Source organism: Convolutriloba macropyga, chromosome 5 (assembly GCF_964194025.1).
Source record: "Convolutriloba macropyga chromosome 5, txConMacr16.3, whole genome shotgun sequence".
In the NCBI taxonomy this organism is placed as follows: domain Eukaryota; kingdom Metazoa; phylum Xenacoelomorpha; order Acoela; family Convolutidae; genus Convolutriloba; species Convolutriloba macropyga.
The window spans coordinates 64,786,639-64,852,235 of NC_134472.1; the positions used below are offsets into that span (position 1 = coordinate 64,786,639).

The 65,597-nt window shown below is 35.5% G+C and overlaps 1 protein-coding gene across 3 annotated transcripts; it reads left to right on the forward strand.

Annotated features, from left to right (window-relative positions):
* The first annotated feature begins 18,503 nt into the window (after positions 1 to 18,503).
* LOC142340164 (phospholipid scramblase 1-like) lies at positions 18,504 to 38,100 on the forward strand. Of its 3 annotated transcripts, XR_012759054.1 has the most exons (9): positions 18,504 to 18,749; positions 21,191 to 21,381; positions 29,750 to 29,951; positions 31,198 to 31,352; positions 31,904 to 32,034; positions 33,153 to 33,291; positions 35,853 to 35,990; positions 37,355 to 37,491; positions 37,820 to 38,100. XR_012759054.1 is itself a non-coding variant. In XM_075390669.1 (8 exons), the coding sequence occupies exons 2-8, from the start codon at positions 21,319 to 21,321 to the stop codon at positions 37,397 to 37,399; spliced, it is 873 nt and encodes a 290-aa protein (XP_075246784.1). In that variant the 5' UTR covers positions 18,504 to 18,749; positions 21,191 to 21,318; the 3' UTR covers positions 37,400 to 37,566. The 3 variants fall into 3 exon arrangements, 2 of the variants coding, with proteins under 2 accessions (XP_075246784.1, XP_075246785.1); XM_075390669.1 differs by lacking the exon at positions 37,820 to 38,100 and having other exon boundaries at positions 37,355 to 37,566; XM_075390670.1 differs by lacking the exons at positions 18,504 to 18,749; positions 21,191 to 21,381; positions 37,820 to 38,100 and adding an exon at positions 25,225 to 25,490 and having other exon boundaries at positions 37,355 to 37,566.
* Positions 38,101 to 65,597: the final 27,497 nt, after the last annotated feature.

Sequence of the window (65,597 nt, forward strand, 5' to 3'; positions counted from 1 at the left end):
ATCCAATCGCAAAGAATCTGATGCAATACTGTTAAGTCGTAGTATTGCTTTGCTGGTGGTTGAGGTAGTTCGAGTTTAAGTTTCACTTCATGTATGACAATTGTGTACTAATAATAGTTGATAAATATAAATGTTGAACAAAGTGAACAAATCCGTATGGCTTCAGTAGAATGTGGCATTAAATTTCGCTTGTCATGCTATTTAGCTTTAATGCTTGAAATGGCCTTGAAGCGCTATAAAATTCGATTTCTGAGTTATTAAGCTCAGCCGCGATATCGCAGGCCCTGTTTTCTATCGCGAAAACATCTTTTCCAGGTAGTACTGGGGCGAACTTCAATACTGGTCTCTTGTACACTCCGTCGTTTGTTCGAACTATCGCCGATTGAATCACACCGTCAGACCCACCGATGGTCTCCGTAACCCGACCTAGATTGTAATATCCACGCTTATTGCTGTCTTCGATCAACCAAACGAGATCGCCTTCTTTAAGGTTTTCATTTGCTGCAGATCGCCATTATTGCCGATTATTCAGAGTTGCCAGATATTCTTTACGAAATCTGTCCCATATGAGATTTGCATAGGTTTGAGTTCGTCGAAAGAGCTTTCGATGATCAACAAATTCTTCCGCGCATGGTAGGTATGGTAAGCAAACGCTCTTGTTGCCAAGCAAGAAGTGATTGGGGTCAATGCTTCTAAGTCATTAACGTCCAAACTGAGTGGGGTCGACGGTCTTGCGTTCAAAGCCTGCTAAACAATACACATCGTTGTTGAAAGAGCGTCCTCTGGGACTGATCTGTTCCCCATTACTGCATACATCGCTTTCTTGCAATTTCTCACCAACCGTTCCCATACTCCTCCAAAGAAAGGTGCTGCGGGTGGGTTGAACTTCCATCTGATTCCTCGTTGATTTAGATGTTCTTTGATCCCTTTTTTGTTCCATGCCCCAATAAACTCTGCAAACTCTCTTTCAGCTCCAACAAAGTTTGTCCCGTTGTCACTGATGATTGCACTTGGTTTTGCCTCTTCGTGCAATAAACCTCATTTTTGCATTGAGACAATTATCTGTGTCTAACTTGGGTACAACTTCTATATGCACAGCTCTCATAGTTAGACAAGTAAAGAGACAACACCACAGTTTTTCTTTTCTTCGCCCAAACTTTACAATGAAGGGGTCAAAATAGTCAACTCCAACATTTGTAAAGGCTGTTGAAGCATCTAACCGCTCTTCGGGTAGATCTGCCATTACTGGTGCTATCGTTTGTGCTCTGCCCTTTCTGCAGGTAACGCACTTGTTCTTGATTGATCTTAAGGCGTTCCGTATGCCTAGGATCCACAACTTCTGCTGAAAAATGTTTCTTACATGCTCAGTGCCTTCGTGTTGATTGTCCTTGTGCTCGTTTCGCAAGAATAATTCAACCACGTGATGTTTTCAATGTAACAGTATGGGATTCTTTGTATTTGAGTCCAATTGAATTCCGCCTATTCTGCCTTTGGTTCGAAGAAGTCCTTCTTCATCTATGAAGGGCGAGAATTGTAGAATTTTGTCGCCTTTTGGAATTTCCTTTTCAGCTTTGAGAGATTTCATCTCTTCACCAAACTGTTCTTGCTGTAGTAGTTTGAAGACAGTTGCTTTTGCTTTTTCTCTTTCTTCAATGCTGAATACAAGTGCTGCTGGTTTGTGTTTGTTTAATGCTCGCTGTACGTATGCCACTGTATTCACTAGTCTGTTAAAGTTACTGAATCGTTCCCACTGAATAACAGCTTTCTTTTCTTCAGCCTGTATCATGAAGACTGATGAAGGTATATTCTCTTTATCTGATGCAAAAATTAGGTTCACTTGCTCTCGCCATTCAATTTCTGGTCATTTCAACCAGGCCGGCCCAGTGAGCCACTCACTTCTCTTGAGTTCTTCAATGTTGACTGCTCTGGTGCCAATGTCTGCTGGGTTATTGATACCACTCATATGTTTCCATTGTGAAACATCGGTTGTATCTAGTATCTCAGCCGCTCGATTGGCCACAAACATTTGTTGTTTACGATGGGAACTGTGTATCCAGTGCAATACCGTAGTTGAGTCTGACCAGAAACTGCAACTATTTATCTTCAGTTCATGTTCCTTTACTATCTGTTCTTTCAACCTCACTGCAATGACTGCCGCTCGCAATTCCATTCGGGGTATTGAAAGATGCCTCATCGGTGCCACTCTGCATTTTCCAATAACAAATGCTAAGTCAGCTGAGTATTCTTTTGGTTGTGAACGTAGATAGGCCACTGCACACATCGTGTCTTCAGATGCGTCAGCAAACGTATGAAGTTTGGTTTTATCCCTCTCTCTGTTGAAGTACCTTCTATCAATGCTTGTTTCAGCCACTATTGGAAGTTGTTCTTTCCATCTCAGGAATTCCGCTTGTCCACCAGGCTCCACTTCGTTGTCCAATGTTGGCAATTTTTAGTCCAGATGCTTTTCAGAAGACGCCTCATGTGAACACTGAACGGAGCAAACAATCCGATTGGGTCGAATACTGAAGATACCAATGACAAAATCTTCCTCGGGGTTATAGGTGCTTCAACTTTTTTGTTTGTACCTCTGCATACTTGAAGACTCTCATCAGTTACGGTCCATTGCAGTCCTAGCACTGAAGATCCCTCCGTATTGGGTTCCACTTCGACTTGTTTCGTGATTCCTGATTGACTTCAAGTCTTCTGAGATTTCTTTGGTGACTGCATCATTGTTGCTTATCCATTTCTTGAGTTCAAATCCATGTTGTGAGAGAAGAGGTTGCAGTTGATTGAAGACTTCAATTGCTTCTTCAGGGGTTTTTACTGATTTGATGAAATCGTCCATGTAGAAGTTTTTTGTATTGCCTTTGCTGCAATCGGATAATCCTTTTCGTTGTCCAGTCGCACTCGCTTGAGAACATAGTTTGCGCTAGATGGAGAACTCTTAGCTCCAAACATGTGACTGACGCTGATGTTCGTAAATCTGAACAAGTTCATTTATTCTTGGACGCCATAAGAACCTCAAGCAACTTCTATCCTGCTCGGGAACTTGCACTTGTAGAAACATCGATTCGATTTCAGCTTTCAGGTCTATTGGTCCTTCACGGAATCTGAATATTGTTCCAATTAACCCATGTAGCGGATCAGGTCCTGCTAGTAGCTTATCATTTAGTAGGCATACTTCTTTGTATTTTGAGGCAGCATTGCAAACACGTCTTACTTTGCCAGACTTGTTCGGGTTTAGCACTGGATGGTGTGGCAAATACCATTCTTTCCCGAAGGTGCCTTTCACTTCCGACACGTCCAATATCTTTACGAATCCCTTTTCTACATCTGTATCTATTGACTGTTGATACAAATTCTTCAGGTTTGGGTCCCTTTGGAATCTTCGCTCCAGTGAGTAAAGCTGACCCAAGGCTGAGCTAGTGTTGTTCGGTAGGTTTGGCTCTGGTTCACTCCACAGCATTCCCACTTCATACCACTCGCCTGTAAACTTCGTCGTACTCTCTAGCATCTTCTATGCCTGCAGTTCCTTCTTTGACTGACTGACGACGTTGATTTTGGAAGCATAAATTTCTATGTCCCACCAGGTTTGGATATACTCAGCCACTTTCGCATCTTCAGTGAAGGCGAAATGACAAATATTTTGTCTTCTCTTGCCCGTCATGGGTCCACTGACTACCCATCCTGGCTCGGTTAGAACGGCGAAAGGTTCACTTTGTGTTCCTATCGTGTAGTCCAATGGGCGTTGTAGCTCATAAGCATCTTGACCAAGGATGATGCCAACTTCCATCAAGTTGACGATTTTGTTGGGTGGAAAACTCAAGTGATTGAAGCTTTGCTTCAGCTTGTTGTAGTTGTAGTTTGTGTTTCCCTAGGAGATTGACGGATGTGCAAACGCTTCCATTGAATGCACCTTTGAATTTAGTCCCTTTATTTTTAGAGGAAATTTTTTGGTCTTCAGATCCTTTGCTCCGTGTATGCCAGCTAAGTTGAGCGTCACATCGGTGCCTTCGGCTCGTAACTTCTCTTGCACACTTTGATCGATGAATGAAACCGTTGATCCACTATCGAGGAAAGCATATGTGTTCAGCCTGGTTGTGCTTCTTGATGCATCCATTGATGCCGCACGCATTGACTTTACAATCTTTGATTGCATGTCCTTGCCTAGACATCCGTAACATAAGCGTTGATTTCTCACTGCTGCGTACCGATCATTCACACTCATGTTCCTGAATAGTGGACAGTTCCATATTTTATGAGTGCCATCAGCTAGCGGACAGTGATCACTTTGCGTTTGCTTCGTTTCTTTCACGTTGGAACTTGCACTGAAGTTCGACGTTTTCGAGAACCGTTTTTCTCTATTTGTGCTTCTTCGGTCTTCTTCTCTTCGCTCTCCCTTGAAAGCTGAAAACCCTTCGTGCACGAATGCTATCCTAGATAGCCACTTTTCAAACATAATCAGATCAGGCCAACCTTCATCTTTATCATCAACATAGAACCACTTTTCCTAGATAGCCACTTTTCAATCCTAGAAAACCACTTTTCAAACATAATCAGATCAGGCCAATCTTCATCTTTATTATCAACATAGAACCACCACTTCTCTTTGAGAACTTGGGGTAGTTTATCTACTGCCATATACAGTGTCGAGCTTGATTGCAGATCATCAATCTGCTTGTTCTCTTGGAGCACCTTCACAAAGTTCGAATCAAAAACTGAGAAACTGATCAGAACTGTTGAATCGTGAGGTTTCACCTGACTTGCTTTGCGAAGACTCTCCAGCTGTGCATCAATGATCACACGAGGCCTTCCAAATTTCCTCTCTAAAATGCTCCATGTAGCACCGTAGATTTGTCCAGATTAGCCCATTCCAGAGATTGCTGACCTTGCTTTGCCTGTCAGTAGAGTCTTCAGATGGCTCATCTTCTCTGAGTCTGGTAGTGTATGGTGATCCGCTGTAACAATGAACATACCAGACCAATCCGGCCATTCGAGATAGTTTCCGTCGAAGTTGTTCAACTTCAGCTTTGGTAGATTACTGCTACCTGCGTACCCAGTGTTGTATCGTAGACCAGCTCTGGGGGAAACGTCTCGGTCTTCAACACTTGAGGATCGGTCTCGTGAACTGCGATAACGGGAGAAGTGACTATGCCTGCTCACTTCAGGGGTTACTTAGAAGCGAGCTGTTCTTCGTTCTGGTGTTAGATTGTTGTCGATCCTGCTGGTCCAGTCTAAGACATCTCTCTTCTTTGGGGTCCAGTTGAAGGGTGATTTGTCTCGAGCACCAGTCGATTGGGAACGAGCATCATCGTTCTCTAATGCTGTTCTCTTCGCTTTGCGTTCTAGCTCACGCTCTTCCTCCAGAAGTTGATGCTTGGTTTCCAGTTCCTTCAATTGCATTTCCAGTTGTAGCTTCCTCCGTTCGAACCGTGCTTGTTCCAGTTGCATCTTTGTTTTAAATTCAACATAGAATTTCTTCATCCTTTCCTCGCGCGTTTGCTTTGCTGAAGATGTTTCCGAAACATTCTCCGTCCCTTGGCCACTTGCTGGTGCACCATTTTGCACTGTTTGAGCAACTGGGTTGTCCGGTGTATAGTAGTTAATGCTCTCGCTGCCGTTCACTGCTTGAGTTGTGTGGCTTTGCTCTGCATTCATTGCTGGTTGAGTGCCTTTGCTTATATATGCAAGCCAATGATAGTCCAACTTGCTTTGCACGTTCTTGCCTCTTTCAGATGTCCTTCAACGAAATTAGTTTGATAGGGCACAAGCTTGTTTCGTCACTGCACTTGCTTGGGTATTTCTTCCTCTAGAAGGTGAACAGTCTGTTGGTAGAGGACCTTTAGTTTGTTGGGTCGATCTGAATCTTCAATTATTTTGTAGCCAATCCCTGTTTTAGTGTTAACTTCTTCCACTGAATCTTGAAAATTCTTGTCGTACCTTTGAGCTGTTGATTGAAGCTCCTCTCTGCGGGTTGTGCTCGAATTGCTTGGTTGCTGTTTGCTTTGCTCGTTTGTTTTGAGCGAGGTCAACTCTTTAACGTGTTTTGTGAATTGCACTCGCACCTGTCGCTCTGCCTCACTGGGGTTGCGCTGTTGATTTTTTTTTATTCTCTTTGGGGGGTGCTTTCGACACTCTCCCCTCAGATTGGACAGTAGCTTGCCTTCCACTGTCCGGGTCGGCGGACCAAATGTATCGGCTGCTCTCCTATCGAAATCAAGGAGAACTTTACACCGCCCAGTTCGTTTCAGCGGTTTCAAATATGTCAGGATATTGTGTTTTTGCAGTTAACTTTTGTGAACTGTATTATCCGCTATACTGTAGAATGTCGTTGCATTACTTGATATTCAATAATTTCAAATAACTAATTGTTCAGCTTTGCTGAATAACAAACTTGTATCAAACAATCAAATTTTGCTCTAGTTTTGTTAATAATTCAATTTGTAATTAGGAAATGCAAAACCCCTTAAGTGCAGCTCTAGGTAACTGTCCTAGCGACTGATTAGGTTAAAAAATTTCTATCTCGCAATGTTTTAATGTTCTGGGCGACCTTTTCCCGATAGTCAAAGTTAACAACTGTAACCAAATTCGCACTTTAATCAAAAATATCAAATGTACCCAAATTCGCACGTTTTGCTTTTCAGCGCACTCAATAGCTCAATAACGCAATTTGTGAACTTTGCTAGGTTTCGTTAAAGCCAGTAAGAGAAACTGATTTTATGCTATGCACAAAGTTTTTCTTACTTAGGAACTTTGTTCCTTAGAAAGAAAGTTTTGAGAATATCAAAGTTAGTTCTCTTTTCACCAGTCAAAGTGAAGTTAAAACTGTAAAATCACTAATATGATTTACAGAAACAAGACACGATAACAGGTAATTTACCGCTCAAGAAAGTGTGCTTCAATACGCACTGTATGTCAGTTTAATAAGACAAAATTAACAAGTTTCATAAGATAATTGGTATTTTTTCAAGCTCCTTTTATGCTGCGAGTCACGTGGATTTACATGTCAAATTCAACTGTTGATTGGTTGTAGATAATAATGTCGACAGAATGTGAACACTTTTCCATAACGTCACTTTTTCAGTGTAAATTTGATGTCATGGGAAATTTGTTAACAATGTAGGAGTTTGTCGAATATTCTGTATCAATAACAGATTGATTCGCAATCCAATCGCAAAGAATCTGATGCAATACTTTGAAGTCGTAGTGTTGTTTTGCTGGTGGTTGAGGTAGTTCGAGTTTAAGTTTCACTTCATGTATGACAATTGTGTACTAATAATAGTTGCTAAATATAAATGTTGAACAAAATGAACAAATCCGTATGGCTTCAGTAGAATGTGGCATTAAATTTCGCTTGTCATGCTTTTTAGCTTTAATGCTTGAAATGGCCTCGAAGCGCTATATAATTTGATTTCTGAGTTATTAAGCTCAGCCACGATAAAATGTTCAAACAATTTTCAACTCGGAGACTACTAAAACTACTTATGAATGTGGCGCCATCAATGGCTACAAGTATATTAACGGAGAGATAAAAAATGGTTTTCTCATGCTGAAAAAGCCACGAAACGCAAAAAATTTAAGTTCACACTATTTGGACATTTCTTTTCGAGATAGTCCACGATTAAAAAAATAATATTAACGTAAACTTAAAAGGAAAACAGTTGTTGATTTTTCTTCTCAAAAATAAAATAATTTTTTTGAAAAAAGTATATCTGAAAACATTGATATCAAAGTCTTTTTTTAAAAAATTTGTCGTTAAAGAGACAATATTAAGAAACTCTTCCCCTTTAATGTGAGAAAATAATTTCATATAAGTATTTCGGAAAAACGTTTTTTAATTTGTTTTGTCTCAGAAAAACGCACTCAAGATCCAAATATAAACTTAACTCGATTTTGTTTTTTGGCCCTCATTAACAGTGCAATTGTCAAGATTTTGAATAGTGCTGTTTCATATATAACATACAGATCTGTTCATTATAACGCTTGTTTGTTAAAGGATTGGCTGTGTTTAGACCTCTTGGATCCGATCAGTATATCAGGATAGAGTTCTTATCAGAGGTCAGAGGCAATCCAATGATCTAGGCAATCCAGATCAAATGATCTGTCCAGACAATCCTGAGCTCAAAATCTTATTATATACACCTTAAAATGTGCTCCATAGTGCTCTGACCAGAATGTGTAAATTCTGGATTATGCCCTGATCAGGCAATAAGGAGTCTGCATGCGGCCATGATCAGACTTTCAGGACCGTAATTTTCTGGATTCTGTCGCTGAGTGGCATTTTAATAACAAGTGCACAACCGATGGTGGTTTAATAAGAGCTGACTTGGATCTTAAAAAAATATATATCAAGTTTAAATTGGGTCAAAGGTATAAAAGCATTTCCAGACATAAAGAATTAGGTGTCATGTGGCCACGGGAAAACCTATTGAGGAGTACGCGACAGAACGCAAAAAATTAATTCTTTTCGCAAAATTAGGGATCTTTTGACAAATAAGGTTTATCAACAAATCAAAGCCTGTTTCTTGGCTAACTTTCACGCTTTTGTTGGATCGCCTCCTACCGCTCCTGTGCAATAGTCCTATCACAGGAATGAGTCACCCGAGAAAATGCTAACGATCTCTTACTAAATAGTTTTAAAAACCTCAAATTTCTCTTATCTTGAAGCCTTATATCACATACCTTCGTATGACAAACATCTACGTCAGTTTGTTTTCAAAAAAATTTAGGGATAAAATTGAAGGATAACTTCACAAAAGCTGTAGACGAATTCATTATTGTTTCACGAATTGAAAGGACAGGTCTGTTTACTTTCTTTTTTGTTTTTGTTATTTTAAGGATTGAACTTTTTATCTTTTTTGTATTTTTGTTATTATGATATTCGTTAACCATTTATAATTCCACTCAAACGAAACATTAATTTTTTTGATAACTTTCTGATTTAATTAAATGCCTTGGAACAATTCACAATGTTTACAACAATCTAATGTTTTGCTTGTGATTCAAGAACTCAGATATTGTACTATGATGCCAGCAAACTTTGTCCGGAATTTTCATGTAGTGCAGCCGGAGAAGATCGTGCTTGAACGTACCAAGTTTTGTCACTTATAAATATTACTACCTATTTTTGTATTAAAATTTGCGTTTCGTAGAGAGTACAAGAAAAGTGTGCAGAAAGTCAAATTGAAATTTTACCGTTAAATTATTATTAAAGCTTTAATTAAATGCTTTTCTTTTTTAGTTTGTCAATATAAGACGCCCTGAAGTTATCCAACAATCGGGCAAACATCATGACAATTTTCACTCATCTCCCAATTTTCTATAAATTTATGTAATGCATATTTTTCCAAGTACAGTATGTACTTCCTAGCTTTGGAGGGATATATAAATTTAAGATATGTCACCTAACAAAAAACACCAACAAAAACAACAAGCAGACTGTTTTTGTACTGAGCTTTCTGCAATTCGGCCCTTAAGTAATTTCTTGATTACATACGACAGAACACAAGAATAGTGGTGTGAATAATAGTCATCTTAAAGTGGAACTACAAGCTCTTTGCGGATAGATAGTCTGAGATGTATCAAATATAGTGATGAAGAATGAAAATAAATCAGTTGATTTACCTAAGAATGATTTTTGCTAGAACAATGCTATAAAAGCTGAGCTCAATAGCCCATGATTATTATACAGATTGTGGCGCATAAATAAGAAACCGATGATAGCAAAGATATTACAGGCAAAACAATTTTTATGCTTTTCCGTTTCAAAATTATCGAATATCCAATATCAATAAAAAATTTGATAAAAAATACCTAGTGACTTTGATATCTGTTTGATTAAATCAAAAAAGAGATGTTTGATTTATCTGAAATATAATCATCTTCATGGTGGAGTCCGATTTAAAGTTTTATGGGTATAGTAAGCACAGTTTTAGATGCAAGCTTGCCGTCAGTTGTTATGCTTGACGCGTAATCTGATCTGAAATACCCCACCCCCCCCCCCCCCCCAGAAGAAATTTAAAGTGATCACGCACGCTTTCTATGGAACATTAGCAAGGCAAGAAAACCGTAAAAGACATTTTCTAGAATTTTAAATAATAAATTCATATTATTCATTTTTTGGTTACTTATTTTCAAATTGTTACGGATGATGAAACACATAATTTTGTGATGAGTTGGATAAGCTACTTAAATATTATCTCACTGATTTGCAACCGCTATCAGTTTTGATGTCATTTCTTAAAATTGTATTATAATATAGAGGACTTAAGAAAGGACCTCATTTAAGAAGGGATTGCTGTAAATCAGCTATCCTCTTATTGCTAAAATGGTATCATAACAATTCATGGTTGTAAAAAATTCGTCCTAATTTGCGTTTTCAGAGTATTTTTCTCACTCCAATAAGCTACACGCGTCGAAACAGAGTAATTTTTTTCAGAAATTAATCTATTAAAATCGATTTATCACCTCCGTTATTATTTACTTTTTTCTTTTGTCGTACTGTATATTTTGTTCCTTTTGTTTTAAGTATCTTTGATTTTAGAAACTTTTGTTGTATCTAGAATTTACTGGAATTTTTTCTATTATATTTTTATAAATGTGTTTGCATATAAAAAATTTCCAAAAAGTCTTACATGTTACTGAATTTTTTCACGATGTTTCAAATTTACTTTATTCAACATACCCAGTCGAAGGCTAAGGTAAAACCAATTACCTAATATTCAATAAAAGAGACAAAATTGCTTTTCATCAGCAATAATATTTATTTTTTCTATTTGTGTAAACAATCAACTCGATTGAACACTTCAGTAAACTAATTTTTGTTGATTTTACAATCTGTCGGTAGCAAAAACTATTGGAAAAAAGAGCGGCATGGCTGGTGTCCAACGATTGCTAATGTGAGTTCTAATAGAAAACATGAGAATTTCCAAATTTCAGGTTAATTTTCCTTTTAGTCTTCTGTTTGAGAAATTGTTTAATAACAAATTTTTATTAAAAAAAGTCAACTTAGGTTGAAATGTGCATTTGTTACAAACCCACGCTATTAATTTCAAAACTATCGCCTTGAAAAATCGCATTCGTTTTTCAAGGGCGACCATTAGCATTAGATTTTTGGTGTCCCTTATTTAATGAGACTAGACCGTTTCTAATTAGTTAAGTTAGAAATAAAAAAATTTATAACGTCGAAAATGCAAACAAGACATCTAAGATTTGCCAAGTAACCAGATTTTACCAAACAATATCGCTATCAAAAATTACCTGAAGTGCTAATAGTCATTTGAGACAACACAGTAATTTTTCAGATGCCTTTTTAATACCTCAAAGTTATGCCTTCTTGGTCATTTTGATTTCAATTTTCGAATTTAGATTTCTTCAATTTATCAATGTTTCATGTGACATAAAATGCAGCTTTTCCGGTCAAAATGAAAAAAAGAAATTAAAATATTGTTGGCGATTGCAGAGAATTTTTGACTTTGCCCTATCATGATCCTAAAATTGTTCTTAGAAATGTGGTCTTAAAAATTTTGTTTTTCAAGATAACTAAGCTTTTGCAGAGCAAGTGTTTATTTTATTTTGAAGCCAATCATTTTTTTGTTTTTTGCCGTGCAGAAGAATTGAGGAAAAATCGTTTTTAATTATTGATCTGTCTTTTTAATGATTTAGGGATTTAAATTAACCAGATAAGTTTCTACGGGCCAAATGTAGCAAGTATGCTTTTTCAAGAAATAAGATGGCGCACAGGAACAGCATGATAGCCATTAAAAATTTTCATTTGTAAGTTTTTTATTATATTTGCGCAATAAATGGAGATTTATTCTTTTACTGGACCTTACCACAGAATAATCTAATATCTGGTTGCTGATTCACTTTTCTAATCTGATTACTCAAATCTCGTAAATGTCTTGAAAAAAATTGCGTTGAAAACATATTATGAAATCAGTCCAGCGCGAAAATTATGTCAGATGAGCTTCAGAACGACTCAAAAGCCCATTTGAGTAATTTATATTTGAATCCTTTTCTATTCGAAAACAAACGCTCTATTAGGAACTGCTTAATTTTTCACGCTATATAAGTGAATTTTAACGAGGGTTATGAAGATTACAAACAGTTTTTTTTTGTAGCTTTTATAGTAGATGTTTATTTCTAACAGGGAACTCACTTCATAACTGATTTTTTTTGTCAAAATGGTTCTAAGTGCAGATTTTGATTGCAATCATGCATGCGAACAAGGCGACAACTTATTCTTATAACATAAAAGTTCATATATAGTTTCTGACATACACTTTTTTCGTTTGTGTGATCCGCGGACAAAAACCTGCTTTTATTCGACGAAATTGATTGACAATGTGTTCAATTAACGAGTCAGAATGGTTGAGATTAGTCTAAAACACATAAAACGTTGAAATGGTGAGAATAACTCTAACAGATCTTCAACAACTTAAAGGCAATGGTATTAAAAGCTGTTAACACCTTCGATGTTTTTACCAGATAGTTTTGGACATCATTTTGGTTTATTATGTACCCAGGCCTAGTACTTTAAAAGTCTAGTAGGGCCTAGTACCCAGGCCTAGTACCCATGCCATACTTAAAAGTCTAGTAGGGGGCCAATATTGACTATAATTACACGGTCGAGCTTCCTAGTTAAAGTCGAGCTAGTATCTTTTCATGGGTAGAAGTTAAAGTCTTTTCATAACACAGAAAGTCCAGCTAAGGGTCCACCATTAGTCATATCATAACCAACAAAATCGAGTTAAGGTCTTTTCATGGCGTTATTCAGTTTGTTTTCCCTTTTAAATTTATGAGCCATCTTTTTTTATAAAATAATGCAGGTTTTTGAGGCATTTGTGGTTCATTTGAATCCTAGATGTGAAAAAGCATACATGCTGACTACGTTATATGCAATATTGCACCTAAAATGTTAATGACAAAAAAGCAGACCTCTGAAAAGACTATTGATGGACCCTGAAAAGACTTTATCACGACCTTGCAAGCATTGTTTCGAGCTTAAGTCCAGCCCAAATTTTGAGTCGAGCCAAAGTCTTTTGTAAAAGTCTGGGCCCAGCTAAATATTTTTTGCAAAAAACTGATTTGGGCTAAAGTCCAGAATGTCTTAAAGTCCAGCTAAAATCTTTTCTTAGCTCAAATGAGTCGAGTATAGTCTTTTCATAGTACATTTTGGTCGAGCATTGTCTTTTCATAAATCTGTACCTAGACCTGGGTAATATGCAAGTCTTATACTTTACACTTAGTTGATTTTATCTTGTAATCGTTCAAATTCAATTTTAAATTTTTTTGAAAAATTGAGAGACCATTTGAAGATTCAGACCCAGGTTGAGGTCCCAGACAGAAGCAAGTATGTCCGGACCGTCCCAGACGGAAGTTGCCTATGTCCAGACTTTCGTGCGTTCACCAGACTTTCGTGCGTTCATGTCCAGAATTTCGTGCGTTCACCAGACTTTCATGCGTTCATATCCAGACTTTCGTGCGTTCATTAGACTTTCGTGCGTTTATGTTCAGATTTTCGCGCGTCTATAATCAGATTTTCGTGCGTTTATGTCCAGGCTTTCGTGCGTTCACCAGAAATTCGTGCCATCACAATCAGACTTTCGTGCGTTGATGAAACTTTTGTGTGATAATCCAGTTTTTTACCGGACTCTGCATCTGTACAAGCAACATCAAATTAGCATTCATTTTTAGCATCGTATTTATGGGAAGAATAATTTGAGACGAATACTCGAAGATATATAACTAGGAGGAAAGTTTTCACGAACTGAAATTATATTATGTGGACAAGTTATTAACGATAAAATGTCATGTAGCATTTTGAAGTGTAGATCTTTAACTTATTATTAGTTATATTTTACGCCTTTTCAATCCTATTTGATTAATCCCTCAACAATTGAAAGAGAATATTTCACCCAAATTTTACCTTATTATACAGTTGGGAATATTGTAATTGGCACTACAGTCATTCGACCATTCGGCAGGCTACTACCATTCCTCAGCAGACCTTGGAACTTGCTATGAAACTATCTGAAACAAAATATATGTTTAAAAAAGGAACGTTTGTTTTCGCACATAGTGTTCCGAGCCAGCTAATTTTTAACTTGAATGTCTGGCAAATGAGGAAGGAAAAACTATTACTTCTAACCAAAACCCAACATCCGTTTGAAAAAAGTAGCAAACCTTAAAAATAACATCAGAAAAAAAGTAAGCAAACTTACTTTTTCTCAACTAAAAAGCAGATGGAACCTGTCCATAATGAGGCATGTAAACAAGTCGACAAAAATAACGACATAGTTTATTTTTCGAAATCAAATATTCGAAGTCAAATATTTTTAAAGTCAAATAACCATCGGATTTTTCGAAGTAGAATATTGAAGTAGAAGACCTGTTTGGAAAAACGACTTGATCAGAAGACAATAAAACTAGCACATATATTTATCATTGAAAAAAACTCACAAAGTTAATCCATTCGGCCTTGTCCAAGCGCCAAAGGATTTGTCGTTAACGTGATAAAAAGGACAAAACAAAAAAACAAAGACACGTATCGGAGCAATTGGATAGTCTCAAGAACTCATGAAAATAATTTTCGTTTCTTTTTTTAAAGGTTAATAAGACTTTAAATCATTTAGCCCCACAAAAAACTCTAACAGTTTATTTCTTTTTTTTTGTAGAGAGAAGATGGGACCTGTCATTAAGAATACACAGCGGAAAGTGGACAGATATTAGACTAAATGCGGCAAAGCTCGAAAAATCACAAATTCCTCTAAAACAAATATAATTGCATCAATAAGAGCCATTAGGTATCAACTGAAAGCAACAGATATGTTCAACTACATCTCTTTAAAAAGCCAACTTGACCAAGTCTCTTTTTAGTGAGAAAAATCACCAAACACTGAAAACAAAATAATTACATATGTTTATTAAAACTCTTTTGATTGTAAAGGTGATCTGTCATTAACTTGAAACCCGATACGAAAACTGTCTTCTCTGCAATTTACATAAAAAGAATGAAGTGCAAAAAATTTTTGGAAAAGGTAGCACCCCAATACAAACCAATTTGTTAATGTATAAATCCAAAATGATAGATAATTTAGCTTTGCTTGCTAATCCAATAATTTTCAATCTTAGCTGAGCACATAGATTTATAAACAAAAATTATAATTTATTAAAACGGAAAGGATGCAATTTGGGCAAATTACTTAGCGTAATTCCTCGTTATTTTTTGTTTCGAAACACGTTCTTATAAAGCAGAAATCAAAAAAAGCCAACTTAGCAGTAGTCTCAACAGCTTTAGTTCGCTACTTCCGCGAAAATAAACAAAATGGGCTGAAGAAACATATTTGGTGCCAGTTTTTATAAAAAGTACTGATATGTTCAAAATTTAGCCATTTATTTGGCAAAATATTCTGCATAAAACATTTGATTGACCCTTCTGCATTTATGAAGGAAAAACCAGTAAATTTTTTAGATAACAATTTCACATGTCTTAACAAAAAGTTCAAGAGAAAGTTGAAAAAGCGAAATTCAAAACAACGTTTCAGATTAAATATTCTACGCTAGGCAGGCTTTCTATTAATACCACTCACATCTCTCTACCATTAATGTATTGATTGCTCATTTTTCGCTGAAGAAAATCCAAGCTGAGCATATAGTTCTCCCCCTAGATTGGGTGGATCAATTATACACTTAATGAGAAAGCACCTTTGGAAGGACAACTGCTAATTTGCCGTGCGAAATGATTGAGGGACGAAATGATATGGTATTTCATATCGCGATTTCAATTAATCGGGGTGAAAGGAAACAAAGGAAACCAGTTTTGTAGCGGGGAAAGGAAACAAAGTTTCATTTTAATTTTCATCTCTTAATTGCTACGAGACTGCCTCAATTTTCCAAAAAATGGTTTGTAAGGAATAGTTTCGGCTTCATCAGAAATTGACAAAAAGTATTTTACAAGAGAGCTCTGCTTATATAGTATAGTGTCAACATAAACGGCTAACGTCGGGCGAATTTTTCTCAAACGACCGGCGAGCGCTTAGCTTTGTCAGAAGCCAACCAAGGTTTAGTGCAGCTAACTTTAGCTTAATTGAAGGGGCGTGGTTGAAACGGGGGGATGTTAAGGGATGCGGATTGGAGGGGGGGGGGGTCTGATGTGGGGGCGAGATTGGTGTGGGGGGGGGGGGTCAAATTCTATTAATCCTCCTTCACATCATAAGTATAAGTCTCCAAAGCAGTTCCTGTGAATGCATAGTTGGAGACTAGTGAGCTGAAAAGCTCTAAGAAAACTTATTGCCCACTGGGCGCTACCTCTTTATGACGTTTTTGAGGATAAAAAGTCAAATGGTCAGAAAAAAACAGATCGAGCGAAAAATCGCATTAAAAAGACCAACAGGACTAAGATAATTGCTACAAACTTCGTTTGAGAGCTTTTAACAATGATTTCCTAAAAAATGCTAGTTAAGTAAGGTGTGATTTAAATGAAAAACGTTTATATGTTTTTAACTCAGTGTTAATGGGGGTAATAGTTGATGGCACCACGCCACTTAAAAGCAACTGAAGTGCGACATCAACAAAAGAGTTAATGATCGATAGAGTTAGTGTGAGCGAGAGAGAAAACGTGAACAAGAAAGAGAAATAAAAAACGCAACCAATGGAAAGAGGGAGAAAGAAAGAGAGAGGAAGGAAAAATTTCTATGATGAGCTTCGATTGCAACTTCTATTTTTCTAGCCTTGTTAGTAATTAAATCATATAGAACAAATAAGAAAAGTGCAAAACTTAAAAAAATATTTCCAGATTTCGCAGTGAAAAAAATGTTCTAACCATTTTTGATTTTTGTCTATGGAGTTCTGTCTTTTAGCCCATCAGAACGTTTTAAAAAGTTTACCAGTAATCCAGTAATGATCGATAAACTCAGAAAAGAACAATATTATTTAAAAAGTTCAAAACCAATTGCAACTTTTAACAAAATCGTTCTAAACCAATTGCAAATTTTAACAAAATCGTTCTAAAATTGCTGTTTTTAATATCTTCAAAACAATTTCATTGTCTAAACGGTTTATATAGTATCCCAAGTTCAAGCCGTCAATGGTTTCAGTGACTCATAAAGATCCATAAACTTGGAAAATGACAAAAGTTTTCTGATAAATTGAAAAAAAATTCAAATTTTATCAAAAAATTGCTTAAACTCGAAATATTAAAATATTGATAACCATTCCCTTAACTCTAGAAAAAACGCAGCAGCTTATTATCAAACCTTGTAGGAGGTTCCTTGGCCCCTAATGCCTGGCAAAATCAGAAAAATTTCAAAACTTTTTTTAAAAAAGCTTGTAAAAAATGTAATTTTTTAAATGTTTTATTTAGTGGTATTCAAATCTTGGAAAACAATCCACTAAATATAGAAATATGCAGTAACTTATCATAAGACCCTAGAGGTGGTTCCCTGGCTCTTGAGGTTGGGAAAACCTTACAATTTTTGAGAGCCGGAAAAACCTCCTGAGGCTGAAACCTGAAAACAAAAAAATTAGAAAAGGTTCAAAGAAAAGCTAGAAAAGAAAGTTCTGTCGAAAATTACAAATTTACAAATTAAGTTACAATTTATGTTAAAAAAATGCGAATTTGTGATGTTAAAAAGTTGAAAACAAATCCATTACCACTAGAAACTATGCAGTAACCTATTATTGAACCTAGAAGAGGTTCCTTGACACCAGGGCTGAAAAAAAGTCAAAAATGAAAAAAAAATTGTGAAAATTTGTATAATTTTGCATGTTTTTGTTTGGAGTACCAATACATGGAGCTCTTAAAAAGGTTTAAAAAATTACTTATGTCTTTAAGAAGACTTTCATCAACTTTATCCAGCCTCAATTTTAGACTCATCCAACAAAAATTTCGAAAAATGACAAAAAAACATGAAAAATTGCAACATTTTGGGCTCAAAAACTCTGTAAAACGACCTTTTAAGCTTAAGCTACGGCCTTTCCGGTAGCTTCATCACACTAAGCACTTGAAGGACTACTAAACTCGTCTAAGGGTCTCTTCGTTTCAGAGCAATTAGTAATCTTAAAATTCAGTTCAAACTGACTTTAATAACCAACCAACCAGTTATGTTTTTATAGTTGGTTTTAACTTTGCTGAAGTCACAGACAAAAAGGTTTCGAATTTTTTGTATTCAAATTTGAAGACATGCGTACAAATTATAATTAATGCATTAATAAAGGTGCGTTTGCGTTGCTGCTGTTTCATCCGTCGAACATAAAATTGGCCCCGTTACGTTTCGAAGGAAAACTTCCCAAAAGTTTGAGGAAAAGCAGATAATAAAACTGAGTTACTTTCATTAGTTTTGGGAAGCAAATTCAGCTGCTTGCTATTTCAGGAAGCTGTTTTGAATAGTAAAATTCTCTTTTTGATAAAAACTAAAACGCGTTTAAAAAGAATAAAACGAAATCGCACAAACGCAGTAACGATTTAATAATTAATTAGTTATTAATTATTAATAACTTGGTTTATTTCGTATTGCACTACGTGCGCGTTTTTGACTGCTTTAGATAAAAGTAACCACAATAGTGGGTTCAAAGCGGCCATTTAATTCTAAACAAACAAATCAACAATTTACTCCATTGTCTAGTTTAAACCCGGCTGCAGTGATTTTGAATTCCTCCGTCAATTGTTTTGGAAAACAAATCAAAAGAGAATATTTTGCCCAGAAGCTTGACTGAAACGTGAACGACTTTCGAACGCGTAAAAGACGGTACGTATATTCTTTTTCACATGATTGAAATAGATTTCACACGTTCTGGTAATAGGTGAAATTATTTAGAATAAACAGAGTGCTTCCAATATCTTAAAGCGTCTCCCAATGTCTGAAACAGTTTAATAGTTTAAAACTTAACAAGTTTTAAATAAACTTTAAATTAACGCTTCATTAAACTGACGTTTTAGGTCAAATTATCACAGAATTTTTGTAGTCAACTTGTTTTTGTTACCCGTTATATGAGCAAACGATATTTTTTAACCGATGAACAGTTTGATGTCAACGTTTAACGAGCTCTTCGTCGATTTTCAGACAGCCGACAATTATTATGCAGTAGTTAAAATTGTTTTGTCAACTCATAGTAAGGTAATTTTTTGATTTTCTAATTTTTTCTCGTGCGATGGTCAGACCAATTTGTGTTCTATAGGTATTCTAGGTGCAAATGTTGTATTCTTGAAAGAAAAAATATGTTTGTTTTGTGAAAAATTTACACCTGTGATAAATATTCATGTATAGTTTTTCGTTTGGAATAACAACAAATCATTTTTCATTGTTTGAATATTCACAAAAAAATTTTTTTTTCAACTGTGAGTGGAAATCTTCAAAGAGAAGAGATTGAAAGTATCGAAATTTGTTTTGATTCCCGATATAAGTGTAAAAACAGTTGTATTGTCAAGTTTTACTAAAATTTCGTCGACTGAAGTTAACTGAGAATTGATATAAACCAACTAAAAGTGTAGGAGACGAGACCTCACGGAGAAAATAAGCAAACAGTTTGTCTCACAATAGAGATTAGGTAATCAAACTCAAATTTTCCTCTTTTGGAAACGTTTTGTAGTTCACCACCGCCCAATCTGTTTTGTAGCTAGAAACTGATTATTGATATTTTTTTATCTCATTAAACCTTGCATTGCATAATTCATTCATGTTATTGTAAAAATTAATTTATCTACGACGTAAGTTCATATAACAAATTGTATAATTTTTATTTAAATTTTAGGCTTAAAAAAGTCAAGATTAACCCGTTCGATATTTCGTATACTGACATTGTTTTTAGCGTGAATGAGCATAAGTATCATTTTAAATTTTTGGCCAGTGGTCCTAGAACTATTTTTGTTCGCATAGTTTTCAAATTAGTTCCGCTACTCCATTAAGTATATTTGACTTGTTGCATTGCATATCAATTTTTTTTAAAATATAGTTTAAAGCAGCTCTTGCATGACAAACTACGCGGTTTTATTTGGCCAATGCCATTATAGTTCAATCATTTTGTTCATTAATCCAATTGCAAATTAGCAGTCCAAAAACAGTGATAATTTAACAGATTTAAGCGGACAATATGATGAAATGTTTGCTTGTGATATTACCATATCAATTCCCACGGGCGATAATTTATTTAGTCGGCTGAATAGTTGTTCTTAAAATGGCAGGTTGGCTCTAATGACATTGGGTAAATTGCCCCGACACCGTAGGCAGGGTATATTTTAAAGCTTGTGCTAGGAGCTCATATTGATAAAGAGAAGCAATTATTTCATTTCCATATTTTTCATATTTCGACTAAGCAAAATTGCTAAAAATATTGCCAGAAGTTTAAGAAAAAAAATTAAGAAGAAAAATCTTGAAAGAAGTTTGAGAAGAAAAATTTCGCCAGAAGTTTAAGAAGAAAAGAAGGTGCTAACCTTCTATTAATGTGCTATGTATCAAGGCTGGGAGAAAAAGTAGATTTAGACTCTAACTGGCAATTGATCGCGTTTTCTGTTTATCATCATTTTTTAAAAAATTTTTTCAAAGTCAGGGGAATGATTTTGTAGCCATGCTATTAGGTAGTAAAAAAGCTCAAAAATAATTGAAAATGTTCCCCAAAAACTTAATTCTAAAAATGTTAATAATTTGATGCTATAATTTTTGAAAACCCATTTTGTATTGACTCGGCATAACTAAGGAATCTGATTAATTTTCCTCAATTCCGAGGTAACCGAAAGCAAAAACCACAATATTCAAAACTTTTAGTTATCTCATATCAAATGAACATTTGTCTCATCCTGTCTTTATGTCGACTGTTCAATGATTGATTTTCAGCATATTTGAGGTCAACCATAGAAAAAAAAACAAGCTCCTTGATTTTTTTCGTCAATTTTTTTTTAATTGGTGTTGAGGAACAATTGATAACCATTTCCGCTAGTGGTTATCATAGTCGCTGGCATCTTGGCACTTCTGAATTTATTTATTTTCTATTTCATCTGTTCTGCCGAAATGACGTTTAAAACACAATACATCGTAACTGAGGGTAAACCCATCTGTAAACCCATCCAGCTATATGTTTTATTCTCTTCGTTAACTCGAGATCAAAATTTTTCTATTCTGTCGTCTCCCATCAAAAGCAGTAAACTTTCTGCCTCATAATTCCTCTTGTCATCGCACTTTGCAATTTGTTTCAGCTGAATGTTGACTTTCTGACGAGCAACGACGTAAAGCAATTTGTGATCTGCTGCAGAAAAACTGAAGAATTGGATATTCTAACGAGATATCAGTGACGTCACTTGGTGTTCTTTGATTGGTCAATACGATGGGAGATAGTGTTCAACAAATAAGCCAACCTCCGCCTCCACCCCCTCCGCCAGGCACAGCTGTAAGTTGAAATGGTTAGATATAATATGTCAGGCAAAACCACACGACACTGAAGAAGTTAACCTACATACCAAATATTGGCTGATTTTGCCCTCAAAATTTTTACTTACCTTATTTTTGCAAAAGTAGGCTATTGATTCATTTTAACTAGCTTTCATAATATGTACCTTACCATGCATTAAGATTGGTAAGGAGTTTTAAGATTTGTAAGTAGTTGTTTTTGATAAGGTATAAGAATGGTAAGTAGTTTTTAAGATTGGTAAGCAGTTTTTTGTTACTAAACTAAGTTTCGATTGGGACGTAGTTCTTAAGATTGGCAATTAATTTTTTACAAAGAAAAGATCAGTCAGTAGTTATTAAGAGTGGTAAGTAGTTTTTTCGTGGAGACTCACCAATTTCACATTAATAATAACCTAACTTACAAATTCAGCCCAGTTCCGCAATTTTTTGCAAGACACCATGTTTTAATATAGTGATATTGTATTTAGCTGAATCCTGAACCAAAATGGATTGTCATGATTTAGGTATAGCTATTCTGTAATGCATTAGAGAATTTGAATTTGGTCCTAAATGGCAAAAAGGAGGCTCGGTAATGTGCGCACGCAAATGATAAAGAGATAGACATTTTCAAAATCATACATATCGTTCAATATGCCATTAATAGAATGCGGTAATATCACGCTAGAGGGCGGAAGAAACTTGTTGTTAATAGGACTACTGGAAGAAACAATAATAAAAATCAAATAACAAACAGTATTTACGACAAAAACTCGATGTCAAACTCGAAACCAAACCCGCGTCAGACAAAATCTAAGCAAAACAAATTAACTCATACTTCATTAGAAATTATATGGGACCTGTCATCAATGCAAGTGGGTAACAGGTCGACAAAAAAGATCAGAAAGCTGAGAAGTTCAAAAATCTGTTTCTATTTCTGCTAGCAATTATATTCAAATAGATTAATACCACTAAATGTTAAATGAAATCATTAAAATGTCCATTATATCTCCATAGGAAGCAATTGAGACCCGTCCTTATCCAGTGTACACCATACGATTACAAAACGAAAAATGCTGCCAAAATTAAAAAGTTTTATTAAACCCTGCGCAAAAATCATATTGAAGCCGCTAAAACCAAAACTTGTCACTAAGAGCGTTAAAAATGTTCAATTGCCCCATATTTCAAAGCCAAGTTACCCTGCCATTAATGCTATAATTTTAAACGAAAACAAAAATCCTTCAAAATATGCAATCAATTAAAATCTCAATAATTTTATAAAATCTCGTAGTAGATGAAGTTGTCATTTTATGAAATCTACAAAGAAAAGTAGATGAAGTTGCGACACCTTAGAAGGCCAGTTAAGCCTGTTATTAAAGAGACTACAAAATAACAAAAAATGGAGAGAGAAGCCAAAACTTCACAAAATAATTTTTGACACCACATTGTTCAAGGCACAAAAATTGATTGATGTTATCTACAGGAAGTGTAAATCAACAGTTGCTTCTCATCTGGATCAAGGCGTCCTTCTTAAAAAATGACTACCTAGAAACTACAACAAAAACAAACCCAAAAAATGAACAGTATGGAAAATATGGCGATTTTTTATGAAACTAAGAGGCCGAAGTCATCTGCCAAAACATATAACCAACCGAGAAAATATTGTTTGGATCATTAAAAGTAGTTCAGATTTCTTGTTGGAGTGATTCAGTTACATGGTGGCAAAATTGAAATCAAAAAGACCCAGGTGGCAATTTGTTTTTTAAAAGTTGAATGGAAAGACATTAAAACAACTAGTTACAAACTGAGCTCTTTAAACAAATTCAATTATGCTTCGTCTTGGAGAAAAAATCGAGACCAATCATTATCAGGTATAAGTTGTACAACAACGGAAAAAAAGACAAACATTGGCAAAAATCACAACAAACTCTTCTAAATTTTGCGAGAGAGTTGTTTCTCAGCCCAAAAGCATAAATTATTCAACGATAAATATTAACATTATCAGATACGCTTTTTAACGCTATTTTCCCGTCTATGCAATCTTTCGTTTGGAGCGGTCAATATTGTGATAATTGGACAATGAAACAAAATGAGCTGTAAAAATGTTCAATTGTGCTCAAATATAAAGAAAATTGAAAAGAGATATTATTTTGTCAATAATTGAAAACTGATTTGAAATTTTGCCAGAAACTTACATAAAAAAAATTTAAACGCGATAATATTTTAAAAAAAAAACTCTGGCCGATTAATATCAAAAGGAGCTTCTCTGGTAATGATTTTTGGTGAGCTGATTAAACGCTGATTGAATGAGGTGCCCGGCTAAGAAAACTCTCATTTGTTCTATTGGTTGAAAAATAGACTAATTTTTAAACAAAAATTATCAGTATTTTAAAAATACCTTTTGTGTTAGTATCGAGATTATTCTGACAGGAAATGTTATATTCTTAGATTCTGATCAACGGCAAGGGATGAGTTCCGGTTGAGCTGCATTTCAATTGCTTGATAAAATCTGATCTGCTCAATTTTTTTCCATTGAGAGTTATATCCAGTAGACTTGCTGTGTCGATCAAATAAAAGAGCACGAAAAAATTTAAAAATTGATAAACAGTGCTTGGTGAAAAACTGCTTGATATGATGATTTAGTGAGTTACTTATTCAAAATTTTCATTTGTTTATTTTTCACGTAGAATACATGACTACTAATTGCGCCTCAGTGAAATACAAATAATTACAGCGAAAGCATTTTCTTACCATTTCTTTTTATTAATCAATGCAAAAACATATTACAAGTTCAGTTAGCGTCATGTTGTTGGACAGTCAACTTAAATTAATGAAATCCCAGTGAAGAATCAGATTTGAAGTTATTCCAAAAAAGCATATTATCTTCTGTTAATCCGACAGATATTAGATTTCATGCAAGACCCACAAAAGATTGGTTATCTTGTAGAAATCTGACAGAAAAATTGGTACCTTGTAGGAATCTGACAGGAAAATGGTTTTCTTGTAGGAATCTGTCAGAAATTTTTGGCAGAAGCCGCATCGGCTTGTAAGAATTTGCCAGAATCTGCCAAATTCCTACAAGATAACCCTCCATTCTCGACTAGGGTTGTTTCAAATTACATCAATCGCTTATTTTTGAAATCAACTTTAAATTTTTGCTTTCAAATAAAAATATTTTTGTTTAGAAAGTGGAGGGTTCAATTGTTGAAAAGACAGTTATGATGATTTTTGGAAACTGGGACGTTTCAAGTTTCCGTTGTATTCGAACAATTCTAAGTTTTCTATTCATTGTAGTCAGTTGTTTTTATATTTGCGAAGGAAAACTAAATTAGATAAAGAGCAAAATAACAAATTAATGCAGTTTATCACAAAATTTTGTCCAGCAGATTTTTCCTAAATATTTAAAAGATTTTATCTCATTTGACTCACAGCTGACGTTCAAACTTTTGTCGATAATGCTATGCTGTTCATTTTTTTCCTATCACAAGTTGTTCCTATGAAATTATAAAGAGAGCCTATTTGAAAGAAATAATTATAAAGCGTAACAACCCAATTCTTTATCCATGGTTTTGTTTGATCGTGTTGTGGAAGTTATAGCCATCAATTATTATATCATTCAGTTTTAATGAGAATTTTCATTCTTTTGCTTATCTTGTATTTTTTTCTTTGGTTCAACCGTACTTAGCCCATAGATTTAAAATTATTATAACACTTATAAAGTCTATACGCAGATGAATCTATTACTACTATTAACTATCCGACAGAATATTAAGTTTTGTGACTACGGCGTGTTTGCTAACTACAGATGTTTTGAATAAGACGGAAACAGTGGTCAACAAGTCGTGAGGACCTTCAAGTTGTCTGAAATACCTCAATAGTTTTATCGTCTGAGCAAATTGGTTGTACAAATTGCTTATGAAAATATTAAATACGCGCGGTTTCCTTATCTTCCTTTCTTATATTTGGCTCGGCAAATAACTTAACTCATTCGCCTTTTTGAAGTGACCAGACGATTATGTTATATTTTGATACTTCTGCCTTTTTTCACGACGGAAAGTAGAAATGAGGTTCAATGCAAAAGACAGAGGCTACGAAAGATTGACAAGTGATGAAGTTAGTATGGCAAAACAAACCAGTGCGATTTCATATATGTTTTGGATAATTTCCTCCTGGGGGGGGGGGTTGGGGAAGGAGTGAATTTTTGCCTAGACTTTGAGTTCTTGTTCGTAAAAATTGGAAAATAGGATATTTTTCGAGATTTCCCTACGTATTTCAGGCGCATTTGCGTAATAAGTTTATTTTGTTTGGTAGCAAATGGGCTGGGAGAAGAAAAAGAAGCGGGTAAAATAAGGTTGTAATAGATTTTAACCACAAAAAAACTCGGATTTTCAAGCGGCGAATGTGCAAATGTTTGGGGGCGTATGGCATTAGGCAAAAACTCAATTAGGCAAAAAATTTTTTTGTAGCCATTAGATGAAAATTCTGTACTAAAACTGTGTGCAAATTGGGCGAATACCAACTAAAACACTAAAGGTATTGTTAATACCACTAGATAAAAACGGTTACATGACAATTTACCCAATGCTATTATACCCAATGCCAAAATACCCGATGCCATTATACCCAATGCCAAAATACCCAATGCCATTATACCCAATTCACATTGATATTTTCGTTCCATAATCCGAGTACTAATTAGCAGAAAATAACTCTTACACGTATGATTTAACAAGTGGATATTTTAATCCCATGTTCGGTTGTGATAGTTTCATATCAAGTCCCACGGGCCGCTGAGGCATGGCCATGGCCATTAATTATAATAATTTAATCGCATGTTCGGTTGTGATAGTTTCATATCAAGTCCTGCGGTCCGCTGAGGCATAGCCACGGCCATTAAGAATGTTAAAACATACGAGTGATAGCGACTGCTAATGTGTAGTCGGATTATTGAACAAAAATATCAAAGCACATTGGGCATAATGGCATTGGGTATATTGGCATTGGTTATAATGGCCTTGGGTATTTTTGCATTGGGTATAATGGCATTGGGTAAATTGTCCTGACACCCTAAAAACAATATGACCAAACGACTATATCAATTGGTTTCGTAGAAAAAAATCTTACAATTGCAATAGAAAATTGACCGGAGTTTGAGAATTCTGAACACTTTAGAATTCGGTTTAACTCCAATTCTTCCACTTTACATTAAAACCAATGATAGGTTACCTTACTAAACCGTCACAAATTTTTCGCTCCTAATTTTTAAAAGACGAAATTATTGACCGTGATGACACCAGATACAACAAAAGAGATGCAAAACATCGAAAAAACGATACATTATGCATGTCGTTATAACAACCCATTTGCATCTCAAATGACTCTTAGGTACCTTTGACTACTTTATAGAACCTATTGACTTTCGAATTAGCCCTTTTATATGTTATATTTGGTAATCACCTAATTTCCGCATAACTGCAGTTCTTGATTATCACCTAATGTCTACAAAAATCTTCAGTGGAATCCCTGCATTTTTCGCTCCAAAATTAAAACTGATGATGATGAAACAAAAAATGTCTTTACTAGTCAAAGGAATAAAGATTGGGGATTGCTGCCACAGAGAAAAAGTCTGCACTTTTTTTGTTTATTCCCTATGTATTAAAATACAGAAATCTTCCGTCTTGTCGTCAGATAAGAGCAGCTTTTTTAGAGCAGCTTTGCAAAAGTAAGCAAGTTCGGACTTCATTTGCTCAAATCTTTTCACAGCTTATAGAAGGTCTTGTAGTACTGAAATGTTGTTATGTAACTCCAATACACAAGAAAGTGTGAAAGACGAACATTGGAAACTTTTTACCCATCTAGATCCTTTCTCTACACTTCTTAGATTTGGAGCAATTCTTTTATCTAAAAGTGCAACAAAATTTAATTAACAGGCAAAACCTCTTCACAACCAATCATTAAAGAATTGAACATCTAGTCTTTTTCTTATTCGAGCTGTGAACAAATTGTGATAAGAATATAATGGCCCTTGTATAATATCTAGACATTATGGAAACTATCGAAACAGAGGACGTTAATTTGTCGCCAAAAATAGCTACTTCTAGACTGGATGTTCATATTTTAGGCGTATTTGTTTTTTATTTTGGTTGATAGAATGCAACTTGTTCAAATAAATTGAAAATTGTCAAACATGACCAACAGGTCCAGTGGAACGCCGCACGAAATTGATCTCGGCCTTTTTTTTCTCATTTACAAAAACTAATTAATTTCATTTCCAGAGTATTGCAATTGCTATTGTTTCTCTAACGACACGAAAGTTGTTTTTTAGTCTCACATTTCTTTTGAAAAATTGCAAGAGAGTTTTGGATTTATTTAGCAAATGACGCGCAGACAACTATCTAACCTTCAATTTTGTTTTATTTCGTTTTCGATTTCTTTCAAATGGTGAACTGACTAATGATGAAAAAAGTATTAATCCTAATTAAATTATATCAGACCTTACTTTTGAAATGTTGATTTAAATGGGAAACCTCATATTCATTTTAAGTTACTAGAAACCAGAGGTGATTGTATTTTTTGGAGGCAAACTTGTAGTACCTGTTTTTATTTGAAGTACCAATGGTCTGCTGGGCAGAGTGAAGACGAATCTATTATCATTTTTTGTGTTATAATTTTTGATATATGTTGCTCAGACTTGAAATCCAGATATAACGCACATTCAACTGATGGGAAAACTGTTTTTCAAAGGATTAAAAACAACAGCAACTATTTGTTGCAAGGCTCCAACTGCCTGCCTATATCTTTAAAACTTATCGAATGAGATTTGAACTTCTCTTGTTGAATGAATTGGAACTGGAAATTTTTTTTGTCTTTGTTCAATTGTTTTGGTAAAATCATATCTGAGGTCCTTAAAAGCACAAGAACCCAGTATATGAGTTCATCTTATTCCAAAGAAAATTCTAAACGGACAATCATTTTTCATTCTTTCAAACTTTTTAATTCTGTGTCCGAATGAAACTTATAAAGTGCAGCTTCAAAATTTCCTCAGAAAACTGCTAAATCTGAGATTAGTTTCTCGTGCACGTGATCAATTAAATATCTATGTCCCTCATGTAGATCTTATTTTCAAATCTCGTAAATTTGAGTAATTTTGTAATCTTGTAATTTCATGGTCAACTTTGAAATCTTTTCAGACCTGTGTTTTCCTGACCTCTTCTTATCAGGTGGTTAAATCAAGTCTTCTACTACTGCATCTACCAGTATAAGTATTTCTGTTTTCGGAACCGAAAGGTTTTTAGTTTTGTAAATTGCTATCGTTGCTATTGACTTTAACAATCAACAATTTCCAAAGGCAAAGTTCAGCATGATTCGATTTTTCCATTTGGGCGTACACGAAGCTGAGCATTTTTTTTAACTCAAATTTATGTATAAAAAATGAACGACGAATAGTTCTTGAGAAGGGAAAACTCTTAGAAAACTTTACATTTAGCCTTTGTACGGAAACTTAGTTTGCACAAGTCAATATCAGCAACAAGTGTTACATGGTTGATAGTCAGCAAAATTTTCACGCCACTTTTGTGCTCTTGAAATGACTCACTTGCGCTCAATGCGCCCAGAGGCTAATGCCACAGACATACTTGACCTCTGATGACACTCATGTTACTTCTGCGCTCGAAATGACTTGGCCATGCCACGTTAAATTTTTTGATCAGAAGCGAATTTGAGTTCAAGTGGGTCTTATCAGAAACAATTTCATGCGCAATTTTTATTTAACATTTTTTTGGTAATTGTGCGACAAAGAGATGATGGTTCTTTCAAGAAGCAATAACATAGCAACGTTCTTATCAGGGACTCATCTGGAATCTGTTGGCCATAATGGTTACCGAGTCCAATTGGGAGCAATTGTAGCATTTGTCGATTCCCTTTACAAGTAATTTTAAACAATTGTCGATCGATTAAGACTTTTTTTAATTGAATGCAGTCAAAGTTCGACTAGTTAGCCAGAAACATACACCAACTTCATACAACTACAAAGAGTTTTTTAAAATTTGGAATTTCATTGTCACTAGCAACAATTTTGAAGATTTGATTTGAGCGCGCTTGCAGCGCAGATAAAATTTTGAGCACGGTTGAGTCTGATCAGAGGTCATTTCAGCCTGGAGTGGTCTGATCAGAGATGATTTTCGTCTGGGAACCCCAGTCGAGGCTGTATGCTTTGATTGAACTGAACTCCTCATAACTAAACCTTTTTCAGCCCATTTCAGCGTCATTTTTGCGCATCTTTCAGCGCAGTTTTAACAAATTTCTTAAATACAACTCGGAAATTTTCTTGTATTAGGACTGCCAAACTTTGTCTGCACTTTTGTTACACTTAGAACGGTCCTCCCAACAATCAGGGTGCAATGCAACCTGCGAACCAAGGACCTCCCGGATCACGAAAGACAACTGGGCCTGGAGCTGTGACCAATTCATGCTGGATGGACAAGCCACAGGGAATCCCCGGATGTCCTCCAGGACTGGAATACTTGACACAGGTGGACCAGATTCTGATCCACCAGGTGGTGGAGCTACTCGAAGGTCAGTTGCTGTCTTGATGAGGGGGTTACTGAAAGGGAGCTTGAGATGTCTCGATAAGATCTTGCTATTATACGTTTTATAAAAAGCCAAAGTCGTTGCTTCTGCGCGCTATGCACGCTGTATGTAAGTAATAGCAAGGTCCTTGCATGTGTGTCAAGAAATTGGGTAACTTGTACATTAAAAGCATCTTGTCTAGAACTCCCGCGAAATGTCATGAATTCTTTGCCTAACAAGATCATGCTATCGTATCCTAAGTTTAGTTATGAAAAATCACGCCCTTTTATGTCCTGGCAGGGGTGTGTCAAATTTCGCTCCACTGTGTCGATATAGTCTTCTTACGGAAACTCAGTTTTCACAAGTCATTATCATCAACAAATATTCAGTCTAAAACGTCTCCAAAACTTTTGTGCCTCTTTTATGTTTTCAAACAACGTCCCGGTTTTCGAGCTCGGACCTGCTGTTAATTTCATATATAAAATTTAAATAAAACGCAATTAAATGTTTGAATTATGTCAGCGTAAGTTTTGTTCACGGTGAAAAGTGATCAAATTAATTTATTAATTGTAATTCTTTCTTCAGGACTGGTTTGTAAGTCTATTTCAATTGTTGTACGATTCTTCAGGTGGGAAAGGTTTTCTGCGATTTACGTGAAAACTCTCCATTAGTTTTACTTTAAATTGATTTATGCTTGTGCTCGACCATCTATGATACAATTTCTTTTGTGAGTATACTTTTCATGGAGAAAAGAACTTTTTAGACTTTCATTAGTTTTATCTTACTCCGACATTTTATTTTTACTTTGCCCGCTAGCGAGGCAACAATTTAGAAAGTCATCCCGATTTAATTCGTTAATTCTTGAGTTCTTCACAAGTAATCGTAAAATTGAGGTCACACAACTCAAAATTTTGTCGATATACGTATTGTTATGAGAGGCTTGTATGCACTGGTCTGTTCTCAGTAAATGAATTGAGTTAATAAATTCAGAAAAACAAGTTTTACGCTCAGAAAGCTGTATTTGTTCCTTCTGGAATTCGATAAACTTTTGGCGGCATTTGCCCTTAGTCCTGACTTCAACTTATAAAGAGACATTATAATTATAGTGGGGGCAATATTTATTACAGAGTTGAGTACCCTAGTGAATTCGAGCTAAAATCTTTTCATAAGTCGAGACCCAGACTATTTTGATTTTATTCTACATTTCAAATAATTTATTGTTCAATTTTTTTTGAATGATGACGTGTTTCAGCGTTCACTGGATGGGAGACTAAGAACAGGTACGTGTTGAAGAATACCCTGGGACAGCAGGTCTACTATGCAATGGAGGACAGTGACCTCTGTATGAGACAGTGCTGTGGTCCTACTAGGGGGTTCATCATACACATCACTGACAATCTCGGACAAGTCAGTACCTCATTACAACCCCCCCCCCCCCCTAGAGTTCATAGACATAACCCCAGGCGGAGGTACCTGGCGAAACGCAAGCACAATGTCCTTGCCAAATATGGACGTACGAAGGGGATGGGGGCTATAATTCTAAGGGGGGTCTTTAATATCCCAATTGAGATAATATCGTTTAAGTTAGTATAACTTAAAAGAAGTTTGGAGAGCAAAAAAGAACGGACTAATTCGCCTTTGAAAGACTTTTGTTTGACCCATGAACCCAGATTTTGACTCAACTTTAACTTCTAAGCTCTACGAGGCCTAGGCTTAGTCATTATTGACCTCTCTACTAGACTTTTTCGGCTCTTTTCTAGGTCGAGGTCAAAGTGTGGGTTTTTAATCTCTGTTTTTAAGGGTGGATTATGAGTATAAATACTAGGCTGGGAAACATTACAAAGATAGATATAAATACAAATAACTTTTTTTGCAGAAGCTTTCAACATTTGTTTGCTTAAATCCATTTTGCATTTCTCTTATTCTCAATCGAGAGCTCTTTTTTATTTTCTGTTCAGGAGGTTATAAAAGTGCAGCGGGACTTCAAGTGTTGTGCTGGGTTCTCTTGGCTGGCTGGATGCTCTTGCTGTGCGTACGAAGTGAGCATCGAGTCTCCACCTGGACAACTCATCGGATTCGTGAGGCAGGAGTAAGTCTGTTAATCTGTAAAAATGAATATTTATCACTCTTGTACGATTTATAAATGCCAAAATCGCGGCAAGTTGCAAAATTTGTCAATATCCAAAATTTGTGCGCGAATTTTTTCGAAAGGTTTATTGTGACTTGGGAATAAAGTTGCAAGTGTTGCGAAAGTCTTGGCCAAGACTAGCCAGACTTGTAAGAATTAAAACTTACCCAGTCCTGAAAAACGATGTAAGACTTGCATTTAGACTTGCCTAGTACTGTTTGAGACTTGGAGTTCGGTAGGGGTTGTGCATTGAGGCCATAATTCAGAAAAGAGGGTTTTCAAGTTCTCCTGGGGGAATCAGTCCCTAATTTACAGTCTTCATAAAGAATGAGTTTTTTAAATGACTTATGAAAAGAGTTTCGAACCAAAACCTACCAGTTGCAATCCTAGTGTTCTAACTATTACACTAACTTGACTAGCGGTCTCCAATATAAACATCTTCTGTAGATAAATTTCATGTTCTTTCTTGTTTCTAAAGGCTTCATTTCTCTAGCCAAGAATGTATTGAATATATAACAAATAGAGCTTCTTGTCAAGCTATGTCAAGAATGCACAATATACATTAGGTTGATCTCTTTCAGCCTTTTAAAATAACACGGCCCAACTCAAAATTACGCAATCAAAATAGACTTTCGGTCTACTTCAAAAATTATGCCAAAGAAATGAATTTCAAAATGTGTTCACTAGATTATCGAAAAACTTTCAACAGCAACATCACGATATGTACAAATTGCAAGATAATTGCATATATTTCAAATTTTCAACGCTTGCTGACAAATAAGTACTTACAACGCTAACTTAGCTAAGTATTTACAACGCCAAATACATCTCAAAATTTGACATTTAAAATTTATCTTTGTTTAAAAGAGGAAATATCGACATTAGTCTTTCAAATGTAAGATTTCAATTTCACCGAAAAATGGATATTTATCACTCTTGTACGATTTATGAATGCTGAAATCGGTTGTTAAAAATTTTAATGTCTGTATGGTTATACTTTTTGGTTATAAATTGAGTTTATAAAATGGGTCTTGGCAAAATGTATTTAGTTTTGTTTAACTGGGTGGGTTTGTTTGCAGGTGCAGTCCGTGGCACCCCAAATTCTCGATCAGAGATGCGGATGGACAGAAGGTGTTGATGGTGAATGGTCCCTGCTGTGTGTGTCAGGGTGCATGGTGTTGCGAACAAGAGTTCCTCGTCAGGACACCCGATGGCGAGGTAAACATCATGCAGAGAAACCTGTATAAATTTCACTTCTTTACATAGGTCTATAGTTTAGTTCAACCTAGGTCAAGGTGTACTCAGAATCTTTTGAAACGACAGAAAAGTTATCATGCTCGAGTCTCATCAAAAATGAGCGAAAATTTTTCATTATATTTTCAACGCAAAATTATGTAAGTAAGATATACGCTTAGAAACGCAAAATTATGTATGATCTACGCCTATAAACGCAAAATTATGTAGATCTACGCTTCAAAACGCACAATTCAACACATTCACCGCAAATTTATGTTAGAAAATTGCGGTGAATTTTCTGACTTGTCAACGCTAGTTATCGCTCATCATAAATAATTTCGCAAGATTCATCGGCCTGGGTAATGAGATAAAAATTGTTAAGAGAACCCCGTTTGGTCGTCAGCCATAAAAATTCTTTATTCTAAATTATTCCAGAATTCGAAAGACATAGGCTGAAAACAAAAGAAAACAGTTTTTGAACTCAAAAGCGACAAATACAAAAATTTTGAAAACAAGAAGCATATGCAGTTGCATCAGTTTTGAAACACATGCGGCTTATAAATGTGTTTTTAACGCTTTTTGGTCCGTCTTCAAACTTGGTTTTTTTGTGTAGTACAAGACATCACATGTTAATTGTAAAATTGAATATTTTTGTTCCTGAAACACTTCATTGTAAAACTGGTATTTAAAATACAAAAGACTTTTCTAAAAGTTTCACAGCTTTCCGTAAGCAAATTAATCAGCTCTCGCTATTTATAGCCACATTTGCCTATCGTATTGATAGAATGATGCATTGACGTCTAGTAAATACGGAAAAAATCTCGAGGGGTCACATAACGCCATTTGAGTTCCAGTTCACGAGTCTGTGTAACTCTGTTCTCGCCATTTTTTTTTACAATAGCATGCGTTATTACTGTCGTAATCTCAAAAATGATGTTTATTAACATTAGGGAACTATTACCATTGTCCTCTTCAGGTTAATCGATAACTCGGCTCCATTTTGATTTGATAATTTTTACATTATGATAATACCTGCTTTTTGATTGTGTTACTCTCTGCTAATAACTGAAGATCTAGAGAACGCTTTAGAAATAAAAATTATTAGTATGGACACCGAAATAATAGCGTGTATTTGTCGGACAGGTGAAGTAATAGACATCAATAATATCGGATGGATGACGAAATTTTGGTTATTTGAGTATCTGTAATTTCTGTTCGCCGCTAATAGATTTTCATTAGCCTAACCAACTAGTTTGAAAAAAATACTGTTTTTAACCGCGATTAACGGATAAATGCATGCAATTTGCGCGTCTTTCAAAGAGGCAAGAAACACGTGATTTGGTGCTTAGTTCAATTTGATCAAATTGCAAGAGTCGAGAACTAGATATTGACAACCTCATTTCAGAAAAAAAATCTCAGGAGCTGAGAGCAGTAAATGCCCGGCCAATTGTTTTGCCTACTGCTCACATAGAATGGATCTTCATCATTATTTTCTGACGCTTTCAAGACGTATATAAGTCGCCAAATTATAAGAATACGTTTGGTTTTGTATTTCAAACTAATTTGATTGAAGCTATTTATATACCTTGCTAAATCAAAGACAATTTTTTCAGTTCAATCATGTTTAAGGGATTACTTAACCAAACATGGATTAGTGGTGGAGTTCACGAAACATTTTTTAGATTAAAGTGGCAGGTTTTCAAATCTGTTCAAAGTTTTATAATCTTGCACCGCCATTTTTTGTCAATAAAAAGTATCCTGAAGAACGAAAATGATTATAACGAGTTTACCACATTCTTTAAATGTTTAAGAAGTTTGGCTAAAATACAACTAGTTACCAAAAATTTCCAAATTCCTTCACTATTCTAGTTGATGTATTTTTAAATAAAAACTATTCAAGTTAACGAGAATTTTCAGACAAATTTTTCATCTTTTTTAGCTTATCATGAAGCTCCTTAGACAATATTGAAAAGAATTTTGATCTCATTAATAATGATTAGAAGTCACTACTATTCAGGGTTAAAAGCGAGACAAAATTCACAAGGAAACCAAAAATTATTAAGTTAAATTAGTGCTATGAGTTTTCTCCATAAAAATTTGGTAGGGCACAGTTATCGATGCTATAATAAATTAAAGATAATGGGAACTAATTAGGTAGAAATGTTTTCATTTTTTTTAAATTATCCAGAATTTTTATGGAAAGTTTTGCACACTTTTTTATGGAAATTTTAAGCCCGATTTTACTTTTGTAAAGTAAAATTCTCTAAATAATTATATTAAAATGATATAATTACATAATGATATATTCTTGTCTGTACATTGAATCCGTAACAATTGCATTTTAATCTTATATGTAATAGAGGATATTAATTTTTTTTCTTAATTATGAAAGTCTGGCTCATCAAGATTTTGCCAATGTATATCCAGTTCACCGAGACTTTTGTAAAATATTTTAGGTATCTCACATACCCATCGCACTTGATAGATCTCGCACATCTTTGAAAAGCTGCATCAAAATTTTATGAACTGTCAGTAAATTACAGGTGATTGGTAAGATTGCGAAGCAGTTCAGCGGACTGATCAAAGAGTACTTCACGGATGCAGATAACTTCGGAATCCAGTTCCCACTTGACCTCGATGTGAAGATGAAGGCCATCATGATTGGCGCAGTATTCCTCATTGTAAGTTCACCTAAAAACGAGAAACACTGAATCTGGAATTAATAATCCAGCGAGCCTAAAATTGATAAACTTCCCTAGTTGAGATGTTTCGCTTTTTTTAAAAAAAAAATCGTCGGCATCGTCGTCTTTTTCCGGCCAAAAACGACAAAAGACCGATTTTTTCGTTGGTATCATATCGTTGATGTTTGTTTTTTAAAAACGTTTGAAAACGATGACACTGAATATAATATTTTACGTTCGAAACTTTACAATACCAAGCAAATGGAACTCAACAAAGTTTTCTTTGAAACCAAACATACCGTTGATTTCTTAGAAATTTTATGTCGTTTTTGTTCGGTCTTCTAAACTAGGGTTGACAAAGAACATACTAAAGAGGTGATAAATCATGCCAAGATCTTGATATGGTACTTGGTTTGAAAATATCAGGATTTTTACAAACTTGCAAGATGTTTGAATGGGTATCACGAAACAAGATTTTATTAAAATAACTAGCAAAAAATTAACCGTGTCATGGCAAGACATAATAAGTCGCAAAAACTATGAAAAATAAATTAAGAATTAAATTATAGCACCAGTGAGGAAGTGTAGTTTGAAAATTACTCATAAACCAAAATTAAGTCTGAGCAGATTAATGTCATACTTTTGTCGCATGTTAATAACAACAGCAGTATACATACGATATATTAATGAGCTACGCAAAATAAATGTTCGTAACCACGCGTAGATGTAAGTACCCAAGCATAAGTTCGAATCACATATAAAACAAACATTGTTGGCGTGAGTGAAGCTGAACATATTATTTCTCATGCAGTAAATTCTACTAAAAAAACAAGACTGGCCAGCGTAAAATGTGACATGAACAGAGTACAGGCCATCTTGAAAAACAGAATGTTATCTTAAAAAAATCAGCGCTCTGCCACCAACCTCCGGGGAAACCAAGATTTTTTGTTATTCAAATTTAAAATATTTCTTTGATGATGAAGTTATTCAAAACAAATTTTTGGGAACTGTCGTATCCTAGCTCTTGGTTCTCCGTGATTCCCCCTATCTCTCCTACTGTCTAATAATATGAATTATGTGTGACTATTGGAAGCGATATATTTTTTCTTAAACATTTACCAGAAAAATTGATTTGCTTAATTTATGTAACAAATGTACTCTTTTCAAATGCACATCATTTAGCGTTGTCGGATTTTAAATTATAATGAAGCTACTCCCCCATTTTTATGCCTCAAATTCAATTTATTTGTAGCTATATAGCACCTTATCATGTGAAAAATAGCACGGGAGCCTTACATGCCCACTAATAGATCCAATATACTTTATAATAATTTAAAAAATTTATAATGAATTTGCTGTTTCAGGACTTCATGTTTTTCGAGAACGAGAGTAACAATCGAAACTCATAAACGAGCAAACTGTCGAAAGATTGACGAAGATGAACCATCGACCACTTTCAACTGCAACAAAACAGAGAAAGATGTAAAACTTCAGATGCCTTGTACGAAAATTGGTTAAAACACGCACGTGCAAGTTTTAAAATTCCAGTGCCAAAAGTCTGCAGTGCCAAAAAGTAAATTGCTATATTGGAATCTTTTCCGTTTGTGACCCCCCCCCCCGCACCAGTACGTTATGTTCCCCAGTCACAGAGCACGTGCTATTACATAGTAAATCATCATGTAAAAGTATGGCACGTGCTCCGGGGCGATAGAAATGGGGGCACAAACGGAAGAGATCCCTATATTGCTGTGAAAATCCTTTAGGCACAGCCAGAAGTTCACTTCCTTGAATTTTCGTCATTTTCAAACTTGCGAGTTGCGTGTTTTAAGCAAGGTTACGTCACCCTGCAGAAGTCACTCCGAAAAATCTGGCTTCACATTTGGATCTGCCATCCGGTTCCCGATAAACGCCAGAACATCTCAGGGCTTCAAGCAGAGTCTCGTAACCTATACTTAAATCTACGCTTTAAATGTTTTCACCTTTGATGTTTTTTTTTCAAATTGATGTTCCAGGCAATCAAATATCTAGGAGCGATTTTGACCTCGATCTTGACTATAAAATTTTGACCTCGATTTTGACCATGACAATTTGACCTCGATCTTGACCATAACAATTTGACCTCGATCTTGACCATAACAATTTGACCTCGATCTTGACCATAAAAATTTGACCTCGATCTTGTCCATAACAATTTGACCTCGATCTTGACCATAACAATTTGACCTCGATCTTGACCATAATAATTTGACCTCGATCTTGACCATAGCAATTTGACCTCGATCTTGACCATAACAATCGTGATAAAAAAATAAGGAAAAAAAAGCTCAATACAAACAACCATTTCTTTTATCTGACAATGGTAAGATAAGATTTTGAAACAATCACATCTTTACACTACTCTTATTTTTCCTCTAAGCAATCATGTATACGACCAGAAAGATTTTGAAAAACTGAAAAAATTTGTTTGCTGCAATTAATGCAACTAATTACCCAGGCCTAGGCTCAACTTATGAAAAGACATTAAAAGTCTAGTAGGGGGGGGGGGGGGGGGCAATACTATGATTACACGGTCGAGCTTCCTAGTTAAAGTCGAGCTAATATCTTTTCATGGGTCGAGTTTAAGTCTTTTCATAACGGACAAAGTCCAGCTAAGGTCATTTCATGAGTCCCCCATTAGTCATTTCAAAACCAACAAAGTCGAGTAAAGGTCTTTTCATGGGTCCACCATTAGTCTTTTCATAAGTCTATTGTTTCCGAAATCCAAAAATTTTCATTTTTTTTTTCTACTTCTATACATACAGAAGAAGAGCCGAAGCAAGACTAAATAGCCTTGCACCAGAGCACTCCAACTTGAGAAACAGTTGGAAAACTGCCAAAAGCCTTAAAATCTTTGTCAATCTTAAGATAATTTTAAGTTATGGAAGCTCAAGTACATTAACACACTACTTGATTCAATGAAACCTGCTAGCTTAAGTGTATTGGTCCTAGTGACATTAGCCATGACAAAATTTCGGCGTTATTCAGTTTGTTTTCCCCTCCAAAATTATGAACTATCTTTTTTAAAAAAAATCATGAAGTTTTTGAGGGATTAGTGGTTCTTCTGAGTTGTAAAAAAAATAAGGAGCATACACGCTGACTACATTATATGCAATATTGCACGGAGAATAGTAATGGCAAAAAAAAGCAGACTTATGAAAAGAACAATGATGGGCCCATGAAAAGAATTGAACTCGACTTTGTTCGCAAACATTGCGTCGAGCTTAAGTCCAGCCCAAATATTGGGTCGCGTTTAAGTCTTTTGTAAAATTTTGGGTCCAGCTAAAGTCTTTTGCGAAAAATCTTAGTCGAGCTAAAGTCCAGAATGTTTTAAAGTCCAGCTAATATTTTTTCTTAGCTCAAATGAGTCGAGTATGGTCTTTTCATAGCACATTTGGGTCGAGCATTGTCTTTTCATAAGTCTGTACCTAGACCTGGGTAACATGGATATCAATCAGCTCATTAGCTTTGTTTAGTTCAAATGAAAGAATTGCGGATTTTTTTTTTCAGATCTAACATGACAATAAGTTTACAGAGAAAAATTAACCCAATAGACGGAGGTTCCAAATAGAAACTGACTATGTCCAGGCTGTCCCAGAGGGGGAAAATGACAAAAATGTCCAGACTTTATTGTGTTCACCTGACTTACAAGCGTTCATATCCAGAATCTCGAGCGTTTTTCGAAGTTTCTCGTTTTTCGTGGTTGATTTCGAAATTTCCAAAGTATTTTTGTCATCTTCGGTCTGGACATACTTGATTTTGGTCTAGTCTGGGACCTAAGTCCGGACAAAGTTTGTTTTATGTACTCTGATAACTTCACCACAAATCTTTTGATGTTTCTTTTCCTCAATGTTCTATCCCTAAATTGAATAAATTGTGTATATAGATATATTTTGTATCAAAACCCTTTAATGTTTCCATGATCAAAACTGTCCTACCTCTTTATGTCAGCGTACCAATTCAAATTTTCGTTTGACTGCTTTTTAAAGAAAAAATTTAAAAAAATGCAATGTTGTCCGCTGTTCGTGCCATTAGTAGCTCATCTATACCGCGGATGATTGTAACTTATTTATAAGCAATGACGTTGTTTTGTTAGAGAAAAAAAGAGAATTAGGTTAGATGCAGGTGAGCTTTTTGTGTCCGTTAAAACAGAGTGACTAAAAAACAAAGTGACTATTACTCATCATTAAGAGACCATAAAACTAACACAGCAGTTCATTAATACTGGCTAATACGGTAACTGGTGAATATTACCCAAGGTGAAGTCCTCGACCCTAAACATAGGGGCCAGACAAAGAGACCCAAATTCAGGTGTGGGCCAGACCAACAGATTTTGTCACCACTGGGCCAGACCAAACAGGACAAAGACCAACCCCGGTCAGGACCGAACAGACCCGCGGCCGACCCTAGGCAAGACAGAGCAGACTCAAGACCAACCTTGGGCAAGACCGAACAGACCAAAAGCCGAACCTGGCCAGACCGATCAGACCCAAGACCAACCCTGGGCCAGACTGAAGAGACTTTGGTTACCCTTGGCAAGAACTACATAAACATGTAGAATTAGACTGAGAGAATGATAAATAATGCGTTTCAAATTTTAGGCCCAAAAATCAACTTACACCGTTTTGACTTTTTTCTAACACAAAAACCATCCAATCAAAGAACAACAGTATTCGGTAATGGAAATTCAATGTATGGTTAATCGTCTATCTTTATGTTGCGAATTGCTAAAGATCGACTAATGCTAACAAAAAATGATCATTTCAGGGTTCAAATATTTTTTTTTGTAGAGGACTGACAACAGTATTGACCTGGACGCCTTGGGCTTTGATTAGTCCATATAGTTTGTTTGGCGCTGATTAGAGCTAAAGTTCTCAAAAAATACCTCTCCAAAAGGGCGAACAGACTGATTTTTTTCTCGGGTCGCAACTAGGAAATATGTATAGACCAGGCACAATTTTAAATATGGGCCAGATCGAACAGGCCGAAGATTGTGTATGAGCCAGACAAACAGACCGACGGTTGGGTATGGGCCAGATCAAACCGACCAAAAACTGGGTGTGGGCCGCACCAAACGCACAAATCAAGTAGGCGCCAGACAGAACAGATCAACGACGGGGTTTGAGCCTGAGTAAACGGACTTATTTCTGGTATTTGCAAGACCGAACAGATCCATTTCAGTCAGGGGGCAGACGGTGGAGCGAGCGCAAAGTTTTTCCAAGACTATGAGCTTGGTTGCACCTGAACCCCCTCTTCAAGAATTAGGTCCATCTGGTCCATACCTGTCTTGGATCGAGAACTTCATCGTGGAAAAAAATAAGGATATTGGGTATTTAGCGTAACTTTCAGCATCAATGAACAGATTGATTGTATACAACTATTTTAATACATCCGATAACACAAAATCTTTCGAAGTAAGCCGACTAGTGCTTTAGACAAACAATGACAATTGTTTCGTTCGGCTTATCGTTTTTGTTTCAATCAACTGATAAATCGGTATAGTGAAAAGCAGTTTTCTACTACACACCTAACCCAGGTTGAGGTGCCAGACCGAAAGTCGATATGTCCAGACCGAAATGAACGCACAAGGTGGCGTCGTGCGTTCAAAATTACACGGTCTGGAAAAAAAATGAACGCACGATAGTCTGGACATATGCAATTTTGAACGCACGATAGTCTGGACATATGCAATTTTGAACGCACGATAGTCTGGACAAATGCAATTTTGAACGCACGATAGTCTGGACATATGCAATTTTGAACGCACGATAGTCTGGACATATGCAATTTTGAACGCACGATAGTCTGGACATATGCAATTTTGAACGCACGATAGTCTGGACATATGCAATTTTGAACGCACGATAGTCTGGACATAGGCCGTTTTGAACGCACGATAGTCTGATCATGAACGCACGAAAAATTTTCGTGCGTTCATGATCAGACTATCGTGCGTTTAAAAAAGCCTATGTCCAGACTTTCGTGCGTTCAAAGTTGCATATGTCCAGACAAAAAAACTAACCTTTTATGCTTGTAGATGCCCATTGAAGATGAAGACGCCAGAGTGTTCCACGAGTCCACAAATCCACATAAGGTCTTTTTTTACGTGAGGTACATGAACATCTTTATACTAATAGGAGACATTCCTTTTTTTTGCTATTATGACCAAAATTCAAGGTGTCTATCTATCAGCATTAAGAATAAAATGAACCTCTAATAAGACTTTTTAAGACTTTTTTTTGACACTCATTCAAGAAAGCTGAAATCAATATAAACATATCATACATCATAAACACACATCATAGACTCAAGCCAAAAGACCGAAGCGAGAGACGAGCGAGACAACGCGAGACACGAGCGAGACAACGCGAGAGAACGCGAGACGAGCAAGAGACGAGCGAGAGAACGCGAGACACGAGCGAGAGACGAGCGAGAGAACGCGAGACACGAGCGAGACGAAAACACGGGCGAGACAACGAGTGGAGGAGGTAGGGAGAGCACCGAAAAATCTTGACGCCCGAAAGGCGTCCCACCCATTTTTAAGTCTATATTTATGATTTTTTTAAAAAAAAAACCAAGCAACACTTAAAACACATAACTTCTGCACCAATACCAGCTACATCGAATATTCTTTTTGCCTTACATTCTAGGTACACTGGGAATACTCCATACCAGGTTTGGTTCACTTTGGACAACTCCTTGACCCGACGAAAAAGACCTATCTTTAAAATTCGCTATTCGCGAAATTCGCAAATTTCCGTATGAAAAACTAACTTTCTTCCTACGTAAGCTATAGCAAAAATTCTTTTTGTTTTAGACTCTAGTTACACTGGAGATACTCCATACCATGTTTGGTTCACTTTGGACGACTCTATGACCTAATCAAAAAGACCTATTTCTAAAAATTATTTAAAATTAATTATTCGAATTAATCGGAAACTTCCGTACGAAAAACTAACTTTTTTCCTACGCAAGCTATAGCAAAAATTCTTTTTGTTCTACACTTTAGACACACATGAGATACTCCATACCAAGTTTGGTTCAATTTCATGAAGTTTTTGACTATTCGAAAGAGACCTATCTTTAAAATTCGCTATTCGCGAAATTCGCAAATTTCCGTACGAAAAACTAACTTTTTTCCTAGGCAAGCTAAAGCAAAAATTCTTTTTAATCTACACTTTAGACACACATGAGATGCTCCATACCAAGTTTGGTTCAATTTCATGAAGTTTTTGACCATACGAAAAAGACCTATCTTTAATATTCGCTATTCGCGAAATTCGCAAATTTCCGTATGAAAAACTAACTTTCTTCCTACGTAAGCTATAGCAAAAATTCTTTTTGTTTTAGACTCTAGTTACACTGGGGATACTCCATACCATGTTTGGTTCACTTTGGACGACTCTATGACCTAATCAAAAAGACCTATTTCTAAAAATTTTTTAAAATTAATTATTCGAATTAATCGGAAATTTCCGTACGAAAAACTAACTTTTTTCCTACGCAAGCTATAGCAAAAATTCTTTTCGTTCTACACTTTAGACACACATGAGATACTCCATACCAAGTTTGGTTCAATTTCATGAAGTTTTTGACCATACGAAAAAGACCTATCTTTAAAATTCGCTATTCGCGAAATTCGCAAATTTCCGTACGAAAAAATAACTTTTTTCCTAGGCAAGCTATAGCAAAAATTTTTTTTGTGTTAGACTCTACATACACTGGGAATACTCCATACCGAGTTTGGTTCCATTTGGACAACTCCTTGACCCGACGAAAAAGACCTATTTTTAAAAATTGTTATTCGCGAAATTCGCAAATTTCAGTATATAAAACTAACTTTTTTCCTACGCAAGCTATAGCAAAAATTCTTTTTGTTCTACACTCTAGATACACATGAGATACTCTATACCGAGTTTAGCTCAATTTCATGAAGTTTTTGACCATACGAAAGAGACCTATATTTAAATTTCGTTATTCGCGAAATTCGCAAATTTCCGTATGAAAACCTAACTTTCTTCCTACGTAAGCTATAGCAAAAATTCTTTTTGTTTTAGACTCTAATTACACTGGGGATACTCCATACCATGTTTGGTTCGCTTTGGACGAATCAAAAAGACCTATTTTTAAAAATTATTTAAAATTAATTATTCGAATTAATCGGAAATTAACGTACGAAAAACTAACTTTTTTCCTACGCTACTTATAGCAAAATTTTTTCTTGTTTTATACTCCAAATACACAGGGGATACTCCATACCAAGTTTGGTTCCATTTGGACAACTCCTTGATCCGACGAAAAAGACCTATTTTTAAATTTATTTATTTGAAATCATAGCAAATTTCCGTATGAAAAACTAACTTTCTTCCTACGTAAGCTATAGCAAAAATTCTTTTTGTTTTAGACTCTAATTACACTGGGGATACTCCATACCATGTTTGGTTCACTTTGGACGACTCTATGACCTAATCAAAAAGACCTTTTTTCAAAAATTTTTTAAAATTAATTATTCGAATTAATCGGAAATTAACGTACGAAAAACTAACTTTTTTCCTACGCAACTTATAGCAAAATTTATTCTTGTTTTATACTCCACATACACAGGGGATACTCCATACCAAGTTTGGTTCCATTTGGACAACTCCTTGATCCGACGAAAAAGACCTATTTTTAAAATTATTTATTTGAAATTATAGCAAATTTCCGTATGAAAAACTAACTTTTTTCCTAGGCAAGCTATAGTAAAAATTCTTTTTGTTTTAGACTCTGCATACACTGGGGATACTCCATACCGAGTTTGGTTCCATTTGGACAACTCCTTGATCCGACGAAAAAGACCTATTTTTAAAATTATTTATTTGAAATAATAGCAAATTTCCGTATATAAAACTAACTTTTTTTCTAGGCAAGTTATAGCAAAAATTCTTTTAGTTTCAGACTCTAACTATATATGGGATACTCCATACCAAGTTTGGTCCACTTTGGACAACTCCTTGATCCGATGAAATTTCTGTAGTTTTGAAAATAGAATAAGCGAATAAGTCGATATTTCCGATTGAAAAACTAACTTTTTTTCTATGACAGTTAGGCGGACCATTCTTTTTGCATTACAACTTAAATATTACTGGTAGTCTAGGATATCAATTTGGTTCACTTTGGACAACTCCTTGACCCGACGAAAAAGACCTATTTCTAAAAATTGTTATTCGCGAAATTCGCAAATTTCAGTATATAAAACTAACTTTTTTTCTAGGCAAGCTATAGCAAAAATTCCTTTAATTTTAGACTCTAACTATACATGGGATACTCCATACCCAGTTTGATTCAGTTTGGACAACTCCTTAATCCGATGAAATTGACTTATTTAAAAAATTCCTTACTCAAAATTATTCAGAAATAATAGGAAATTTCCGTATGAAAAACTAACTTTTTTGCTAGGCCAGCTATACCAAAATTTTTTTGTTTTACACTCTACCTACACAGGGTATACTCCATACCAAGTTTGATTCAATTTGGACAACTTCTTGACCCTATAAAATTTCTATATTTTTGAAAATAGAATAAGCGAATAAGTCGATATTTCCGATTGAAAAACCAACTTTTTTTCTAGGACAGTTAGGCGGACCATTCTTTTTGCATTACAACCTAAATATTACTGGTAGTCTAGGATATATTTGGTTCACTTTGAACAACTCCTTGATCCGATGAAAAAGACCTATTTTTAAAATTCGTTATTCGCGAAATTCGCAAATTTCCGTATTAAAAACTAACTTTTTTTCTAGGCGACCTTTAGCAAAAATTCTTTCTCTTTTAGACTCTACATACACAGGGAATACTGCATTCCAAGTTTCGTTTCATTTGGACAACTCTTTGACCCGACTAAACTTCTATATTTTTGAAAATAGAATACGCGAATAATAAGCGAAAAAGTCGATATTTCCGTATGAAAACCATACTTTTTTCCTAGGCAAGATATACCAAAAATTCCTTTTTTCCTATGCACTACCTACACAGGGGATACTCCATACCGAATTTCGTTCGATTTGAATAACTTCTTGACCAAATGAAAAAGACCTATTTTCAAAATATGTTATTCGCGAAATTCGCAAATTTCCGTATGAAAACCTTACTTTTTTCCTAGGCAAGCTATACCAAAAATTCTTTTTGTTTTACACTCTTATTACACTGGTGATACTCCATACCGAGTATGGTTGGATTTGAACAACTCCTTGACCCGATGAAACTTCTATATTTTTGAATATAGAATACGCGAATAATAAGCGAAAAAGTCGATATTTCCGTATGAAAAACTTACTTTTTTCCTAGGCAAGCTATACCAAAAATTCTTTTTGTTCTAGACTCTAGATACACAGGGGATACTGCATACCGAGTTTAGTTTCATTTAGACAACTCCTTGATCCGACAAAAAAGACCTATTTTTAAAATTCGTTATTCGCGAAATTCGCAAATTTCCGTATAAAAAACTGACTTTTTTCAAGGCAAGCTATAGCAAAAATTCTTTCTCTTTTAGACTCCAGATACACAGGGGATACTGCATACCCAGTTTGGATTCATTTGGACGTTTCCCTGATCCGATGAAAAAGACCTATTTTTAAAATTCGTTATTCGCAAAATTCGCACATTTCCGTATGAAATTCTTACTTTTTTCCTACGTAAGCTATAGCAAAAATTCCCTTTGTTTTAGACTCCTATTACACTGGTGATACTCTACATCGAGTAAGGTTGGATTTGAGCAACTCCTTGACCCGATGAAACTTCTATATTTTTGAAAATAGAATACGCGAATAATAAGCGAAAAAGTCGATATTTCCGTATGAAAAACTAACTTTTTTCCTACGCAAGCTATAGCAAAAATTCCTTTAGTTTTAAGCTCTAACTATACATGGGATACTCCATACCGAGTTTAGTTCACTTTGGACGACTCTATGACCTAATCAAAAAGACCTATTTTTAAAATTACATATTTTGAAATAATCGCAAATTTCCGTATGAAAACCTAACTTTTTTCCTAGGCAAGCTATAGTAAAAATTCTTTTTGTTTTAGACTCTGCATACACTGGGGATACTCCATACCGAGTTTGGTTCCATTTGGACAACTCCTTGATCCGACGAAAAAGACCTATTTTTAAAATTATTTATTTGAAATTATAGCAAATTTCCGTATGAAAAACTAACTTTCTTCCTAGGCAAGCTATAGTAAAAATTCCTTTTGTTTTAGACTCTGCATACACTGGGGATACTCCATACCGAGTTTGGTTCCATTTGGACAACTCCTTGATCCGACGAAAAAGACCTATTTTTAAAATTATAATCGCAAAATTATTCGAATAGGAAATTTCCGTATGACAAACTAACTTTTTTCCTAGGCAAGCTATAGCAAAAATTCCTTTTGTTTTAGACTCTACATACACTGGGGATACTCCATACCGAGTTTAATTCCATTTGGACAACTCCTTGATCCGACTAAAAAGACCTATTTTTAAAATTATTTATTTGAAATTATAGCAAATTTCCGTATGAAAAACTAACTTTTTTCCTAGGCAAGCTATAGTAAAAATTCTTTTTGTTTTAGACTCTGCATACACTGCGGATACTCCATACCGAGTTTGGTTCCATTTGGACAACTCCTTGATCCGATGAAAAAGACCTATTTTTAAAATTCGTTATTCGCAAAATTCGCACATTTCCGTATGAAATTCTTACTTTCTTCCTACGTAAGCTATAGCAAAAATTCCCTTTGTTTTAGACTCCTATTACACTGGTGACACACATGAGATACTCCATACCAAGTTTGGTTCACTTTGGACGACTCTATGACCTATTCAAAAAGACCTGTTTTTAAAATTACTTATTTGAAATAATCGCAAAATTTCCGTACGAAAACCTAACTTTTTTCTAGACGAGCTATATCAAAAATCCCTAATGTTTTAGACTCTAGTTATTCATGGAAAACTCCATATCGAGTTTGGTTCGCTTTGGACAACTCTATGACCGAATCAAAACAGCTTATGTTTAAAATTCTTTTTTCGATTAAATCGGAAATTTAGTTATGAAAACCAATTCCTTTCGTTTTACATTCCCCACTGAACACTCCACATGGAATGCACAATTATACTCCATGCCGAGATTGCTTTAAATTCAACAACTGTTTCACCTGATAAAACTTCTTATAATTAAGTTCTTTTCTTTTAATAAAAATTTTTAAGAAGCACGCAAAAATTGCATGAAATAATTTCAACTATTTTTTGCAGGTACGCTAGACTACAAATTTGGTTCTGTTAGACTTTAATTACAATTTGCATTTAATAAATCAAACCAAAAACAAAAACTGTTTAATTATGCTCATAATGACACAGCATGGCAATCAGATATGACACTTCTTTGAACTGAAAATAGAAGAGTTTATGCTTGATGGCACATAAACAAATTTGCATTTTCTCTTCTGTATCCTGGACAATAAAACCGAATGTGACAAGATTTTGGGCCTGAGATTTTATCAATGTCAACTTCTGTACAATTTTCAATTTTCGGAGCACACAATTGTTAGCAATTCCACGAAAAAAGAACAGTATTTCTCCGGCAATCATTTCACCATCAACAAAGGCAGCAACATATTTATCAGCAGTACATCCCCGTCCATATGCAGCTGATGATAGGAAGCAGAAATCAAGATTTCGACAGAACATTTTTAAATTCGGATGCTCTTGGCGAAATTTTCTTGTTTCTGAACTTTCCACGAAACCATAACTTTCATCTAATTTTCTTTTCTCGTGAAAATTTGTCAGCATTTCTGTGAGACAGTCGTCCTTAATGCTCATCTTTGCTATCATTTTTGCCCTTACAAATCGCCAAACCATTATTTGACACTGATTGACGGTTCCAGTGAGTGGTGCAATAAGCAATCTGTTAGCAGACTCAAACATAGCAGCAGATGTCGTAAACAGTGGTCCAATATTTTTTGCTTGCCAACCTAGATGTCTCAAAAGATGGAAATTGATTGACTCCATTTTATTAGTTTTGTCAGCCATGCTCAGACAGAACTCATTTAGAAGCTGATCACATAAGTTTGCGTTGTTGGATGACTCAAAAAGTTCTCGAATCGAAAAAACTAGCTTCTTTAGGTCAGACTCGTCACTTTTTCTTTGTTCGCCATACAAAAATGGAGGAAAAATTATGGGCGACAAGTACAGTAGCATGATTTTCACTTCCTTTGCTTTGAAGTTTGACAACGAATCAAGTTTCCGGAGTGAGTTTTTGAACTCTTTTGGTAAATCAAGGGAATCAATAAAAATATTGATTTCAGTTTTATGCTCAGGCCTCATCCTCTCATAATGATGCAATAGAATATCTTTTGCAACACCAAGGAACAACTGATGCATCGGGTCAACAGGAGATGAGAGTGGTTGATTTGAAATCAGATCGAAAGCTTTGCTTCTCCCTTTAACACCGAGAGTTTTAATTTCACAATCCGCCTTTCGACCGAGTTCAACTCTTAATTCATCCACACTTCCTCTTTCCAGCTCTTGGATATTTTGCATATGGGCATCAAACGAACGCATCTTGAAGCTTTCATCGTGAGGATATCGATGGGAACCCGCTACATGAATTCCTCTTTGATTGCAAAGCGTACATCCATAGAAACCATTGCACTGCTTCATTTTCAGAACTTTAGATTTTGCTATAAGGTCAGCAACTAGCAAAATAGGTTCAAATGTAACAATCAAATCGTCTCCATTGAAAATGATTTTCTCTGTAACTGACAATTCTCGTTTTATATGTTCAAAGACGATATCAAAATCAGGGTAGCCCGATCCAACAAACAATGCTCCCAGAACAAGGTTTTTGAAGAGTTGGCGAAGCTTAGGAGATAGATCTGCAACGGCCAAGAAAAGAGGCCATGCTGAAGTTATGGGTGTCTTGCATACATTAGCACCATCGGTGTTGACAATTAATCTGACATTTATTCGACGTTGTTCAGTTATGCAAAAAATTGGCATCAAAATATCGCGTGAAGAATCTTTCTGTTCGGCGTACTTTAGCATCTCAGGGAGTGCGTTTTTAACAATGTCAATCAACAAAGGACGAAAATTTAACAGAATTAGCTCGCCGTTGTCAAGGGATTGTTTACTGGATTGGTAAAGTGTACAAAAGTCTTCAAACTGTTTCCTGACGGCCCAAGGCGAAACAGTTTGACCACCGAACAGCAACTGATCACGCTTTAAAAGATCGTTCAATAGCGAATCAGAGCCATTATGAACCGACACAATAGCTAGAAGAGAAGCTTTAAGATTTTTTTTGAGGCACCCGGTACTTCAGTTAATAGCACAGTTTGATCATCATCGTCCTTTTCTTCATTTTCTGAATCGCTCTCGGTGGCTGAAAAATTTCCAAACAAATCAACTCCAACAAGACTTTCAATTTGGTCACAAGGATAACTGATCTCGGTACTACTAAAACCATCGGACAAATCAGAGCAATTGCCATCCTTTTCGATTTGTTCTGCATCACTGATTGAATTATCTGGAAAATCGCTATTTGTGAAGGGAATAGAGCTAACTTCTGAAGCTAAACTGACGTTCGAATCCTCGCTGTAGAATTTAATGAGGTCAGTGAGTAAGGAACCACGTACGTCACTGGCTGTTATTTTTATCCGTGGTTTTACATTTCTTTTTCGTTTCGGTGGTTTAGCATGTTCATCACTCTCTTCTTGCGATTCTTCTTCTGAGCCATGTTTTGATCTATGTTCACATAGACAGAACTTATTCTTCTCTCCAAAAAAATTTACATTATAAAAAGTTGTCAGCTCTTCACCATCCTTGATTTCTCTTAAAGCTCTGAGTCGTACGCATTCTCTCCCCTTGTATCCTCCGCACATGTAGTAGTCGCAGTTTGGGACACACGATTGATTTGCCCATCTTGCGACGCCTACCAACAACTTGTCGCCTTCCATTAAGGACCAGTCATCTATCTCACGATCTTTCGGCTTCTTTGCCAACAAACCAACAGCAACGTTGATTTCGCCACATTTTATTGTTTTCCCACTTCGATTGATCAAACAATAACCGCCAAAATTGTCAGGTTCAATTCTAAATCCCGCATTAAAGGAACATTTATAAACTTCCTCCAAATCTTGATGCAATCTTTTGAAGTGGTTGTCTGAGTTCATCAAATCAATGTAGCTGTTTTTAGAAATCAGTTCTGTGTGCAGGTGTACTTCGTGATCAGATCTTTCAACATAATGATGTGCCACGAAGCCTTCAATTTGAGCGAGCTTCTCGCACAGATCCTTTTTATCTTAAAATAATCAACTGATCAAACATCGAATTTGCGTTTCCATCCATTCAAATCATGAGAACTATGGTGGCGAACAAGAAATAAAAAGAACTACGAACACGCGTGACTTTCGATTTTCGAAATAGCAAGAAAAAATCAGAAATAAAAATCGAGATACTAATTTTAAGACAAACTGATTACTGCAAGAAATGCTGAGTAACCAAACCACAGATTAAGTCAATCAGAACACAACCAATTTATCAGTACAAAACAGCAGCAGCAAAAATCACATTCTAATCAGATAAGAATGCCCTAATTATTGAAATATAAGCCTCAAATATAACAAAATCACTATTAATCACTACAATTAGACTCTTTTATCAGTTAGATAAAATCGAGCACAAAAACACTAAAACTGATTACTGCAAGAAATGATCAGTAAATAAACCACAGATTAACTCAATCAAAACACAGCCAATTTATCAGTACAAAATAGCAGCAGCAAAAATCACATTCTAATCAGATACGAATGCCCTAAGTATTGAAACAAAAGCCACAAATTTAACAAATTCACTATTAATAACTACAATTAGACTGTTTTATCAGTTACGTAAACACGAGCACAATAGAGGCACAGCAGAAGTTACTCAGGCTGATTAGAAGTAGTAGTAGGCGGGGTAGAAGTTGTTGCTTCGACACTATGCTCCAGGTTTTCTGGATTTTTCAGGTAACTTCGCCTTTCTCTCCCGGCCTGATTTGCGGAGTCCTTTGCCTTCTTCAATGCCAGGCGGGGTGTTAAAGGGTACTTCTGCTTTACAACATCTAAACAATGATGGATATAAAAACAATAAGAAACTAAACCTCGCATCTCTCAGTTCAGCGTTTTGTTTTTTGAGTTGAATATTCTGTTTATATTGGACTTAACTATCAAACTAATTTTTAGTCGTTCATGAAAACAATTACCCTCGAACAACAGAGTTTTTTCCGTGGATGCCTCAGACCGGGTGTACGAGCCTTCACTGTTCATCATCTCGTCCACCAAACCGTCGATCCCAAATAGTGTTCTTCGCAAAGTACGCCCAAGTTGAGTTGGATAAGGACCGGCTTGGTGGGTTTTCATCAAATCCTCGCCCTCAAACTGAACTTGATGAATGGGATAGGCTTGTAAAAGACTCTTATCCTCATCCACACTTTGAAAGCCAAACCGTTGGAGCAACGATATTTCATTGACTTCATCTAGCTAAAGTCAAAACCAGAGTTTTAGATCATTTCACAAAACTCGAAAATGATTTAAGAATTAAGACGCATGAGAAAATTACACAAGGACATACCGTATCGTTCAATTCTCCTAAAAGCCTCCTTCGCTTTTTGTCGTGTTTTGCTTTGATAGCAACTGCAACTTGAGTAGCTCGACACATTCTTTCCTCGTGGCCTTTCAAAAACACTTTGAATTCGCTACACATAGAAGAGGGACCCTAAATAAAAAAAACTCCAATCAAAAAGCAATAAAACCATATGCTTTTTCAGACCGAATGAGAGTACCTGTACACTGGCATTTGCTGTTGATGTTGCACTCTCTTGGAACAGAAGTGGCTGTGTTGTTGCTTTCATTTGGAAAGATGCTTTAGCAACGTTTTTGCTGTTAACATTCAATTGTTCGCCTGTATTTCTGCTTGGAGTTTCGTTGACCGGTTCAGGAGAAAAGAGCATATCCGGGGATTCGGGTACAAATACGTTGGCTGGTTGGGTTGCACTGACTGTTGGCTGACTGGTAACAATGGTGGCGGTTTCAGTTCCTGGTCCTTCCCATATATACGGCGGTCGTTGTCCTTTAACATAAACCTCGGATGCCAGCTTCTTGTGCTCTCTCGCCCTCTCAACTGATGCTCTTCCCAAATACATCATTCTATGGGGTAAACTATTGTGAGTGATAAACTCATATTGTCCCGGTCTCAAAGCTAGCTTTGCTTCATCGCTGTATCCTCGAGGCCAAGCGCGGTTGTTAAGTGTTGTCGTAACACACGCTTTTTCATAGATAAAAATAAAAGCTGTGTTCCTGTGCTCGTAACGAATACTTCTTTCGACTTGAGTTTCAGGATCTGTCTCGAAGCTGGGAACTTTTGATTGCCTTTTAGGGCGTTTGTCTTGTTTGGAGTTCTCCATAAATCTTAAAGACAATCGAAAAATTACTACAAAAATTCTTCAGATCATTAAAGGATAAAACATTTGTTATTAAACACATAACTTGCTTTGTTGTGGTTCACTGTTTCTCTCCTCAATTGAGTTAAAAAGAAAACAATTAGCAGTTCAAAGTTAACTAAAAACAACAAATTTATATCGAGTAAAATGGTGAAAACTTTAATAATAATAATAATAATAATAATAATAATAATAATAATAATAATAGTAATAATAATAATAATAATAATAATAATAATAATAATAATAATAATAATAATAATAATAATAATAATAATAATAATAATAATAATAATAATAATAATAATATACGCTAACTCAAAACATTTATATAAGAACTCTGCAATTGGATACTGCAAAATGGGATATGTGCCTGATAAAATAACAAACTGCAGTATATGTATAGTTTAAAACAAGCAACTCAGATCTGATTAAGAGCAATTTGATTTCCAGCATTTTTCTTCACATACTTGGCTTTCTTCATTTCCTTTGCTTGCTCGCTGTACTTTCCCTTGCCTTCAATCCGTTGTTTCGCATTTAGTCCAGCCTTGTTTGCTGCTTTTTTGCTTGATCTTTGGCATTGGGGAAGGATGAACTCGGAAACTTCCTCTCAATTGATCCTAAAATATTATTCATGTTCAAACAAATTTTTACCCAGAGAACAACCTTGAGCGCAGAAAAACATTGAAACGCAAAATTAATAAAGTTTCAACTGATTGTGAAAAATTGTACAAAAACTCACGGAAGAACTTGAGCATTGAATCTTTCGTGGCACATTTACGTCCATCAGTCAAGCTCTTTGACGGCAAAATCATTTCATAAGACCGTCAGTGCCCCAAATCCACTTTCGTAGCGCTAAACCGTAGTCAGTGGGTTTGTGTTCGCTGTAAATGAGGTCTAAATTTTTTCCATTTAGACCAAATTGCACGGTGGGCTTTTTCTCAACAAGTCGAAGTATTAAGGCCTCTTCAAGATCCTTGTCTTCCGCTATATCATCGGCCTCCCTTTCCTCTTCCTCTTGAACTTGTTGTCCATCTCCACTATTTTCTACACTATCAATGCCAGCCAGTGCATGGGTTACCTTTGAAAAAAAAATCACATTGGTTGCCAATAAATAAAAAAAAAACGAAACCAAATTAGAAATACGAACAAATGAATTAAATTTTCGTTTGAGGCTGCTCAAATCATCCGCAGACTGACTGGTAGAGCCTTGCAGCAGGGTGACCATGTCGTGCATCCTTTTTTCGTTTAAAAGCAGCATCTTTGCAATTCCCTTGTGTTCTTCACAGCACTAAACCAAAATAAAAAATAGCAAAAAAAGTTACACTAAATGTTTTATTTTCCATTTTAAAAAAACTTTATCCAATTTCCGGAGGTTTAAACATACCGTGACAATGGTTCCCTTGACCACGTTTGAAGACGATTGCACAACGGAGGAATTTTTCTTTGATGCAGTTGGGGCCGTTTCGTCAACTTCTGTTAATTGTGGCCTGCGATCTGTTTCAGGAAGTTTGATTTGTTTTTTCAATTCCTCAAGATCTTGAGAGAAATCGGCTGCTCCTTGCTTCAAAATCAAGTACGACCGCAACCTTCCATCCTTTAGAAGCTTGGTTTGGGTGCCTTCCGTTCTCTTGACCTTGTCAACATAGCTTAAGCTTCCCCACATTTTAGAGTTGATATCAATAATTTGAGCGTCGTCTTTCTCTAGACTCATAATCAACCAGTTGAAACCGGACATTTTCACAACCTGAAAAAGATGAAGTCTTGAATAAAATGAAAATTATTGGTGAATGGAAATATTCACGTAAATAAGAAACGCTTTAGGCTAAGGGGACAAAAAGCCGGTTAGGAAAATGAGTAAAAACCGCAACAAACATTATACAACGTAAGAGTATTTCAGACTTTAAACATTAACAAAAAAGCCTCAAGTTTGATCTTTCGATATCTGAACAACTGTTTCAAGCAATCAGCTACAACTAATCTAACTCCATTCTTTCAGATGCCATTCGGAACCTCAATTAAGTCTTCTGAGTGTACCGATACCGTAGTGTCAAAGCTATCGTTGGTCAGGTCTACCAATTCAATTTTGGCTTTATCAAGCTCTTCAACTCTCTGGCTCAACTCCTCAACCTTCTTTTTGAGATGTTCAATTTCGTTCCGTAATGTATCCTCATTTCCATGAGTAGATTCGCTAATAATGGCCGTAGACAATCTTCGCTTTTTACAAAAAACACCTTTTTCATTAGCGTAAATTTCTGTTTGCTGCATTACAACAACTGAAAACATTAAGCTTGAAACTTTTTTACTAGCTGAGCACTTGCTTCGTACATACATAGAGAATACCTCATACAAATTTGGTTCGAATTGGACAACTCAATGACCTGATCAAAATCAACTCCTTTGAACAACTTGACCCGATGAAATTTCTATATTTTTGAAAATAGAAAAAGCGAATAAGTCGATATTTCCGAATGAAATACGAACTTTTTCCTAGGAAAGTTAGGCAGACCATTCTTTTTTGCATTACAACCTAAATATTACCAGTAGTCTGGGATATCAATTTAGTTCTTTTTGAACAACTCCTTGATCCGATGAAAAAGACCTATTTTTAAAATTCGTTAATCGCAAAATTCGCAAATTTCCGTATGAAAACCTTACTTTTTTCCTAGGCAAGCTATACCAAAAATTCTTTTTGTTTTAGACTCTGCATACACTGGGGATACTCCATACCGAGTTTGGTTCCATTTGGACGACTCCTTGATCCGACGAAAAAGACCTATTTTTAAAATTATTTATTTGAAATAATAGCAAATTTCCGTATGAAAAACTAACTTTTTTCCTAGGCAAGCTATAGCAAAAATTCTTCTTGTTCTACACTTTAGACACACATGGGATACTCTATACCGAGTTTAGTTCAATTTCATGAAGTTTTTGACCATACGAAAAAGACCTATTTTTTAAATTCGTTATTCGCGAAATTCGCAAATTTCTGTATGAAAACCTAACTTTCTTCCTACGTAAGCTATAGCAAAAATTCCTTTTGTTGTAGACTCTTATTACACTGGTGATACTCCATACCGAGTATGGTTGGATTTGAACAACTCCTTGACCCGATGAAACTTCTATATTTTTGAAAATAGAATACGAGAATAATAAGCGAAAAAGTCGATATTTCCGTATGAAAAACTTACTTTTTTCCTAGGCAAGCTATACCAAAAATTTTTTTTTGTTTTACACTCTTATTACACAGGGGATACTCCATGCCGAAATTGGTTTGATTTCAATAACTTCTTGACCCGATGAAAAAGACCTATTTTTTAAATTCGTTATTCGCGAAATTCGCAAATTTCCGTATGAAAACCTAACTTTCTTCCTACGTAAGCTATAGCAAAAATTCCTTTTGTTTTAGACTCTAATTTTTTAAAAAAATACTAACTTACTTATTTAAAAAAATACTTATTCAAAATTATTCGGAAATAATAGGAAATTTCCCTACGACAAACTAACTTTTTTCCTAGGCAAGCAATACCAAAAATTCGTTTTGTTTTAGACTCTAGATACACATGGGATACTCTATACGGAGTTTGGTTCAATTTCATGAAGTTTTTGACAATACGAAAAAGACCTATTTTTAAAATTCGTTATTCGCGAAATTCGCCAATTTCCGAATGAAAACCTAACTTTCTTCCTACGTAAGCTATAGCAAAAATTCCTTTAGTTTTAGACTCTAACTATACATGGGATACTCCATACCGAGTTTGGTTCAATTTCATGAAGTTTTTGACCATACGAAAAAGACCTATTTTTAAAATTCGTTATTCGCGAAATTCGCAAATTCCCGAATGGAAACCTAATTTCTTCCTACGTAAGCTATAGCAAAAATTCCTTTCGTTTTAAACTCTAATTACACTGGTGATAATCCACACCGAGTTTGGTTCCATTTGGACAACTCCTTGATCCGACTAAAAAGACCTATTTTAAAAATTATTTATTTGAAATTATAGCAAATTTCCGTATGAAAAACTAACTTTTTTCCTACGCAAGCTATAGTAAAAATTCTTTTTGTTTTAGACTCTGCATACACTGGGGATACTCCATACCGAGTTTGGTTCCATTTGGACAACTCCTTGATCCGACGAAAAAGACCTATTTTTAAAATTATAATCGCAAAATTATTCGAAATAATAGGAAATTTCCGTATGACAAACTAACTTTTTTCCTAGTCAAGCTATAGCAAAAATTCCTTTTGTTTTAGACTCTACATACACTGGGGATTTTCCATACCGAGTTTAGTTCCATTTGGACAACTCCTTGATCCGACGAAAAAGACCTATTTTTAAAATTATTTATTTGAAATAATAGCAAATTTCCGTATGAAAAACTAACTTTTTTCCTAGGCAAGCTATAGTAAAAATTCTTTTTGTTTTAGACTCTGCATACACTGGGGATACTCCATACCGAGTTTGGTTCCATTTGGACAACTCCTTGATCCGACGAAAAAGACCTATTTTTAAAATTATTTATTTGAAATAATAGCAAATTTCCGTATGAAAAACTAACTTTTTTCCTAGGCAAGCTATAGCAAAAATTCTTCTTGTTCTACACTTTAGACACACATGGGATACTCTATACCGAGTTTAATTCAATTTCATGAAGTTTTTGACCATACGAAAAAGACCTATTTTTTAAATTCATTATTCGCGAAATTCGCAAATTTCTGTATGAAAACCTAACTTTCTTCCTACGTAAGCTATAGCAAAAATTCCTTTTGTTGTAGACTCTAATTACACTGGTGATAATCCACACCGAGTTTGGTTCCATTTGGACAACTCCTTGATCCGACTAAAAAGACCTATTTTTAAAAATATTTATTTGAAATTATAGCAAATTTCCGTATGAAAAACTAACTTTTTTCCTAGGCAAGCTATAGTAAAAACTCTTTTTGTTTTAGACTCTGCATACACTGGGGATACTCCATACCGAGTTTGGTTCCATTTGGAATACTCCTTGATCCGACGAAAAAGACCTATTTTTAAAATTAATTATTTGAAATTATAGCAAATTTCCGTATGAAAAACTAACTTTTTTCCTAGGTAAGCTATAGTAAAAATTCTTTTTGTTTTAGACTCTGCATACACTGGGGATACTCCATACCGAGTTTGGTTCCATTTGGACAACTCCTTGATCCGATGAAAAAGACCTATTTTTAAAATTATTTATTTGAAATAATAGGAAATTTCCGTATGAAAAACTAACTTTTTTTCCTAGGCAAGCTATAGTAAAAATTCTTTTTGTTTTAGACTCTGCATACACTGGGGATACTCCATACCGAGTTTGGTTCCATTTGGACAACTCCTTGATCCGACGAAAAAGACCTATTTTTAAAATTAATTATTTGAAATTATAGCAAATTTCCGTATGAAAAACTAACTTTTTTCCTAGGTAAGTTATAGTAAAAATTCTTTTTGTTTTAGACTCTGCATACACTGTGGATACTCCATACCAAGTTTGGTTCAATTCGGACAACTCTATGACCTAATCAAAAATAGCTTTATTTAAAATTGGTTATTCGGAAAAATCGAAAATTTCAAGAAATGGAATGTTTTCAACGATTCTGTTGGTAATCTAGTGTTTCCCCTGCAGAATCCTCAAAAACAAACCAAATGAATATTAAGTTAAGTAATACAATTAGAACAACTGAAAAAAAGCTGTCAAATTGCACATTCTTGAATTCAGGTTATGCTATTATAGACATCAATTTAAAAAAATTCTCAATATATCGACTAAAACTACAAGACAAAACAATAAAGAACAATAAAGCACACAAGATCACTCAACAAGCACCACACCATTAGATAACAAGCCATCAAAAAAATCTTCAGCAAAACGACTATCGTTTTTGGGGGACCAATGGTGACCCCAGCTGTAAAACTGTCTTGGAACTTCTTTTTTGGCTTTAAATCGTATCAATTGTGAAACTATGAACTTCTTCTTATGATCAAAGCCAATACACTTTATATTCCCGACTTTTTCTATCTTCATATTGCCAAACGTTCGCTTCTTTTTTACGATAAGACGCTTCGCACGATTGCAATCACCACTGCCAAAAAAGTTTACCCATCCATTATATCGCCATAGTTTTTTTTCTCCTCTCTTCTGGTTTGGTCTTAATTTTCCTATCTTGACTGATTTGGCATTCTTGAAGAGCTTCCACACTTTGGACAAAACTTTACCGGGTTCACAATTAGCTTGGAAATTAACAAACTTTATTGATGTAGCAAGATCTAAATCAAGTTTCCGGCGTCTTGTAAATAAGGCCTTTTCTTTAGCTAAACCACTCAAGCACTTCACTCTAATCTCTTTTCGACGGCCTCCTGGACTTATAAACTCTTCGACGTTAACTCCCTGTTCAGGTACATGGTCGTCAAAATACCTTGACTGCATCTCACTTGATCTAAAATACTCAATTCCTGCTATTAAAATGACCTTGGGCACGCCCGACACTCTGATCTGCGCTGTACAGCAGCGCGCGCAGCTATTCTGCGACGTGCAACACTCGTACGGTACGACAGGTACCTTAGTATCCACGGGCGGGGGTATTCTGGTGTAGCTGCTGGATGTGGGGGGGGTGGGGGGGGGCTCTGACACTTTCTCATTGCTTTCACTAACTTACTATCACCATTTGAAAGTTCCTGATACATTTCATTTCATATGCACCTCTTTGCAGGTTAATTATAATGGTCTAGCCTGACAGCGCTTCATAGCACACCTCCTGCTGTCAGATGACATGCTCAGTGGGTCATACAGCTGTCATATGAACCCGGGGCAGTCAATTCGAATATTTCACATTGCCAACAGATATAACTTACCTTTAAAGAGGCAAAATACAACTTGCACTCAAATTACATATTTCGGATGCCCTCGAGCTGCGGAATATATATAGCTATAGTATATATATATATATATATATATATATATATATATATATATATATATATATATATATATATATATATGGTGGCGGTTACTTTAGTCGTTAAAAAAAGAATACAGATCGGAATCCCAACCCCCCCACCTGGTTTCAAAGCTTAATATCTCGAAGACTACTGAACCGTTTTTTAAAAATGAAGGTGTTTTGTAATCAAGAAGAAAAACGCTATCACCTGGAGCATAAAAAAGTAAAGAAAAACAGATCTAAAAAAATGATGAAATTGACCCCTTGGTCAAAAACAACTCATTTTCGACATTCTTCAGTGAAAGCAAAAAAACAACACCTTTGGTCACAAATAACATTGCGACAATATATATGTCCGTAACGCATATTAGCTTAGCTTTATTTTGAGCTACAGAACGCTTCCTAACTCTATCTATGCTTGAAGTTATTAACAAAAACAATTTTGAAAATTCGATTTTTTTCGAAAATTCGACCTCAAGTACGTAGTACTCTTTGACCAATTTCTCAAAAAGTTTTATGTGTTTTTAGTTTAAAATTGGTTTAGTTACAAAGCTGCGATATTAAGCTGCACGATGCGTACTTGAAATCATAGTTTCGAAGTACAAACACAACTTTAAAACAGGACTGATTCTGAAAAAAGGCGTTTTTTTTCAATTTTCTTCCAATTCCTTGCAATTTTTTTAAACCGTACGTTCGAAAACGATAGTCTTTGTATATATATCTAGAAAGACGAGTTTCTAAGCGGTATAACAAGCATACATATGACAGATAAATGTTCTGTAATGGTAAAAGGCGTTGATAAACTAGAAAATTCACCTAAAAAAAAATTTAAAAGTTTCAAAAACTTCCTCCAATTTTCATGCGTAAAAGATACTTTAAAGACCCTTTCTTTTCGCGCAACCTTTCTTTCACGCCTGATTTATTGAGAACCATAACAGATTTCAAGCGTGGAGTCCCATAAAACAATAAATTTATTGTTTTTTCTTTTAGTATATGCATATATAAATATAAGCCTGTTTTATTTAAATAAAAATATAAAGAAATATACCTATATAAATTGTACTCATTTTTGGCGGATACGCTGCACTTAAGCACTAATTGGGGAGGAAATAAAAACATTGAACTGACCGAACCATTTTGAACAAGTTTTCACCTATTTCCAAAAAAGTATCCGAACTTTTTCGATCACCGAACATTGTTTTGGTGACCAACTCGTCAATATTAGTCCAATTGTGCTCATTTTTGGTAGACAAGCTCCACTTTAGACATAATTGGGAATGAAGTAAAAACATTGGAGTGAACAAACCATTTTGGACAAGTTTTACCTACTTCTAAAAAAAGTATCCGCGCTTGATGAGGCTTAACTTTTTCGATCACCGAACATTGTTTTGGACACCAAATCGTCAATTTTAGTCTAATTGTGCTCATTTTTGGGTGGGATTACTCCGTTTTAGCTATAAATGGCGATAGGATTAAAAAATTGGACTGAGCGAACCGTTTTGGACAAGTTCTTACCTATTTCCAAAAAAAGTATCCGATTTTTTTCGGTCACCGAACATTGTTTTGGTGACCAAATCGTCAATTTGAGTCCAATTCTGCTAACTTTTGGTGGGTAAGCTCCATTTTAGCCATAGTTGGTGATGATTTTAAACAATTGGACTGACCGAACCATTTTGGACTTGTTTTTACTTGTTTCCGAAAAAAATATCCGAAATTTTCCGATCACCTAATATTGTTTTGGTCATCAAGTCGTCAATTTCGGTACAATAGTGCTCATTTTTAATCAGTATGCTCTTCTTCAGCCATAATTGGCGACGAAATTAAAAAATTGAACTGAACGAACCATTTTTGACAAGTTTTTACCTATTTCCAAAAAAGTATCCGCGCTCGATGAGGCTTAACTTTTTCGATCACCGAACATTGTTTTGGACACCAAATCGTGAATTTAAGTCCAATTGTGCTCATTTTTGGTGGGTATGCTTCTTTTCAGTCATAAATGACAATGCAATTAAAAAATTGGACTGAGCGAACCGTTTTGGACAAGTTCGTACCTATTTCCAGAAAAAGTATCCGAACTTTTTCGATCACCGAACATTGTTTTGGTGACCAAATCGTCAATTTTAGTCCAATTCTGCTCATTATTGGCGTGGAGGCTTCTTTTTAGCCATTATTGGGGCTGAGATTAAAAAAATGGACTGAGCGAACTATTTTGGACAAGTTTCCAATTATTTCCAAAAAAAGTATCCGCGCTCGATGAGGCTTAACTTTTTCGATCACCGAACATTGTTTTGTACACCAAATTGTCAATTTTAGTCTAATTGTGCTTATTTTTGGTGGGTATGCTCCGCTTTAGCCATAATTGGTGCTGAATTTAGAAAAAAAGGACTGATCGAACCTTTTTGGACTAGTTTTTACCTTTTTTCCAAAAAAAAGTATCCAAACTTTTTCGATCACCGAACATTGTTTTGGTGATCAAATCGTCAATTTTAGTCCAATTGTGCTCATTTTTGGTGGATAGGCTCCACTTTAGACATATTTGGGAATGAAGAAAAAACATTGGACTGAATGAACCATTTTGGACAAGTTTTTACCTATTTCCAAAAAAGTATCCGCGCTCGATGAGGCTTAACTTTTTCGATCACCGAACATTGTTTTAGACACCAAATCGTCAATTTTAGTCTAATTGTGCTCATTTTTGGTGGGTCGATTTTTTTTAGCTGTAAATGGCGATAAGATTAAAAAATTAGACTGAGCGAACCGTTTTGGACAAGTTCTTACCTATTTCCAAAAAAGTATCCGATTTTTTTCGATCACCGAACATTGTTTTGGTGACCAAATCGTCAATTTGAGTCCAATTCTGCTAACTTTTGGTGGGTAAGCTCCATTTTAGCCTTAATTGGTGATGATTTTAAAAAATTGGACTGACCGAAACTATTTGGACTAGTTTTTACTTATTTCCATAAAAAAGTATCCGAACTTTTCCGATCACCCAATATTGTTTTGGTCATCAAGTTGTCAATTTTAGTACAATAGAGCTCATTTTTGATTAGTATGCTCTACTTTAGCCATAATTGGCGATGAAAATAAAAAATTGAACTGAACGAACCATTTTTGACAAGTTTTTACTTTTTCCAAAAAAAGTATCCGCGCTCGATGAGGCTTAACTCTTTCGATCACCGAACATTGTTTTGGACACCAAATTGTGAATTTAAGTCCAATTGTGCTCATTTTTGGTAGAGAAGCTCCACTTTAGACATAATTGGGAATGAAGTAAAAACATTGGACTGAACGAACCACTTTGGACAAGTTTTTACCTATTTCCAAAAAAAATATCCGAACTTTTTCGATCACCTAACATTGTTTTGGTGACTAAATCGTCAATATTAGTCCAATTCTGCTCATTTTTGGTGTGGACGCTTCACTTTAGCCATTATTTTGGGCTGAGATAAAAAAATTGGACTGAGCGAACTATTTTGGACAAGTTTTCAATTATTTCCAAAAAAAGTATCCGCGCTCGATGAGGCTTAACTTTTTCGATCACCGAACATTGTTTTGTGCACCAAATTGTCAATTTTAGTCCAATTGCGCTTATTTTTGGTGGGTATGCTCCGCTTTAGCCATAATTGGTGCTGAATTTAAAAAAATGGACTGATTGAACCTTTTTGGACTAGGTTTTACTTATTTCCAAAAAAAGTATCCGAATTTTTCGATCACCGAACATTGTTTTGGTGACCAACTCGTCAATTTTAGTCCAATTGTGCTCATTTTTGTTAGACAAGCTCCACTTTAGACATAATTGGGAATGAAGTAAAAACATTGGAGTGAACAAACCATTTTGGACAAGTTTTACCTACTTCTAAAAAAAGTATCCGCGCTTGATGAGGCTTAACTTTTTCGATCACCGAACATTGTTTTGGACACCAAATCGTCAATTTTTGTCCAATTCTGCTAACTTTTGGTGGGTAGACTCCATTTTAGCCGTAATTGGTGATGATTTAAAAAATTGGACAGACCGAACCATTTTGGACTAGTTTTTACTTATTTCCAAAAAAAGTGTCCGAACATTTCCGATCACCGAATATTGTTTTGGTGACCAAATCGTCAATTTTAGTCCAATTCTGCTCATTTTAGGTGGGTATGCTCAATTTTAGCCATAATTGGTGATGATTTAAAAAATTGGACTGACCGAACCATTTTGGACTAGTTTTTAATTATTTCCAAAAAAAAAGTATCCGAACTTTTCCGATCACCCAATATTGTTTTGGTCATCAAGTCGTCAATTTTAGTACAATAGTGCTCATTTTTGATTCGTATGCTCTACTTTAGCCATAATTGGCGACGAAATTAAAAAAATTGATCTGACGAAACTTTTTGGACATGTTTTTACCTATTTCCAAAAAAAGTATCCGCGCTCGATGAGGCTTAACTTTTTCGATCACCGCACGATGGTCTGAACATGAACGCACCAATTATCAATTGTGGAGCGCACGAATTTTCCTTTGGAACAAAAAGTCTGAAAATGGGCATTTTTGAACGAACGAAAGTCTGGACATAAGGCGTTTTGAACGCACGATAGTCTGGACATGAACGCACAAATTATCAATTTTGGAGCGCACGAAGTTTCCTTTGGAACGCACGAAAGTCTGGACATAGGCAATCTTGAACGCACGAAAGTCTGGACATGAGGACTTTTGAACGCACGATAGTCTGGACGTGAACGCACAAATTATCAATTTTGGAGCGCACGAATTTTCCTTTGGAACGCACGAAAGTCTGGACATAGGCAATCTTGAACGCACGAAAGTCTGGACATAAGGCGTTTTGAACGCACGATAGTCTGGACATGAACGCACAAATTATCAATTTTGGAGCGCACGAATTTTCCTTTGGAACGCACGAAAGTCTGGACATAGGCAATTTTGAACGCACGAAAGTCTGGACATGAGGACTTTTGAACGCACGATGAACGCACGAAAAATTTTGAACGCACGATAGTCTGGACATAGGCACTTTCCGTCTGGGAGGGTCTGGACATAGACACTTTCCGTCTGTGACGGTCTGGACATATCGACTTTCGGTCTGGCACCTCAACCTGGGCTTGCTTCTTTAAAAGAACTTTTATA

Bases quoted from the DNA above. Each gene is read 5' to 3' on its own strand.
- LOC142340164 (XM_075390669.1), top strand. From the start codon at position 21,319: ATGGGAGATAGTGTTCAACAAATAAGCCAACCTCCGCCTCCACCCCCT. The intron at 31,353-31,903 runs GTCAGTACCTCA...TTTTCTGTTCAG, and splicing joins TCACTGACAATCTCGGACAA to GAGGTTATAAAAGTGCAGCG. The intron at 33,292-35,852 runs GTAAACATCATG...AGTAAATTACAG, and splicing joins TCAGGACACCCGATGGCGAG to GTGATTGGTAAGATTGCGAA.